The sequence below is a fragment of the Adiantum capillus-veneris genome, chromosome 25, assembly GCF_014529385.1.
Source record: "Adiantum capillus-veneris isolate H3 chromosome 25, ASM1452938v2, whole genome shotgun sequence".
NCBI classification, from domain to species: domain Eukaryota; kingdom Viridiplantae; phylum Streptophyta; class Polypodiopsida; order Polypodiales; family Pteridaceae; genus Adiantum; species Adiantum capillus-veneris.
Window position 1 is genome coordinate 63,493,019 of NC_140955.1, and position 72,089 is coordinate 63,565,107.

At 40.8% G+C, this 72,089-nt stretch overlaps 1 protein-coding gene across 1 annotated transcript; it reads right to left on the minus strand.

The window, feature by feature from the left end:
- Positions 1–44,901: 44,901 nt before the first annotated feature.
- Positions 44,902–48,431, minus strand: LOC147424994 (uncharacterized). The gene has a single exon (XM_086500684.1). It carries the CDS (start codon positions 46,320–46,322, stop codon positions 44,949–44,951), a length of 1,374 nt encoding a protein of 457 aa, XP_086356810.1. The 5' UTR covers positions 46,323–48,431; the 3' UTR covers positions 44,902–44,948.
- Positions 48,432–72,089: the final 23,658 nt, after the last annotated feature.

Below are 72,089 nucleotides of genomic sequence, written 5' to 3' on the forward strand. Positions count from 1 at the left end.
TCTACTTGTCCTAGAAACTCTATCCTCATGTAGTACATTTATGGTGTCTCTGGGTGGTGATCTATGACTTGTTACTGTATATGATGCATGTGATCTAGTAAGCTCCAGGTCTAGTGTGCTCGTGGTTTGCTTTGTGGTCTCTACAACCTCCCTAGCATGAGTACAATAATGATCAAAGCATGTCATGTGGCTATCTCTGTGCATGGTAACTCTAGTAAGTGCAATGGTAGGCTCTAGTTCATATGCTCTATATCAGCCCTTGCCTCTGGAATGATGTGAGTGAATGTCTGTGTCCTAGATGGTCGGGATGATGAAAACCTTGGAGGTGATCTAGGTCGTGTTGGCTGTGTAAGTGGTATGGTCATTGGGTCTAATATAGGCTCAACAGCATTGCTCCTAGAAGGGGAATAACATAGTCCATGCAACAAATGTATAGGTAGCCTCATCATAAATGCTCATATAATAAATACCTCATAAACCTGGTGGCATAGCACTAGTTGTTTCATAGGGAGGGTACTCTCCGTGTCTGGCTTTCTCTCTCATGTATATTCTTTGGTGCTCATCAGTATACAATGGTCCCGTGTCAAACAAGTACAAAGATACAATCTCTCACAGCTCAGTATGAGTGTCTATACGATCCTGTAGAAGAGGTAAAGTAAAAATCTTTCGACTATCCTTTGTCACTTGTCTATATGATGTACCAAAACCATCAAGAAGGTGATCTGACAATTTTGGGTGTATTTGGGCTCTAAGAATCTCAAAACTAATTGCCAGGCGGTCTGTGGATTGAAGTTAGACATACCTCTATTGGGTGTTTATGTGCATGTATACAAGCAATCCATCTATCTCACCATGAACCCACAATAGTCTATCAAATAGGGCTTTAAGATCCATGATCGCCAAAGTTTGTCAGTTTATGTCAAATATGGTGTCAAGGATGTCTATATGAAAGTGCACTATCTGGGGTGCATAATTTGGCAATTGAAGGGTAAGCCAATCACTAATATAGGGTCACTACTTATAAACAAGCTCTAAAAATCATCTCTACACTCAATTCATGGTCAAGTATCAATCAATGTACCAAATGGGATTGATTGTGAATAAGCATGTAATGAATAGAAAAAGTGAAGCTAGGTCAAATCCGGAGTGTGAATGTACTCTAAATAGACTAATCTGCAAAATATCTAAGCCACAAACAAATCTATAGCCGATCAGGGTCAAATGTGGCCAAGCGTGCAATTTGCTATCAAATCAAGCCAAAATGAAATAATGCATTTTAATGTGATCTAAAGTTGTACAATAGACGAAATGTACGCCAAAATCAAAATTCGTGTAAGAGCAGTGTCTTTGCGTGTGGTCAGGCTCAAATCTGGTGAAGTCGGGCGTACCCAGGTAAAATTGGACTCTCTAGGCATATCTAATCTAATTGTGTTAGTGGTTGGGTACATACAGGTAAATGGAGTGTATACAAGGCGTGTGATGCGTGTGGGTAGTAGGCGATAGGACAGGGAGAGAAACAAAAGAGAGAGATACAAATTTTATGTTTTTTATTTTTTCATTCTTCTTTGGAAAAACAAAAAAACACAAAGAAAACTAAACAAATAAGTATAAAATTTGAAAAAAGTAAAAGATAGTCAAAAGTGTATATTTTTAATGAATTTTTTGTTTATGATATTTTTTCTAATTGTGTTAGTGGTTGGGTACATACAGGTAAATGGAGTGTATACAAGGCGTGTGATGCGTGTGGGTAGTAGGCGATAGGACAGGGAGAGAAACAAAAGAGAGAGATACAAATTTTATGTTTTTTATTTTTTCATTCTTCTTTGGAAAAACAAAAAAACACAAAGAAAACTAAACAAATAAGTATAAAATTTGAAAAAAGTAAAAGATAGTCAAAAGTATATATTTTTAATGAATTTTTTGTTTATGATATTTTTTCTATTTTTATGATTTTCTTCTTATTTTTATGATTTTTTCTTAATTTTTATGTTATTTGTCTTTTTACTTTTTCTATTATTTATTAATTTTTGAAAATTTTTAAACTTTTTAAATTTTTTTAAAGTTTTCAAATTTTTATTTAAACTTTCTAATTTTTGTTTTTATTTTATTTTATTATTTATTTTTTGAGATTTTTAATTAATTTTTAAACAAATTTTTTTTGCTTTCTATATAGATTTACTATTTTAAGATTTTTTAGTGAGTTTTATTTTCTCTTGTGATATTTTATTGTTTTTGTTTTGCTCCTTTTTTGTCATTTTTTCTATTTTGTTTTATTTCTCTTTTTTGGGTTTTTTTTGCTCTTATAAAATATAAAATGCGGTTAAAATGAATTGAAAATTAAAAGAAAGTGAAAATCGAATTGAATGAAACTTTAAATGAGATGCAAATTAAAGGTGAAATGAAATGCTAACTAAAATTGAAATGGAAATACTATGAAAAAAACAAAAAAAAAGGTAGTTGAGGGTGGGGGGGCAACAAAATCAAGGGGAATGGTCGGCGAGCTCCAATAGAGAGAAAGGAGGGATAGAAATCCAGAGAGAGAGATCAAAAGGGAGAGGAGGGGGGAGAGGGGGGGGGGGGGGGATTCGGACTTTATCAAAGGTGTGTGTGCATGCGCGCCTGTGTATGCGCATGTGTGTGTGTGTGTGCACCTGTGTGTGTATGCGTGTGTTTTATGTGTGTGTAGCTGTTTTAATTTTATTAAAATATACACCAAAGAACAAGACGTTCAAAAGATGACTGGGTAAAGATGTCTAGGCAAAGATTAGTACAGAAACAACTCAGTCTTTGATTCATAATTGTACAGCATAATAAGAATGAAGTATCATTCCAAATGAGTTTATACAAAGGTATCAGAAATATCCCAGTTGAACCATCAAGTGTTTTCAAAGTCGGATTGCAGCAAGCTAAACCTTTTTAATTAAGCCAAGATAGAATTCTCACCTGCATCCATATAGTCAAGACAACAAATATGTTAGACTTGGCTATGTATGGCAGGCTTCAAAGAACCTATCAGTTGTTATCCATGTCAAACTTAAAAATTATTAGACTAGCTACTATCCTATACAAAGTAATCCTACCAGAATTGCTTCATATGTTAAAAAAGTTCTTCTTTTAAAATTAGCCTTTTACTGTGAGAGGAAGTCGACTATTCCATACCATCCTATCCGGTTCTTAAGTTTAAACTTTGTATGAAAAAAGACCCAGGTTTAGGTCAACCTTAGTTACACAAGTAATCATTTACTTTTGCAATAGGCCTGCTTACCTATTAGCGCCCATTTCAGCACCAATAAGAGATTTTTTTGGTAACAAAATAGCAGCTAGATTAATATGCCCAGGAAGTACCAACCAGTGTAAAAAATGGAGCTCATTCTCAATGGTAAAAAGTGTTTTTATGTCATCCCGTAATCAATGCCCTAACGAACCATCAATAAGGTATAACACCAAAAAGTTTTTAGATAGATTTTTACTCAAGCATTAGTGAGAAGGCCTGAAGTATCTTTATCCTGATTTAAGCCATAGTTGGCCAGAAAAATATAACAAGATGTAGTGGAAAAAGGGAAGATTTATCCAGCAAACTAAGTACCAAGCAGAAGGTACAAAATTTGGCTACAACCAAATATACTCAAACCAAACCAGTTCAGTAATGAGGCTAGTTTAGAATTTTAAGCCAACTCTCTTTAAAACTGGACCATATATAGAGTTAAACCAAAAAAAAGCCAAACTATACTCCTAGTAAATGGCAATAACCTACATGTCAGTTTTACTGTATGCCAAGGTCAGTATGACAAAGTCCAGCGAGGTCAACAAGGAGAAAAAAAACATCTAAAAAACAGCCCAGGGCAGTATAAGCCAGAGCCAATGATGTACTAGTCAGAACAAGAGCCAAAACCAGCTAGCTCCAATCCATACCCAGATATATCTAGTTCATGAGATTAAGAACTAACGAGAGAAAGATCAGAACTAAGCCAGAAATCCAAGAAATCCAGCTAGTAACCAGTAAGTAGGCTTTAGGTTTATATGACCAATACTTTGTTAATCTAAAGAGATTAAACTTGTAAAGTGTCAAAGGACTATGCCATGGAAACCTCATGAGATACATCACATTATCCTTATATATAGTCAAGGTTATCTTTAGAAGTATCATCAAGTTTCAGATATTTTTTTCTCTGCCAAATGTTTTGCAAACTGTATGTATTATAACCAGATAAATAACAGCTACCTTCCAAACTAGTTGTAGTGGAATGTCTATGGTTAAACCCAATCTAAGCCAGCCATCTAAGCAATAGATAGTAGTTCAGATTTGACCTGAGGTTTTTAAGGTCAACAGGCTCTCCCTTTATACCATCATAACCTCATCAAGTAATAGTATTCAACAATAGGCTAAAGGTTAGTTATTCTGAAGATAAACAGACTTTCCATATCATAACAAAATAAACCAGATAAACAGATGAACCAGTTTATGTATAAAGTCAAAGAAAAAAGCCAACCCTTAATCCTTGTAATAACCCGCATGTTGTATGTAAGATTTTATGCAAGTCAAGGTCAGCATGACAAAGTCCAGCAGGGTCAGTAAAGAAGAAAGTATTTTTCTAGAAAACGGCCCAAAGCGGTATTAGCCAGAGCCAAAGATGTACTAGGCAGACCTAGAGCCAGATCCCAGCATTTCCAACCATAAATAAAGCCAGTTTTATGATAGTAAGAACTAACCTGGAGCTTAGGACAAATTTTGGCAGTAAAGCACCAAAAGCTAGATCAATATCCATAGATTTTAAGCCAAGCAGCAAACCTAGACTATGCATGTATGCATAAGTTTACATATAATTGATGGCAGTGCCCCTCAACAGCTAGCTGTAGTTGAAAAAACCAATTTTCAGGTCTAAGCGAGAAGTCCTCGACCAAAAATGCTAAGCAATAATTAGCACGATGTAAGTATGTCAAAGCAAACCAACATCTCCTCCTTAGTAGAGAGATTAAGCCAGTCAACAAAATATAATCATGGTTTAATCTGCAAAGTGTATTTATCAAACCTAGTTTAGAACCTTCAAGCAAAGATTCCATCAATAAATCAATTCTTATGGTTTTGTAAAATGTAGTAAGCCGAAATCCTTTCTCAACAAAATCCCAATGTAGTCCACTGTTGGATTAAGAACTACCACCAAGTATTTAATATTTACGTAATTACGTCAAATTTTGTGTGATATCAAGGTCTTATTGACACATTTACATGATCACATAGAACCTGGTTAGTGGTGACTTGCAAACCCACAAAATTCCCGCCACGATTTTCAGTTTTCCTGGCGGGCCCACCGAAGTTCATTATTTTCCCTGCAGGCCCGCCGGGAATCCTGAAAAGCCCGGTGGACTGTTAGTGTTATATCTATACGCGAGCCCGATCGGGCCCGCTGGGTGTATTAGCGCTAGTCTTGCTTTCGTCTTCTGAGAGAGAGAGAGAGAGAGAGAGAGAGAGAGAGAGAGAGAGAGAGAGAGAGAGAGAGAGAGAGAGAGAGAGAGAGAGCGCTTGCGACCACCTTTGTAGGTACGTCAAGAGGAGAGAGGAGAGAGGAGAGAGGGAGAGAGGGGGTCGTGTGGGAGCGTGCTCTGTGTTGCAATGCGCGGCAGCAGCAGTAGAGTACTTGACAACACGATCCGGGTATGTGTTGTGTGTGTGTGTATGCATTGGGTGGTAGCGTGCCTTTTGTCGTAGTGCATGGCAGTAATAAGGTACCTTACCACACAATGGGAGTGTGTGTGTAAGTTGTTCTACGGAACAGTGCTTATCACGGGGGCATCACCTCGGTGACGCGGGCAAGATGGTGTCCTTGTGCTAAGTATTGGCTTACTTCCTGGGTACTACGTCAGTAACACGGTGAATCTAGTATCCTTATGGTAAGTCAACTTTCCTTCCCCTTTCTCAAAAAACATATGGGCATCGATCGGTAACGCGGCTATATGATGTTCGTATGTAGGCCATTGTTTTTCCATAGATCCATGCGGCACTCGGTCGGTAACGCGGCTAATAGAGTGTCATTTGTTAGAACCATATGTTTTTGCATAAATGTGGCATTCAGGTCATTAACCCGGCCGTACAAACGTCATATAATCTCTATGTGCATGTGCTGTTAATTTATTAAGTATTAAGTATATGAAATACTTGGTCGGTAATGTGGATGTGAAGAGTATTTCATATACAAAATGTATGAATTGTTTTATTTTTTTGTTTTTAACTGCCCATTTGAAATTATATACTAGCTAATCATTTTCAAAAGAATACTTTATTCATCAATCATCGCTATTTTAAATGTTCCATTTATATAGAATACTTTATTCGTCAATCATCACTATTTTAAATGTTCCATTTATATAGAATACTTTATTCATCAATCATCGCTATTTTAAATGTTTCATTTATATAGAATACTTTATTTATCAATCATCGCTATTTTAAATGTTCCATTTATATAAATTACATGTTAAAAAAATATTTGAACACAAATTGCATGTTTAATGTTCGTTTTTAATCTTTTTAAAGGACTCTCAAGCATTATCGCTATTTTTAATGCTTCATTTACATAAATTCTCTGCAGAAAATCTAAATGCACATAATTTGCATGTTAAATATTATTTTGTATCTTTTTAAAGAGCATCAATTATCATCGCTTTTTGATAGCTACATTTACATAAATTCTACGTAAAAAAGGTATGTGAACACAATTTGTAGTCCAATTTGTATACTTCCAATGTTTTAAATGTTTTTGAAGATTTGAAGTTGGTGTGTGCTTTGTTTGAATTAGTATGTGCACACGGAGAAAAATATAAGTTAAAAATTCAATATATGTTGAAATGTTAAAGATCGTTAACATGTATTGTTTGATCTGAATTAAGTTCTTATAAACCACTTGTTTAAACTGCTTTTTACACGTATAACAGATTGCAATTTTAAGTGAAGATTATATTCAATTTTTATCAATATTTCCTGGCACATTTGTTAAAGTCTTCAAGTGGTGGTTAAGAGTTTATCTAAGATAGTGTGAGAGTGGTAGTGTCATTTGCAACCATGAATTTGTATTTGATATGCTGTTTTTGTATTGTCCAGTGCAAATATGATGCCAGATCAAAAGAAATGTATTATGCGTGCCATTCGTAAAGAATGTATTTTGGCAATCTCAACATGTACAGCTGATCACATACAGGAGATTAGTAAAAGCGATGTCTATATCAAAGACATCACTAACGCTATATGGGAGAACATCGAGTGCAGGTTGCGACTTGAAGTCCAATACGATTTGTTGAGTCCAATTGGGATACGAGAATTTGACTCATACCACAAGGTCAGGACAGTGTTGGGAAATATGAAAGTATGTTGCAGAGACTTAAAGGAAGATATGCCACCTGCTTGCGACATGTCAAAATTAGAGCTCTGGGATAAATTGTGGAAAGAACAGAAGATAAAGATGAAGCGTGTGAAAGCGCAGGACTAAGCAGCCTTACCCACAAGATTGAAGATGGCCCAAGATGCACAAGCAACTTTGGGAGGTTGATCCGATGCCAGCGGCACCGGCACAATCATGTGCACTGCTTTGAATGCAAAGTGCACTCATCTTGTCAGCATCCCTCACAAAGCCTTGGTAGAAGGTATGAGGATTGGAGCAGGATCCTTCGGTGTGTGCACATTGTACACTATCAAAGGCATCTCATTTTTTCCAGACCACATTACATATGTGGGAAAATGTTACAAGGAGGGAGTGAGCCGAAATTTGATAGCTTTCAGATAGAGCAAGGAATGCAAACGCTTCACCCCTCCATCGTAAGGTGCATTGGGTTTACTACAGAAGCTACTACAATGGGGGTACCGTGGGGGACATGATGTGCCGCTTACCATTCGCTCACGGATTGTTCAAACGACACACGCACAGGCTACAACACGGCTGGAAGTCATTGCCTGTAGCAAACAACCCTGTAAGCGAGATAGACACGGTGCGGATCAAAGCAGTGGTCGAGCAGATGCCAGCAATTTGTCAAAGCAGTGGTCGAGTAGATGTGGATCAAAGCAGTGGTCGAGCAGATGTGACCTGCACCCGTGTTAGACTTTACTCGCGCCAATAAACCCCGCGTCGGTATCATTGATTGGGGTATGATGCTGAGAACACCTGCTAAGTGCGTAGCAAATAATTATTTGTCTCCAAGCGCACAGTCGAACGAAGCAGTTTTGAATGCACCATTCATCATCCACCACTTCCTTGCAAGTTGCTCTTTTGCCATTACCTGTACAAAATCATTTGCAAAAGGACCTTCTTTTAATCTAAATGCACTCATTTCTTTGATGCAATCAATTCAGTCCTGAATGTTGGAGTAGAACGTGTTGACCACGTGATAGAAATCGCCTACCACCTCTGTATTGGACATCTGATCTAAATTCCAATACTCTGGATCAAGCATGTAAGCCACGTTATGGAGTGGACTATGAGCGCTCTTCCACCTTGCATGAAAATACTTGGCCAAAAATTTTCGTTGTTTGCCAGAGAATGGTAATCGCCACTCCTCTACTACAGACTCTTTCAGCTCTTCAGGATTTTCAAGACTCTATTGGACTGACCACCATGTCATCCACACTGTGCCCAATTTTGGCGCCCTTTGATCAAGATTGCGGATCACGAACATAACGGTCATCATTACATGGTATGCATCCATTACACTCCTCCACCAAGCAACCTTGTTTACATTGCCACGTAGACATGTAATTTTATCTTTCACTATTTCTTTTTGCTCAAGCTGCCATTCATCAAAGGCCGCGCAATTGAATGTGCCAATCACAGCACATTTATTATGGAAAAGTGATTCCAAGGTATAAAAGTGTGTGTAAAACCGAGTTTTAGCAGGAATTTTCAGCATCACTGACATGCGTATCCTATAAAAATCGAGCACTCTTTGTCGTTTCAAGATAAATTTCACAACCTGACGTGTTGTATCAATTTATTTTGACAAACCATGTGGTTTCTTTGCTAGTGTACCAATCTTTCAGCACCAAGTTCAAGCTGTGCGTATTACAACCATTGGCAAAAATGTGTCGAAAGCACTTCTTTATTAAGTTACTGGCATTTTTACAATTCTTTGCGTTGTCCATCACAACTTGAACGACATGTTCAGCACCAATTTCTTTAATTACATTAATCAAGACCTCAGAAATGTATTTGCCACTTTTAATTGCACCAAAACTATCAATCACCTTTATAAACGTTTCTCCCCTTGGACAAACCAGCATTACATTGATCAATGGTCTTCTCTGAACATTTGACCATCCATCACTCACAATCATATATCTTGAAAGCGAAATATTCCCAAGTATTTTTTTGCCAACACGCTCTTTGACTTCGATGTAATATTTGTCCAAGAAAACGTTTCTTATCGTGTGATAAGTAGGAGCTGAAAATCCTAGAACAAACTCACCGATTTTCTTCCAAGCAGCCTTCCAATGATTGTTGTCTACCATGACCAAAGCACTTCTAGTAAAGAATATTGCTTTGGAGAGTGTTGTGTGTACTTCTTCTAGAGACTGCACTCGAAAGCTTTGATGTAATGATTTTTGACGCATTTAACAAAGTCCACCTTCATTGTGACGTTTAAAAGGAACACTGACTAGAATTTCCTCTCCTTCCGCAGGTTGTGTTCCAAGGTTAGTTGGCATCACTACAAGATCTGTGGAGTTAATATTTGGCTTTGGAAACTCTTGATTTGAAAGCACAGAGCTATATATCTGTCGTCTCTTGCCACCCTTTTTGGCAACCTCTTCCCTCAAACGCTTTGCAACTGCAAGTGCCTGATAATGTTCATAATTTTTACAAAAACTGTTTTTAGCGCTACCCAGAAAATGATCCCTAATACGTGGTGCACCGCCAGATTTTGTCTTAAGTATGGAGCCTGATTTACCCTTGTAATTTTTTGTGGTAAAAGCGCACATTTGTAAGGCCCCCATTATGAGGAGAAGCCATCGTGCGTGAAGGAAAATCACTCACCGGAAACCAAAATTTTCACAGACAAGAATCAAGGGCAACTTTAAAGGCCGGAATATTCTTTTTCACCGGAATATTATGGCCGGACAGCGGCCGGAAAGTGGTCGGAAAACAACCGGTCGGTTGGCCGGTGGCCGGTAGTCAATGGCCGATGGCCGGTAGTCGGAAGTCAATGGCCAGTGGCCGGTGGTCGGAAGTCAATGGCCGGTGTCCGGTGGCCGAATTCAAAAGCGGACTTGTCTTCTCAAGGGCGGCCACACATGGGCGGATTGGAGGGTCCGATTTGGACTTATGCGCACAAGGGCGGCTACACATGGCTGTCTCTCATAAGGGAGGGCAGCCCTTTTGGCCTATAAAAGGAGGCCATTTCTACACACATTTCATAGTGTGAAGTTGATGCAACAAGGGGAGTGTGAGGTGGTGAGAGTGAAGCAAGACGGGATCTCCATTAAGGGTATAATCCCTTTGTAAACTACTTCTTGTTTTGAAGTACTAAAGCCATTGAGTGGCTGCTTTCTCGTGGACGTAGCCCACATTGGGTGAACCACGTATATCATGTGTACTCTCTCTCTACTCTATAATCTCGTGTATATAAATCTGTCTCTCTCCATTAAGTAATCTAATCAATTATCTATTTAGCTACGTCTTATTTCCTAACAACTGGTATCAGAGCAAGGTTTGCTTGTAGCTAAATTATCTCAAGGAAAGGATTCCTTGAATTCAGTGGGAGTTATGGCGGAGGAAGGGAAGCTCAAGATTGAGAAGTTCAACGGCAAAAACTACCAACATTGGAAGATGCAGATTGAAGACTATCTCTACCAGAAGGACCTCTATTTGCCACTAGGTGGTCTTGCGAAGAAGCCCGCAACAATGGCAGATGAAGCATGGATTGTCCTTGATCGAAAGGCACTGGGAACAATCCGGCTAAGCTTGGCGTCAACGGTGGCCTTCAATGTTTTGGAGATGAAGACCACGGAGGACTTGATGAAGTCACTTGACGACTTCTACGAGAAACCATCAGCATCCAATAAGGTATTTCTTATGAAGCGCTTGTTCAATCTAAAGATGGCAGGGAATGGTTCAGTTGCAGAACACCTAAATGAGTTTAACACAAACATAAGTCAACTTCGATCAGTGAAAATCAATTTCGATGACGAAGTGCGAGCTCTCCTTATACTATCATCTCTACCGGATAGTTGGGACAGCCTTGTGATGGCTGTAAGTAATTCTATCTCTGGCACAAATACTCTTAAGTTTGATGATGTTGTGGGTGTTCTCCTAAGCGAGGAAATGCGAAGGAGAAGCACAGGAGAATCATCAAGTGTTGCACTATCAGTGGAAACAAGAGGAAGGCTTAAGGAGAGGTTCAAAAACCAAAAGGGTCGTGATCGCTCAAGGCGGAGCAAGTCACGCACAAAGTCAGTTCTTGAATGTTGGAACTGCGGCAAGAAGGGCCACGTCAAGAAGGATTTCTGGTCCAAGAAGAAGAAGGAGACAGAGTCTCAAGACAACAAGCCAACATCGGAGGCCAATGTGGCAAGTAAAGTAGAGCAAGATGCTCTAATTCTCTCATTAGACAATGTGTCTAATTCCTGGATAGTAGATTCCGGGGCTTCATTCCATGCGACACCACACAAGCAACATTTCCAAGACTACACCAAAGGTAATTTTGGGTATGTATACTTGGGAGATGATGAAGCTTGTGAGATTGTCGGCAAAGGTACAGTTTCTGTCAAAACTGCTAACGGAAATGAATGGAAGCTTAAAGATGTTAGGCATGTTCCTTCTCTTCGCAAAAATTTGATCTCTACAGGACAATTGGACGATGAAGGTCACAACATTGCATTCGAAAACAAATGGTGGAAGATCTCAAAGGGATCTTTGGTGGTTGCCAAGGGTGAAAAAGTCGGTACACTCTACTTGTGTACTGTTAGCACGCAACCTTCAGCTTGTGCAGCAACTACAGAAGTTGATAGTGCGGTGTGGCACTACCGACTTGGGCATATGAGTGCCAAAGGAATGCAAATCCTTCAAACAAAGAAGCTTCTACCAGGTTTGAAAGAAGTGGACTTAGAGTTCTGTGAAGATTGTGTTTATGGTAAACAAAAGAGGGTAAAATTTCAAAAATCAGGAAATGAAAGAAAAAATAAAAAACTTGAGTTGGTTTATTCTGATGTTTGGGGTCCTGCAAGTACACCATCACTTGGTGGTTCATTGTACTATGTAACATTCATAGACGATGCGACTAGAAAAACATGGGTTTATGTCATGAAGAGTAAATCCGATGTATTTTCCATATTTCAAAGGTGGAAAGCCTTTGTGGAGAATGAAACAGGTACCAATGTTAAATGCCTCAGATCCGACAATGGAGGCGAATATTGCAGCCAAGCTTTTGAAAGCTTTTGTGCTAGCAATGGCATTCGGAGGCAAAGGAAAACCCCAAGGACACCTCAACAAAATGGGATTTCGGAAAGGATGATCAGGACAATCATGGAACGAGCACGAAGCATGCGGCTACATGCAGGCCTACCGCTTGAGCTTTCGGCGGAAGCTGTAAGTACGTCTGTGTACTTAATCAATCGGTCACCCTCAACGACATTGGATGGGGGAGTTCCAGAAGAGGCATGGACAGGTAAACCGGTGAATTATGCATTTCTCAAAGTGTTTGGGTGTGAGGCTTTCATGCACATAGATAGAAGCCTAAGATCAAAGTTAGATGCAAAGTCCAAAAAGTGTTTCTTCATTGGCTATGGAGAAGGAGACTTTGGGTATCGCCTATGGAATCCTGAAGATGGTAAAATCTTAAGGAGTAGGGATGTAATTTTTAACGAACAAAATATGTACAAAGATTACTTGGAAAGAAAAAAAACAAAAGAAACAGGTGATGAGTACATGGAGCTTGAGGACGGTGAAGACTCAAGGACTGCAAACGGTGAAAATGTGCAACAACGTCAACCAAATGAGGAGCCTCAACCTATTCCCCAAAGATCTACAAGAGCAAGTAGACCTCCAGAAAGGTTTTTTCCTTCCTTCAACCATCTCTTGATCTCAGATTCTGGAGAGCCGGAATCATATGAAGAAGCTATGCAATATGAATCCAAAGAAGAATGGACAAAGAGCATGCAAGTGGATATGGACTCACTACATCGCAACCAAACATGGGAGTTGGTTGAGTTGCCTAAAGGTAAGTGGGCACTTCAAAACAAATGGGTGTACAAGCTAAAGGAAGAAGAAGGTGGGAAGAAAAGGTACAAGTCTAGGCTTGTGGTAAAAGGTTTTTCTCAAAAGAAAGGTATTGAATTCAATGAAATATTTTCTCCTGTTGTAAAAATGAACTCAATTAGGCTTGTCTTAAGCCTTGTGGCTGCTCATGATCTAAATCTCGAGCAAATGGATGTAAATACGGCATTCCCTCACGGTGACTTGAAGGAGGAAATCTACATGCTTCAACCAAAGGGGTATGAAGTAAAAGGTAAGGAGAAAATGGTTTGCAGATTAAAGAAGAGCTTGTATGGTTTAAAGCAAGCATCAAGACAATGGTACTTGAAGTTTGATCGATGGATGTTGGATCATGGATTCACAAGATGCAACTCGGATCACTGCGTCTACACGGAGAATTTGGGAGATGGGAAATTCATCATCCTAATGTTGTATGTTGATGACATGTTGATTGCAAGTGCTAACATGCAGGACATCAAAGACCTAAAAGATGAGCTGTCCAAATCTTTTTCAATGAAAGATTTAGGTGCTGCAAAGAGGATACTTGGTATGAAAATATCAAGGGACAGGACGAAGAAGACAATAAAGCTATCTCAAGAAGATTACATCAAGAAGGTACTAGAAAGTTTTGCAATGCAAAATGCAAAACCAGTTTCTACACGTTTGGTTGGTCATTTTAAACTAACGAATGATATGTGTCCAAAGACACAAGAGGAGATAGCCTATATGTCTAAAGTTCCATATGCTGCAGCGGTAGGTTCTCTAATGTATGCTATGGTCTGGACAAGGCCAGACACTGCACATGCAGTGGAAGTTGTGAGTAGGTTCATGGACAACCCAGGTAAAGAGCATTGGCAAGCTGTGAAGTGGATACTTAGGTATCTAAAAGGGACAACAACAAATGCTTTGTATTTTGGAGGAATTGATATTTTTCTAGAAGGGTATGCTGATGCAGATATGGCAGGTGACAAAGATACTCGAAGGAGCACTACTGGCTATGTGTTCATGGTTGGAGGCACAGCAGTAAGCTGGGCTTCAAAGCTGCAGAAAGTGGTTTCACTTTCTACCACGGAAGCAAAGTATGTAGCAATGACGGAGGCAAGCAAAGAAATTCTGTGGCTTCACAGATTCTTCGAAGAGCTTGGATTCAAACAAGACAATTGTGTCTTGTATAGTGATAGCCAAAGCGCTATCCATCTTGCGAAGAACTCAGCCTTTCATTCAAGGACAAAGCACATTGAGGTGAGATATCACTTCATACGCACTCTTTTGGAAGAGGGACAACTAAAGCTAGGAAAGGTGCATACAAGTGAAAATCCTGCAGACATGTTTACAAAGGTGGTCAACAAGGAGAAGTTGAGCTTTTGCTCATCTTCAATCAGCATTCAAGGATAAGAAGCCAGAATGGAAAGCAGTCACAGGTTTGGTTTGGAGATCAGTCTCCAAGTGGGAGATTGTTAAGTATGGAGCCTGATTTACGCTTGTAATTTTCTGTGGTAAAAGCACACATTTGTAAGGCCCCCATTATGAGGAGAAGCCATCGTGCGTGAAGGAAAATCACTCACCGGAAACCAAAATTTTCACAGACAAGAATCAAGGGCAACTTTAAAGGCCTCGGGGGCGCAGGCCCCCGAGACTTTTTTTCGCCGGAATATTATGGCCGGACGGTGGCCGGAAAGTGGTCGGAAAACAACCGGTCGGTTGGCCGGTGGCCGGTAGTCAATGGCCGATGGCCGGTGGTCGGAAGTCAATGGCCGGTGGCCGATGGTCGGAAGTCAATGGCTGGTGGCCGGTGGCCGAATTCAAAAGCGGACTTGTCTTCTCAAGGGCGGCCACACATGGGCGGATTGGAGGGTCCGATTTGGACTTATTCGCACAAGGGCGGCTACACATGGCTGTCTCTCATAAGAGAGGGCAGCCTTTTTGGCCTATAAAAGGAGGCCATTTCTACACACATTTCATAGTGTGAAGTTGATGCAACAAGGTGAGTGTGAAGTTGATGCAACAAGGTGAGTGTGAGGTGGTGAGAGTGAAGCAAGGCGGGAGCTCCATTAAGGGTATAATCCCTTTGTAAACTACTTCTTGTTTTGAAGTACTAAAGCCATTGAGTGGCTGCTTTCCCATGGACGTAGCCCACATTGGGTGAACCACGTATATCGTGTGTACTCTCTCTCTCTCTCTCTCTCTCTCTCTCTACTCTATAATCTCGTGTATATAAATCTGTCTCTCTCCATTAAGTAATCTACTCAATTATCTATTTAGCTACGTCTTATTTCCTAACATTTTGTTGTGTGACAAAATTTACATTGCCACTCCATATATAGACCGCATATGTTGTGAGCATAATCCCACTCTTTGCCAGGAGCTTTTTTTTTCTTTGGCTTCTTCGTACCACTTGTGCCCACATTTTGCTCCATTGCTTTTAAATTAAAATTGAAGAGAAAAGAACAAGATGTTCAGTTCTGAAAACATTTTTTAATTTTCAATATATATTATAATTTAGAAACCCTTCAATATGAAAGGAACCATGATGCACAATATGAGATTTTCAATGCACGCTAGTCAATCCACATATCGATCACCTATATTGTGAGCCGGGATTTTTCACTTTCCCGACGGGCCCGCCGGGCTACTACATTTACCCAGCGAGCCCACCGGAAAAATGAAAAAGCCCGGCGAGCCCCGCAGGGAAAATGAAAAGCCCCGGAGGGCTAACCAGCTCTATAGGTTTTTGCAGGTCAAAATCAAAGTCACGTTAATAATTAACGTGATCACGTGATTTTTTTGTGTAAATACTATAGTTATTTACGTAATCACCCGATCGTGATTACGTTAATGAAATCCCTGACTGCCACATATCCCTGAAGGAATATGAACCATCACATAATAATCTAGAATATCCACCAGTGTTCAGCATAGTCAAAACAATTTTCCCTTTATAACACGTCTGGGTAAAAAACCCCATGAGTAACTTACCTCAGTAGAAATAACAAGACAACTTTAGAAACTTTAGCCAACTAACTAATGTATATCACCCATGACAAAAAAACCAGAAGCCCTTATGAGAAGGACATGTGTGTTTAGCCAGTATGGTAGAGCTCTTTTTTTTTATTAAAAAAATCCAGTTAGCTATCCAGTTAATAAGCATGTTCAGTTTCACTCCAAACCTTACAACATCGGATCAGGTATATCATCAATCAACAATAGTAAAAGAAAAGCTAAAAAAATCCAGCATGGTAAAATGCACAGTGTACACTAATGGTGGGGAATAAAACCTTTGAAGTGAATCCATCATCACAGTAGCAGTGGATATAGATTCTTGCCAAGTCAAGCATCGAACTGACCTTACCCGTACATTCTACACCAAATCTAAGTGAGGGAGGAAAAAACCCTCACCTTATATAGTGGAAGAGGCTGGGGAAATCACCAAAGTACTCAGTTCTGGAGGTGCCGCAACAGTCTAGCACCGATTCTCCTCTATATGAGTGCAGGAGGTTGTACTGCTAGGAATCATTCCAAGAGAAGAAGGCAAGAAATCCGTGCCAAGTCCCCACCAACAAGCAAGGTAATCTGAGTGAGATCGTGACTCACCATGAGTGGAAAAGATCCATTGTGACAGAGAGATGAATATTAAGTAATCGGATCAAATCAGAACCCTCCTCTCTCGTTCAAGTATGGGGCCAAAAAATAGGTTTTCAGGCAACCCTTGTAAGCTCCTTGTAAGAGTCTTATTAAGGGGTTTTACCTATAAGGTAACCAAAAATGGGTGCGGAGGTTTTTTAAATCAAAAATTATTTATGGCGGATTGCTCCATTTAGCCCACTGTAAAAAAGCTAGGAGTTATCATTATGGGAGGTGTATACTAAAGCACCAAGTAATCTCCCAAAAGGCAACAACTCAAGTTTTAACTCGAGTGTAAATATTTTAGAAGACATAGTTACTATCTAGACATAGTGATTCAAATCATAGTCAAGGACACCCTCCAAATGAGATGCTAGAGCAACAATAGCCCGATGTAGTGCCAAACCAAGATTTATTTAGAGGATCCATAGTAAAATGCATTGCCAAAAGGTATGTAGTTGGATGTAGTAGTTATTGATAGATGAAGTGACTAAGTGTGTGTGTGTGTGTGTGTGTGTGTGTGTACCCGCCCTAATCCAGGTGCCATACACAATGGGTTTTGATAGAAGACCCATTGTGTATGGGCCTATTTCCTCATCAAACAGATAAGTTTATCAGAAGTTTTTAATAGAGAAGTACGAGGTAGGAGTGTCCCTGAAGATGGTAGACTTGTTTGTACCAATACAATATTAGATAACGTCTGCAAGGAAGACAATATTCATGTAGGAGTTTTAAGGCTTTGTCAGCCAGTTTGAAAAAGGATGGTTGTCATTGAGTAGTCAATAGATGATATACGCCAAGTTTTTCCTCTTGTTCCGAAAAGTCATCATAGGTAGCATGTTCCTATACTTGTCAAAAATACAATTTGCTTAAGCATAGGTGAGTAGACTTGGATTAACCAGCTACTTAAAATCGACTAGGCCAAAAGACTACAATAGTCGTGAGTAGGAATCCATGCTATAGTCAAGGAGAGACCGCCTAGCACCTATCAACCTATTAAGTAATTATAGACAGTGGGTTAGTCCAAGCCTACACACAAGAGTATCCAAAGCCAGCGTCCCGATCCACCCAGTTGTCTGGGAGGGTCTGGTGTTTAGGAGTGTGTGTGTAGCTATTTTAATTTTAATAAATACATACCAAAGAACAAGACGTTCAAAAGGCGACTGGCTAAAGATGGCTAGGCAAAGATTAGTATAGAAACAACTCAGTCTTTGATTCATTATTGCACAGCTGAAGTTTCATTCCAAATAAGTTTATACAAAGGTATCAGAACTATCAGAACTATCCCAGTTGAATCATCAAGTGTTTTCAAAGTCGCACTGCAGCAAGCTAAACCTTTTTAAGCCAAGATAGAATTCTCACATGCACCCATATAGTCAAGACAACGGATATGTTAGACTTGGCTACGTATGGCAGGCTTCAAAGAACCTATCAGTTGTTATCCATGTCAAACTTAAAAATATTAGACTAGCTACTGTCCTATACAAAGTAATCCTACCAGAATGGCTTCATATGTTTAAAAAATTCTTCTTTTAAATTAGCCTTTTACTATGGGAGGAAGTCGACCACTCCATACCCTCCTATCCAATTCTCAAGTTTAAACTTTGTACAAAAAAAGACCCAGGTTTAGGTCAACCTTAGTTACACGAGTAATCATTTACTTTTGCAATGGGCCTGCTTACCTATCAGCACCCATTTTAGTACATTCATAGATTTTTTTGGTAACAAAATAGCAAAAAAATAGCAGCTAGATTAATCTGCCTAGGAAGTATCAGCCAGTGTAAAAAATGCAACTCATTCTCAATGGTAAAAAGTGCTTTTAATTCATCCCTTAATCAATTCCATAATGAACCATCAATAAGGTATCACACGAAAAAGTTTTTAGATAGATTTTTACTCAAGCTTTAGTGAGCAGGCGTAAAGTATCTTTATCCAGATTTAAGCCATAGTTGGACAGAAAAATATAACCAGATGTAGTGATAAAAAGGGAAGAGTTATCAAGAAAACCAAGTACCAAGAAAAAGGTATAAAATCTAGCTACAACCAGTTATACTCAAACTAGATCAATTCAGTAATAATCGAGGCTAGATTAGAATTTTAAGCTAATTCTCTTTAAAACCAGATTATATATATATACGATTAAACCATAAAAAAACTAAACCATACTCCTAGTAAATGGCAATAAGCTACATGCCATTTTTACTGCATGCCAAGGTCAGTATGGCAAAGTCTAGCCAGGCAGTGATGGGGGCTTTTCACAAGCCAGGCTCCCATACCCCTCTTCTCTCTTCCTCACCCCATGGAACCCCCTCTTAGGTAGGGAGTGATAAAAGGCATTGGAAAATTAGGAAAAATATAAAGTATGAGTATGTAAATAAATGAGAAAGGTAAAATAGTCCACCTCGCGCCTGCGGGGCGGCCCATCCCCACCGTGCCTCCTTTTTCTTCACTGTTGCCCCACCATGCCTCTCTCTTCCCCTTGTCCTTTCTCCTTTCTCTCTCCCCTCAAGCTACCCCACCCCTGTCCTCACCTATAATACGTTCTTTGTCACATGCCACCTCTCCTATCTTCCAAAATAGCATACCCCACCCCCTTTTTTTTCTCTCCTACACTCTCCCATGATCCAAATACCCCCCCTCTCTCTAAAATTCAAAATCTTTCTTGTCTTGTAGCCAGATGGCCTCCCCCACACTCACACACACTCAGTTCTACTGAAAAAGGTGCCCACAGACCCACCTTTACATGATGGTTACCAGATTTTTCTAGTGTACACACACATCTGCACATAGATGTACCTCTGTACACACTCCTCTCTCTTCCCTCTTGTAATAACTTATTTTCCATCTCACTGATTTTTTTCATCAACCCATCTCTCTCTCTTAGTCTCTCTCTCATGAGACTGCTCTTCTGGCGCATATACACACAGCCAGACAAGTGGGCCCCACGGTCACATGGCCGATGCAAATAATAATTTCTTGATTTCTAAAATTCTAGAAATCCTCCCCCTCATCCCCTATATAAAGAGGGGTCACCATCACACTAACGCCACACACAACATCACCAAAGAGTACACTATGCATTGTGTGTGCCTAGCGCACACACACACACACACACACACCATTACCATCACCGCACCATGCTCGACTTGAGCATGACCTTTACACCCTTGGGCTATGGAAGATGAAGGGCAGCTAAATGAAGGATGATGGCCATAACCCTCGTGCGAGTTGTCGCCATCAGCTCCCACCTATCCGCCATGTGCTCTACCACTCTCTCCCTTCTCTTTCCCCTACCCTATGCTCCCCATTTCATCGTCTTATTCTCTAAATAAAGCTTGAGGTTTTGTGAGTATATTTCTTGCAATGTTTTGCCCATGTGAGGTGTACGGAATTTCCACCTAGTCTTGTGTTTGGAGTGAGCTTGTGTATGTGTGAAGGGTGTGCGGATTCGCCATCCTTCTGTGGTGCCTAAGTACTAAGCCGCTATACTCTCTCTCTCTCTCTCTCTCTCTCTCTCTCTCTCTCTCTCTCTCTCTCTCTCTCTCTCTCTCTATAACTTGATCTCATTCCCCTTCCTCTTCACCATTACTCCCAAGCATCCATCTTCCTTGGATGAAAAATTTGTTATGGTTGTGTGTTGTTTGCGTCCTAGCCGCTCAAAGCTAGGTGGTGCCCCCTGTTCGATTTACCGTGACAGGCTTGAGGTGCGCCATTCGGCCCCCAGCGTTTTAGAGGCCGTCGGGGTTCAAGGCTCGCTTTGCTCCCGTCATTTGGTGCCGCCACTGAGGATATTTTCATGAAACCCTTCAGTTTACAAGACTGAAACCCCTAAACTACTGTGAATGGATGAATGGCTAGTAGGATTTGCTAACTGGATGACAGAAGAAGAAGAGCTCCAAGCACAACTAGACGAACTCCGCATCTCCATTGAAGCTCGAGTGCCAGGAGTAACGGTAATCGATTTACAGTGGGAGAGTCAACTAGCACGATAAACCCAGTGGGATATACATAGGCCGAGTGCCAAGAAGAAGAAGGAGAAGGTTGAAACCATGTCTACAACCTACAACCAACCCACAACAACAAGATGGAAGGAGCTCTTCACAATAGAGAATTAACACTATTCTACTTTGAGTCACCAAGGTAATTATCACAGTCAGTTTCCAAGTCGCACCTGATGCTACAGCACACATAACGGAAGCATTGGCTCACACTCTCACTAGAGAAACTAGGGATCTACTGAGTTTGTTTCAGGAAATAACACCACCCTCTCCCACAAGCTTGGACTATGACTAAGCACCTCTAAGCTTCACATGAATCAGTACAACCTACCTCAAGACAGATCACACATACCAACATGTGTACGCTCAATCAAGGTAATACTGGACTTGAAGGCTCACTACCAGCACGTCATCGACACCATGCTGGGTGGGGAGAGGTTTTTTGAGGTTCTGGCATCAGACCAGCGATTTGTCTTACCTTTGGTACAAGGCAATGTACCGTTTGAAGTTTTAATCTATGTCCTAGTATAAGAGGGTATACACGCCTCCTTGTAAAGAAGAAAAAAACTTTTGCAAGTTCAGCAGTGTGTCTTTCTAGCTTTCTCTCAGTAATCATGGCAAGTGTAGCATTTCCAACATTTAAAGGAAAGAAGGGGGAGGATTTGGTAACAGACTTCCTAGATGACTTTGAAGTAGCATGTGTAGTGAGCAACAAAGATACGGATGAATCCCGGGTTAGAATCTTTAAGCATCTCATGAATCTAGAAGCTAGATCATGGTACAATGCACTTCCACAAGAAACCAAGGATGACTGGAAGCCCTTAAAAACCGCTTTTAAGAGGCATTTTGGGGGAGGTACCACTTCAGAAAAGTTGTGGGAAAAGTTGAGAGACTTGAAGCAGGAGGGTCTTTTAGAATATGCCACCTATGAGTCCAAATCTGGGATTTGTGGGAACGGTGGGTTGAGTCACTAGCAAGGGGGGAAGATGCACCCAATTTCCTAAAAAAAGATCGGTTCACGCATGGCAAGGATCCTATTTTTCACTTGGGATCCAGGAAGACACTGGCACAGAGTTCTGGAAGCCATGGGCTTCCCGTTTAATCAACTCACACTATTCCAAGGAACAGGCTATCACCCGGACCTGTTACAGATTCATGAATATCCCAGAAATCTCACCAATGGCCAAATGGAATGGCTAGTTTAAAAGGCAACTCGATATCGGCTCCTATAGCTAAGCAGAAGAAGAATCAGAGTCAGAGCTAGAAGCATGAATGCCTTTAGCCAAAAGGGGAGGGCTAATGATGGGGCTTTTCACAAGCCAGGCTCCCATACCCCTCTTCTCTCTTCCCCACCCCATGGAAACCCCCTCTTAGGGAGGGAGTGATAAAAGGCATTGGAAAAGTAAGAAAAAAATAAAGTATGAGTATGTAAATAAATGAGAAAGGTAAAATAGGCCACCTACTGCCTGCGGGACAGCCCATCCCCACCCTGCCTCCTTTTTCTTCATTGTTGCCCCACCGTGTGTCCCTTTTCTTCTCCTCCACTCAAAAGGTCAACCCCCTCTCTCTTCCCCTTGTCCTTTCTCCTTTCTCTCTCCCCTCAAGCTACCCCACCCCTGTCCTCACCAATAATACGTTCTTTGTCACATGCCACCTCTCCTATCTTCCAAAATATCATACCCCACCCCCATTTTTCTCTCTCCCATGATCCAAATACCCCCCCTCTCTCTAAAATTCAAAATCTCTCTTGTCTTGTAGCCAGATGGCCTACCCCACACTCACACACACTCAGTTCTACTGAAAAAGGTGCCCACAGACCCACCTTAACATGTTGGTTACCAGATTTTTCTAGTGTACACACACATCAGCACACAGATTTACCTCTAAACACACTCCTCTCTCTTCCCTCTTGTAGTTACTTATTTTCCATCTCACTCATTTTTTTCATCAACCCATCTCTCTCTCTTAGTCTCTCTCTCATGAGACTGGTGTTCTGGCGTAGATACACACAGCCAGACAAGTGGGGCCCACAGTCACATGGCCAATGCAGATAATAATTTCTTCATTTCTAAAATTCTAGAAATCCCCCCCCTCATCCCCTATATAAAGAGGGGTCACCATCACACTAATGACACTTAAAACATCACCAGAGTGTAAACTACACCATCACCATCACCGCACTCACCATGCTCGACTTGAGCATGACCACTACACCCTTGGGCTATGGAAAATGAAGGGCAACTAAATGAAGGATGATGGCCATAACCCTCGTGCGACTCCTCGCCATCATCTCCCACCTATCCCCCCATGTGCTCTACTACTCTCTCCCTTCTCTTTCCCCTACCCTATGCTCCCCATTTCATCGCCTTATTCTCCAAAATAATGCTTGAGGTTTTGTGAGTATGTTTCTTGCAATGTTTTGCCCATGTGAGGTGTGCGAGATCGCCACCTAGTCTTGTGTTTGGAGTGATGTTGTGTATGTGTGAAGGGTGTGCGGATTCGCCATCCTTCTGTGGTGCCTAAGTACTAAGCCGCTATACTCTCTCTCTCTCTCTCTCTCTCTCTCTCTCTCTCTCTCTCTCTCTCTCTCTCTCTCTCTCTAACTGGATCTCATTCCCCTTCCTCTTCACCATTTCTCCGAAGCATCCATCTCCCTTGGATGAAAACTTTGTTATGGTGGTGTGTTATTTGCGTCCTAGCCGCTCAAAGGTAGGTGGTGCCCCCTGTTCGCTTTACCGTTGTGAGCGGGATGAAAACACGCAGAGCGCCTCTATAACGACCTGACACACACTCTTGGGAAGATACACACACACACACTATGGGGCACCACTCGGCTTACACAACACACCTGGCCGAGACAGGGAACACACCTCTGGAGTGAGAGGAGAGAGACTATCCACTTGCCCACTCCACACAGAGACACACACACACACACACACACACACACACAAAAACTCAGCTCAAAAGAGGAGAACTTCTGATGTCTAGATACAAATGAGCTTGGGCCAACACCAATGGGGCAAACAGCTCACACAATATGGGTAAAAGATACCAGATACAATCACAAATTGGAGAAGAAGCTTCACTCACCGGAGAAGATTACACAGAAAAACAGCAGAAAAAGAGTGAGGAATTTGGCAAAATGGACAGCGCCATTGCGTCCGGAACGGCCCAAAACCCCAGTCTACAATGTCAAAGTGCTCAAATCCGACCTCGGATGAGCAGTTTACGGCCAAAACAGGCTCCAAAATGAGCAAAAACACAGCTGCGGCTGTTCCTCCTCTCTTCTCCACGTTTTTTCTGGTCTTCTCTCTTATTTTTCAGTTCCCACACTTAGCTTTATTACTTGGGCACCCTTGTCCTTTTAGATGACCTCAAACGGACCCCGAACAGGCCAAAAACTGACCTCGCAGTGCATAGTTGTCACCTTTTTGCAGCATTCGCACACCTGGCACTCAGCTTTCTTCCAATAATGCATCTCGCCACCACGTGAAGTGGACCCAAAAAGTGGTCCTAATGATGACCTTTCTGCATAACTCTCACAAAAAAACACCCACGTTGGGTCCGTCCTCATTCGCGTGCAAATATTGACCTCGTTCGCCCTCCTGACGCCACTAGATGCCATCTGACGCACCTGCTGACCTCACGTCGTCGGCCCGCGGATAGCTTCCTCGAGAAGTTTTACGCGCTACCAACTCCTCCTTATTGTAGAAAAACACAATGGTACTAGTAACGATGAAAATCGATGCACTATGTACATGGTGTCCTACCTGTACACATGTGGGCCCCACATAACCACCTGGCTCTGGAAAATGGGCAATCCTTTATTCCATGCACCATGCATGTGTATGTACATATGCGCAATTCCTTGCTCCAAAAAACTCCTGACACCGTGAGACAGGCTCGAGGCATGCCATTCGGCCCCCGACGTTTTAGAGGCCGTCGGGGTTCGAGATTTGCTTTGATCGCGTCATTTGGTGCCCCCACTGAGGATATTTTCATGAAACCCTTCAGTTTACAAAACTGAAACCCCTAAACTATTGTGAAGGATGAATGGCTAGCAGGATTTGCTAAACTGGACGACAGAAGAAGAAGAGCTCCAATCACGACTAGACGAACTCCACATATCCATCGAAGCTTGAGTGCCAGGCATAATGGTAATCGATTTGCAGTGGGAGAGTCAACCAACACGCCAAACCGAGTGGATATACATAGGCCGAGTGCCAAGAAGAAGAAGGAGAAGGTGGAAACCATGTCCGCAACCTACAACCAACCCACAACAACAAGATGGAAGGAGCTATGCACAATAGATTATCAACACTATTCTACTTTGAGAATCGGGTAACTCAAGTCACCGAGGTAATTATCACAGTTAGTTTCCAAGTCTCACCTGATGCTGCAGCACAGATAACGAAAGCATTGGCTCACACTCTCACTAGAGAAACTAGGGATCTACTGAGTTTGTTTCAGGAAATAACACCACCCTCTCCCCCAAGCTTGGACAATGACTAAGCACCTCTAAGATTCACATGAATTAGTACAACCTACCTCAAGACATATCACACATACCAACACGTTGTTGGAAAACAAGCAAACTAGAACACCTCTATAGCAATGTCACCCAAGAGCATTGAAAGAGAACTACAAGACACAAAAATCTTTGAAAAAATCCCTTTGAAACACCACAAGTCCAGCAAGAGTAGTCCCCTTGGGAATTTACTAGCCGTCGCCCACCCAAGAGACTATGTCACATAGGAGCAAAGCACGGATTTACAGCACACGCCGACAAATGCATATGAATCAAGGCCCTCCCCTTTCATAATTGAACATCACAAACCCACAACTTCAACATCAACTCCACAATTCATACATACATGCCCTTCTAATCTGCCTATACACAATTTTCCACTAGGCTGCCATAGCCATAACCATGCAGAGAACTAGTCGTAACCTGAAGAGCACAACTCCAATTGGGGCACTTTAAATCTTGAAAAAAAGATTGAAAAATGACTGGCTAGAAATCTGAAGATAACCAAAATTTATTCCATATGCCTCCATGAGAAAAATTGACACGAACAGAAATCTGTCCCAACACGACTACACGTAGAGAAGGCTAGTCGGGGCAAAAAACTACATCCAAGAGCACCAAGGAGACACAATGAGCTAAAACCTGCAAATTTTTTATGTTTGGCTGAACTTTTTTAAGTTTTTACATGAGTTTAAGTTATATACAAGGCTCACTTCAAAAAACTCACTCACGGGCACGTACAGTAGCGCGACAGCTGTCACTAGACTAGTGATTTGCAGTGCATGTACATGTGCTTGCTAAAGCAAGCTAAAAATCCCACAAAAAGAAAGCCCACGCACCCTTTTGACATCAGGTGTCATGTCCGTATGTACAAATTTACCAAAAATGGGGTGTCAAAAATGCGCCCAACATAGTTTGCCACACCCCAACGTGCTAGATCATTCATGATCAGTAGCACAAAAGAGATCCTGTAAAACACATGAGAGAGTCTTCACTTCATCCTCATCATTATCCACACGATCAGTAAATTCTTCAAAAGAAGGCTCATCCTCAATCATTGTCATCAACCTTGCAATATACTTCTTCAACCTGTAGCCATTCACACGTGCTTTATGTGGGGTACCATTCAAGTCAGCAAGCTGATATGTGCCATTTGGAAACCTGTTTAAGACCAAGAAAGGACCTTGCCACTTGATTTGAAATTTCTTTTGAAAAGTTCTATCAAGCTTACTATTGTAACGAAGCACCATGTCACCCTTCTTGATGTCCTCCTTTACCTTCTCATTTGCCTTTGCTTGATTCTTCTTCAAGACCTGCTCATAATGCTCAAAAGCCAACAACCTATCCAACTATACACATTGCAAATATAGAATCCTTTTCTTGAATGCATAATTGGGCTCTTCTTCAAGCTTTAGCATCATCTTCAAAGCTGGTATCTCCACCTCACTAGGAAGTAAAGCCTCTTTGCCAAAAACTAGATGGAAGGGAGAAAAACTAGTACTACCTGATTTGATGGCAGTCCTATAAGCCCATAGAGCACAAGGTAGCCCTAAATCCCAAGTCTTCACATTTTTTCTTGTCATCTTTGTAAGCCTCCTTATAAACTCTCCATTAAATCTTTCATTCATGCCATTGCATTGGGGATAATATGGAGTAGTAAACTGCGATGCACATGAAGCTTCTCACATAGATAATCCACCAACTCTCCCCTGAAACATGGACCCTTGTCAGAAAGTAACTCCAATGGCATGCCAAATTTGCAAAAAATATCTTCATATATAAATAAGGAAACATCTTTACTCGTGATGTGCTTAACAGCTTTGGCTTCGGCCCATGGCTTCGGCCCACCTGGATAGATAGTCAACAGCAGTAAGTATGTAACATTTGCCTCGAGCTGTCATAGGTAGAGGACCTATTGCATCAATACCCCACTTCTCAAACACATCATAGGCCACAATGGTGCCTCTAATTTCTGATTTGAGAACCCTATCTTTGACACTCTATACAAGACTTGCACCAATGATGAACATCACGTTGGACACACATAACCCTCCTGCAAGACTTTATGCAAAGTGATCTTTGAAGCAAAGTGACCACCACAAGAACCCTCATGATTCTCCTCTAAAATTTTGTAAATTTCCTCTTTCCAAGGCACTTTTCTCATCACAAGAGGCATCACCAAGTAGCACATACCTTTTGGCTTGACGTAGGAAGTCGTACTTTTTTGGCTTCTCCAACTCTGATGGAAGCATACCTGTTTGTAGAAACTCTTCCTCCCTCTCTAAAGCTTCCCTTCCCAAATAAAGAGGAGAATCAGCCCTTATCACATTAAATTGCCCAATTGAAGCTTGCGCTGCACCATGTGCTTCTTCATTTTGAGACCTGTCCACATGCCTTAAACTCCAAGCTTCAAAATGCTTAAGCAAATTCTTCACTTGAAAGCACATATTTTTCAGCCTTTGATTCTTACTTTGCCACACCCCAAGTACTTGCTTAACCACGAAAAGAGCATCACCTCTTACCCTCACACGACGGATGCCAAGATCAAGGCAAAGGTTGAGACCTTTCTCCAAAGTAGCATACTCAGCTTCATTGTTGCTTTATGCTGTAAGCTTCAAACTCCTTTTAGTTACCAAAGCACCTTGAGGATCATAAAATACCACACCTCTTGAAGCTTCACCATGCGCTTTCCTGTAAGAGCCATCAAAAAACAATAGATAGGCATTGTCTATGTCAGGAGCTTCCATGTGTTGCTTCTTCACTGCATCCTCATTAAGAAGAAGAGGGCTTTCCTTATAGGTAATCAAATCATCCAATGTAGTCCTTGTACTCTCCTCAACAAGAAAAGAGAATTGGAATTCCTGTAGCTCCACAATCCCCTTCATGAGCCTCTTTGACAAAGTAGGGCTATTCACCAATTGAGGTAGAAGAGTGTAGCTAGTGAGGAATGTGAATGGTATAGGGAGAAGGTAGTGCCTAAACCTTCTACATGCATAAATCACACTCACCATAATGAGCTCCACCTCAGTATAGCCTCTTTTCACCTCTAGCTTCACCCTGCTAGCACAATAGATAGGCTTCATGTAGTGGGAATTGTTACCTCGTTGAAGAAGCATAGCTCCAATAGCATCCTCACCTACTGATGGATTCACATAAAACTCCTTATCCAAATTAGGATCTTGCATAGCAGGAAGAGAACCAAGAACCTCTTTGATACCTTGAAAACCTCTTCACATTCATTTGTCCATTGTAGACGATCCAACCTTGCTGCTTGTTGTAGAGGATAAAGAAGTTGAGAGGACAAAGGAATGAACCTTGCCATATACTTCACCTTTTGAATAAAAGTATAAAGTTGCTTTGTATCTTTAGGTGATGGAAGGAGAACCAAAGCCTTCACTTTGTCAAGATCCGCTTCAATCCCATTCTCTGAGATCATATGCCCAAAAAACTTCACTCTTGGTTGAGCAAGATGACATTTCTTTGGGTTGAGTTGACCTCCGCTTTCATCATATTGCTTCAATGCCATCCCAATCTTTACACAATGATCCTTTCTAGAGCTATAAACACAAAAATCATCAATAAGATCCTTCACAAACTTGCCAAGAAAGGGAGAGAACACCTTGTTGACGCGCTCCTGATACCACGCACATCCATTCATAAGACCAAAAAGAAGTACACAATAACAAAAGCATCCCCATGGTGTGATAAATGTGGTATTCTTTCGATATTCTAAAGCCAAGGTGAGCTGAAAATATCCAGAGAATACGTCACATACACTATACCTCTCATGCCTTGCAATAGAATCAAGTATGTCATCTATGAAAGGAAGAGGGTATGGATCCCTCTTGATGGCTGCATTTAGAGGCTTAAAATCAACACATATCCTCCACTTTCCATCCTTCTTGGGTGTGACAACAACAAGACTCACCCATTCTGCAGTGTTCACAGAACATATGAAACCTGCTTCAAGAAGCTTGTCTACCTCTTCCTTTAAACCATTAAGTTGTACATCTCCCATTCTCCTTAGCTTTTGGCGTACGGGCTGAGATCCTTCCTTGATTCGAATGTGGATTTCCTCTCCCTTAAACCCTCTAATTTCCTCATAATAAGTGATGAATAAATGGGGAAATTGTTGTATCATATGTAGGTACTCACCCTTCTCATGACTAGTCAAGTCGGGAGACAACATACCTTGTATCAGCTCCTGTTTGACATTAGGTTGAACTTTGGGTTTCATCAGCTCTTCAATTTGCTCATAAGGACCAGAGATATCCTCATTATCCATAAGGCCAAGAAATATTTGTTTCTCATCATGCTCTTCTTCAAGAAACGAGGAGGAAACATCTAGATCACTATCGCTGCTATCTTCCACTTCACTGCCATCATCCCCATTGTCTTCTTCTTCACTTGAGGACTCTTCTTCATCACTTTTCAAAATCATCATCCAAAGATTTCTTTCTAGCCATGTCAAACCTCTTCTTATCAACCCCTCTATTGTAGAGAGTGATGGTACCATGTCCCCAATCCTGTATAGCTTTGGTTGCCTGTAACCATGGTCTTCCAAAGATGAGAGGGAAAGCACCAATACCTGCGGGCATAACATGGCAATTGACTAGCACTTTAACATCAAATACATCCACCTCCAAGTCCTTTACAACTCCCAAGCACCTCACCCTTGATTGGTTGACAAGCTTTATGCGAAAACCTGAATTCTTCACCATGTTGAGTCCCAACTTCGATACACAAGCTTGAGTAATAACACATACCTCTGCACCTCCATCAATATAAGCCTCTCCAATGCACTTCCTCTTATGCCGTGCATCCATAGTAGGACATATATCAGGTAGCTCATTCAAAGATAGGACTCTCACTGACCCCCTTGCAGGCTCCTTCTTCATGGGGTTGACTACGTGCTTCCATTGCCTCTTTAACTTGGGACACATCTCCATGAGTTTCCCAAAGGTAACATCAGCCTTTCTACCCACCAAATCAGCCCTTAAACTATAATTTGGTTTACCTTCTCCCAAAGGAAATTCAGATGCATTGTAATGTTTCCTGGGCTTTCTCTTCTTCTTCTCTTTACTTGTACTTGTTTCCCTCTTTTATGGTTGGGACTTGCATCACTCATGTCATGATCTCTCGTAACCCTCTTACCTATAGGCATGACAATAGCTCCCGAATCATCCTCTTTCTTCTCCAAACGGATTATGCTTACCACTTTTGTTTTTCCCTTCTCTTCAGCTGCTGTCAAACCGCTTGGACCTGCTCCCCCCTTAATCTCAATACCGTAATCTTGAGCTCGAGAAGGAATTTGTGGAGGAAGAGGAAACATGTCACCACCCATTCTCTTTGGGTTGTCACATTGAGGGCTTTTATGACCCCATTCACCACAATTGTAACATTGAAACATATCCCCTCTTCCAGGCATGCCTCTTCCTCTACCACCTGTATAACCCTCATTGCTTCCATAACCACATCCATATCCATATCTTTGACCTCTTCCACCTCCCATCATATGCACACTAAGATTCTTCATAAGACGTACAACCTCTTCCATCTCCTTGTGAAAGGCATTCACATCATGAGAAGCTTGTTGATCATAACCTGGCTCTCTGATGAGGACCCTTGGTTGCTCTACCGCTTTCACTGCAAGATTTGGCTCGACATTGATTCCAAGTTGATGAAGACGCTCAACTTTCCACTCTTTATTCTTTGCAATTTCAACTGCCTCCTCAAAGGTCCTTGGTTGCTTAAGCTCTACCTTCAACGGTAGGTTACTCCTCAAGCTTGCAAGAAACTTGTCCTTTTTCAACATGGATGGAGGAATTTTAGCCCCCAAAGATGTACACCACTTTGTCCACAATGCATTGAACGCCTTCACAAAGTCTTCTATGGTTTGGCCTTCACCTTGTACTAAGCCTTGATTAGACTGCCATACCTTTTGTGGGTCTTCCACCTGTTGAAAGTGTGTAAGAAAAGCATGCCTTACCATTTCATAGGTCATAAATTGAGGAGGTTGGGCTGATTGTAGATCCTTTTTGTAGCCTTCCAACCATTCCCTAGCATCTCCCTTCAAACAAAAATAGAAGGTTCGCAGCACCAATGCTGGGTCTTGCTTGTCAGCAAGAAGGCAAGCAAACTCCATTCTCTCAATGAAAGATTTGAAACTTTCATTTGATTTCCCACTAAACTCCGGAAAATTAAACGCCATGTCTTCAAAACCTGTAAACTGAAGGTAACTTGAAGCGATTCCTCGTTGGCGGGCACGAAAACACTGTTGGGAAACAAGCAAACTGGAACACCTCTATAGCAATGTCACCCAAGAGCATTGAAAGAGAAATACAAGACACAAAAATCTTTGAAAAAATCCCTTTGAAACACCACAAGTCCAGCAAGAGTAGTCCCCTTGGGAATTTACTAGCCGTCGCCCACCCAAGAGACTATGTCACATAGGAGCAAAACCCTATCAAAGCACGGATTTACAGCACACGCCGACCAATGCATATGAATACTAGGCCCTCCCCTTTCATATTTTAACATCACAAACCCACAAATTCAACATCAATTCCACAATTCATACAGACATGCCCTCCCAATCTGCCTAAACACAATTTGCCACTAGGCTGCCATAGCCATAACCCTGCAGAGAACTAGTCATAACCTGAAGAGCACAACTCCAATTGGGGCACTTTAAAGCTTGAAAAAAAGATTGAAAAATGACTGGCGAGAAATCTGAAGATAACCAAAATTTATTCCATATGCCTCCATGAGAAAAATTGACGCGAACAGAAAGCTGTCCCAACACGACTACACGTAGAGAAGGCTAGTCGGGGCAAAAAACTACATCCAAGAGCACCAAGGAGACACAAAGAGCTAAAACCTGAAAATTTCTGATGTTTGGCTGAAATTTTCTAAGTTTGTACATGATTTTAAGTTATATACATGGCTCACTTCGAACAACTCACTCACGGGCACTTAAAGTAGCCCAACAGCTGTCACTAGACTAGCGACTTGCAATGCATGTACACGTGCTTGCTAAAGCAAGCTAAGAACCCCACAAAAAGAAATCCCACACACCCTTTTGACATCAGGCGTCATGTCCGTATGTACAAATTTACCAAAAAGGGGGTGTCAGAAATGTGCCCAACAACGTGTACGCTCAATCAAGGTAATATTGGACTTGATGGCTCACTACCAGCATGTCATCGACACCATGTTGGGTGGGGAGAGGTTTTTTGAGGTTCTGGCATCAGATCAGCCATTTGTCTTACCTTTGGTACAAGGCAATGTACCGTTTGAGGTTTTAATCTATGTCCTAGTATAAGAGGGTATACACGCCTCCTTGTAAGAAGAAAAAAACTTTTGCAAGTTAAGCAGTGTATCTAATCATGGCAAGTGTAGCATTTCCAACATTTAAAGGAAAGAAGGGGGAGGATTTGGTAACAGACTTCCTAGATGACTTTGAAGTAGTATGTGTAGTGAGCAACAAAGATACGGATGAATCCCGGGTTAGAATCTTTAAGCAGCTCGTGAATCTAGAAGCTAGATCATGGTACAATGCACTTCCACAAGAAACCAAGGATCAGTGGGAACCCTTAAAAACCCCTTTTAAGAGGCTCTTTGGGGAAGGTACCACTTCAGAAAAGTTGTGGGACAAGTTGAGAGACTTGAAGCAGGAGGGTCTTTTAGAATATGCCACCTATGAGTCCAAATCTCTGATTTGTGGGAACGGTGGGTTGAGTCACTGGCAAGGGGGGAAGATGCACCTGATTTTCTAAAAAAAGATCGGTTCACGCATGGCTTATGGCTGCTTCTCAAGGAGAAGGTGAAAGGTAGATTCCCGGCTACGTACGAGCTAGCCGTTGAGATTGCTCGCCTTAAGGACAAGAAGCTGCGAATGAAAGCCAAAGAAATCGAGTCAACAGAAGCAGGAACATCGCGTCAACCAGCAACTACGACAACCACCATTCCACCACCACCACCGGCTCTTGGGGTAAGATATGCCCAACAAGATATGCTAGCCCATATTACTGACCAACTGCAAAATTTGTCTGCCCACTTAATACAGCAAGGGAGGAGTCAAGAAAGAGATCGAGACCCTAGAAGAGCACGACGACAAAACAAGGAGTAACACTGCTAAAACTACGAAGAAGACGGCCATGGAATGAACTACTGCCCACACCCAAGGAGGCAGAATTTCACTCTAGGAGGGAGACAGAATCAGATCTCTCCACCAAGAGCAAGACCACTGCCACCCGGGCAACCAATCCACCAGTTCGAATCCCACCGGCCACCAGTGCTGCAACCATGGCTAGCCCCACCAAATCAATCCCTATAGCCACCGATGCAACCACCGCCAGAATCACCACTTACACTCATCTTACGCCCACCACCAATTGGTACCCGCACACCAAGTATCATTGGTCTTGCAGAAGAGGTCAAGATGAAGGTAACACAAGAAGGATCAAGTAAGAAGACTATTCAAAGAACTAAAGCAGTGGAACAAGAGGTTAAAGAATCAAAAGATGCTACCGAGGTGGGGGAGGTAAGTCAAGAAAATTGTGTTACAAATGTCATTACATCTTTAACCTTGGATGAAATAGGCACCAAAGCAATCAATCGACAGCTTTGGGCACTAAGGGTAAGAAGGTGTAAAGTGTTGACTAGGCCTCGTTAGAGTAAGAGGAATGCAAAGGGCATGAAAGATACAAGAGAAGAGGAAAATCAGCCTGCTAGCAAGGCTTTGCAGAAGATGGACAAAATATCAAGCAAAGGGGAGGGCTTTGAGAACAGAAGCCTGTGCACCAGCATGGACCAAGAACAGTGTAGCAAGCTAAAGGAATCTTGCATCAAGGCAGTTTCACTAGAGGACCATAACGAAGAGGTAAGTATGACTAAAGGTTTGGAGTTGGATATTGCTCCAGAGGCTTGGCATCCGAGCAAGACTTTATTGTGTAGTGTTATAGACTTAGAGATGGGTAATGCCTCCAGTTTATGTGAGGGTGTTCAGAGTAAGTTTGATGATCAATATGTTGCCAACCTTTTAAGGATGTTCAAAACTCCTCCACAACACAGCATTGTGTTTGCATGGGATGTATCAAACCTATGGCTATGGCTAGCCGCTATAACATATAGAGAGAAGATCACCATGGAGATAAGAGTTAAGGAGCCATGGATAGACAAAAGGCTAATAGAATGCAAGAATGAGGACCTCACTCCCAATTTGGTACAATTTTTTACAAATAGTGCATCCTCTCTTTGGAGAAAGGTAAGTGGATTACGCTTGTATTTAAGCCGCAAGGTAGGCGGCTTGCTATTAGCATCAGTAAAGGAAGATGACTTGTTTGAGCACACCCAAAAGAATCATGATATGCTTGCAGTTTCTTCCAGTCATGGCAGTAAGCAGGATTCTGAAGACAACTTGAGCTCACCACACCAACAAGGCGGGCATATATGGTGGATTCCTGGTACACTCTTGGGAATCATAATTTTCAGTTCTGTCTTTGCAGGAGCAAAGATGCTCATTTCCCCTCTCGCTATCTACTGGTGGTTACAAATTTGGTCCAATTTGGCATGCAAATTTTATTGTCCAGACACTGCAGACAATGATCCTATTTTTCACTTGGGATCAAGGAGGACACTGGCACAGAGTTCTGGAAGCCATGGCTTCCCATTTAATCAACTCACACTATTCCAAGGAACAGGCTATCACCCGGACCTGTTACAGATTCATGAATATCCCAGAAATCTCACCAATGGCCAAATGGAATGGCTAGTTCAGAAGGCAACTCGATATCGGCTACTACAGCTAAGCGGAAGAAGAATCAGAGTCAGAGCTAGAAGCATGAATGCCTCTAGCCAAAAGGGAAGGGGTAATGATGGGGGCTTTTCACAAGCCAGGCTCCCATACCCCTCTTCTCTCTTTCCCACCCCATGGAAACCCCCTCTTAGGGAGGGAGTGATAAAAGGCATTGGAAAAGTAAGAAAAAAATAAAATATGAGTATGTAAATAAATGAGAAAGGTAAAATAGGCCACCTACTACCTGCGGGGCAGCCCATCCCCACCGTGCTTCCTTTTTCTTCACTGTTGCCCCACCGTGTGTCCCTTTTCTTCTCCTCCACTCAAAAGGTCAACCCCCTCTCTCTTCCCCTTGTCCTTTCTCCTTTCTCTCTCCCCTCAAGCTACCCCACCCCTGTCCTCACCAATAATACGTTCTTTATCACATGCCACCTCTCCTATCTTCCAAAATAGCATACCCCACCCCCTTTTTTCTCTCTCCTACACTCTCCCATGATCCAAATACCCCCCCTCTCTCTAAAATTCAAAATCTCTCTTTTCTTGTAGCCAGATGGCCTACCCCACACTCACACACACACTCAGTTCTACTGAAAAAGGTGCCCACAGACCCACCTTTACATGATGGTTACTGGATTTTTCTAGTGTACACACACATCTGCACATAGATTTACCTCTAAACACACTCCTCTCTCTTCCCTCTTGTAATTACTTATTTTCCATCTCACTCATTTTTTTCATCAACCCATCTCTCTCTCTTAGTCTCTCTCTCATGAGACTGCTGTTCTGGCGCATATACACACAGCTAGACAAGTGGGGCCCACAGTCACATGGCCGGTGCAGATAATAATTTCTTGATTTCTAAAATTCTAGAAATCCTCCCCCTCATCCCCTATATAAAGAGGGGTCACCATCACACTAACGACACACACAACATCACCAAAGAGTACACTATGAACTGTGTGTGCCTAACGTAACACACACACCCACACCATCACCATCACGGCTGCCACCATGCTCGACTTGAGCATGACCTCTACACATTCTTGGGCTATGGAAGATGAAGGGCAGCTAAATGAAAGATGATGTCCATAACCCTTGTGCGAGTCTTCGCCATCATCTCCCACCTATCCGCCATGTGCTCTACTACTCTCTCCCTTCTCTTTCCCCTACCCTATGCTCCCCATTTCATCGCCTTATTCTCTAAATAAAGCTTGAGGTTTTGTGAGTATGTTTCTTGCAATTTTTTGCCCATGTGAGGTGTGCGGAAGCGCCACCTAGTCTTGTGTTTGGAGTGAGCTTGTGTATGTGTGAAGGGTGTGCGGATTCACCATCCTTCTGTGGTTCCTAAGTACTAAGACGCTATACTCTCTCTCTCTCTCTCTCTCTCTCTCTCTCTCTCTCTCTCTCTCTCTCTCTCTCTCTCTCTCTCTCTCTCTCTCTCTCTCTAACTTGATCTCATTCCCCTTCCTCTTCACCATTACTCCCAAGCATCCATCTCCCTTGGATGAAAACTTTGTTATGGTGGTGTGTTGTTTGCGTTCTAGCCACTCAAAGCTAGGCGGTGCCCCCTGTTCGCTTTACCGTTGACAGGCTCAAGGCGCGCCATTCAGCCCCTGGCGTTTTAGAGGCAGTAGAGGTTCGAGGTTTTCTTTGCTCCCGTCAGCACAGCAAGGAGAAAAAAAAATCTAAAAAATAGCCCAGGACAGTATAAGCCAGATCCAATGATGTACCAGTCAGAACTAGAGCGAGAACCAGCTAGCTTCAATCCATACTCAGATATAGCTAGTTCATGAGAGTAAGAACTAACCAGAGAAAGATGAGGACTAAGACAAAAATCCAAAAAAGCCAGCTAGTAACCAGTAAGTAGGCTGTAGGTTTATACGACCAGTACTTGGTTAATCTGAAGAGATTAAACCTGTAAGAGTCAAGGGAATATGCCATGGAAACCTCATGAGATACATCACAATATTATCCTTATATATGCCATGGAAACTTCATGAGATACATCACAATATATCCTTAGATATAGTCAAGGTTATCTTTAGAAGTATCATAAAGTTTTGATCCATTTTTCTCATCCAAATTTTTTGCAAACTGTATGTATTATAACAAGATAAACAATTGCTACTTTCCAAACTAGCTTTAGTGGAATGTTTATGGTTTAACCCGATCTAAGCGAGCCATCCAAGAAACAAGTAGTAGGTCAGATTTGACCTGAGGTTTTTAAGGTCACCAGGCTCCCCCTTTATACCATCATAACCTCATCGAGTAATAGTATTCAGCAATAGGCTAAAGGTTAGTTATTCTGAAGATAAATAGACTTTCCATATGATAACAAAATAAATCAGATAAATAGATGAACCAGTTTATGTATAAAGCCAAAGCAAAAAGCCAACCCTTAATCCTTGTAATAACCCACATGTTGTATGTAAGATTTTATGCAAGTCAAGGTCAGCATGAAAAAGTCCAGCAAGGTCAGTAAAGAAGAAAGGATTTTGCTAAAAAAACGGCCCAAAGCGGTATTAGTCAGAGCCAAAGATGTACTAGTCAGACTAGATCCACATCCAGCCATTTCCAACCATAAATAAAGCCAGTTTTATGATAGTAAGAATTAACCCAGAGCTTCGGACAAATTTTGGCAGTAAAGCACCAAAAATCAAATCAGTATCCATAGATTTTAAGCCAAGCAACAAACCTAGACTATGCATGTATGCATAAGTTTACATTTAATTGATGGCAGTACCCCTCAACAGGTCCAATATCATTGGGAAGATCTTAGAAAGTAGGTTATAACTCCGCAAACTATGAAAAATTTGGAGTTGATTTGTAGAAGTTATGGCCTCCCATTGAAGTTGAAATGTGGGGAGAGATTCCATTTATAAGACGAAGTTGTCACATAAAAAAAGGAAATCTCCTAGAATATGAGGAATCCGATGGCATGCTATGTATCAATGGATAGATCTTCATGAGTATATTCCAAATTCAAAAGCTTTGGCAAGTTTTGATTTCACTTGTGAAAATTTTACCATGCACCTGTTTTGGACAAGAGAGAGAAAGTCAAAGTCCTTATAGGGCCCCTTTGAGAGTTCAAATTTTCCGCGACGATTCTCTCTATTGATATGCCAAGTTTTGTTCTAAAAGGGAATCTACTCCTATCAATGGTTGTGATCGGGCCCTTGATCCCTTCATGAATTCGCCCTTAGTCCCATGGGCCAGCCTCCACTTTGGTGGCCACTCCTCCCAGCAATTTTGGATGCCCTTCCTTTACGACCCATCCTTTGCTTCCATGGCTCAACCTCCATTTTTTTCTCGCAAAGATCCCATAACCATTGCCAAAGGAAAACATGGCTCATCATTACCCTATTTTCCACTACCATTGTGCTTATAAAGAAGAGGTATGGCCACACTTTCACCATGGCCTAGGAGTTTCCATGGATCAAGAATCCCGGCTTCACCTCTTTGATTCACTGTTTATCTTGGCCTTGAGAGTAATGTGTAGTGCATATCTTTCTTTTCTAGCACTACAAGTGGTACTTCACATTAGCGAGGCTTGCAGTGCGATTCTCAAAAGTGACAATCCACGACGTCCTATGGGCACTGCTATGAGCATTGCAATTTTCTTTGTTGCATAGTGACACCTATAGGCGACGCTCATAGCGACGCCCATAGCAACGCTCAAAGCGACGCCGACAGGGGTAAAAAATAAATCAAGAGCACCAAAAAACTCAAAAACTCAGATCTCATATCTGAGTTTCGATGCTCTAGCGAAAGAGATAAACCCGCGCTCTCTCCCTCTCTCTCTCTCTCTCTCTCTCTCTCTTCCCCACACACACACACACCACACACACACACACACACACACGAGGAGAGGAAGGAGAGCCAGGTATGCTCCTTCCCTCTCCTCTCTCTCATGTTCCGTTCCCCTCTTTCTCTCTCTATCTCTCTCTCACTCACACACATTGTGTCTTTGAGAGAGAGAGAGAGAGAGAGAGAGAGAGAGAGAGAGAGAGAGAGAGAGAAACCAAAGAGAGAGAGCGGGAGAGAAGATGAAAAGAGAGAGGTAAGGGGAGAAAACAAAGATAGAGAGAGAGAGAGAGAAGAGAGAGAGAGAATAGATTAAAAAAAAGTACAGAAAATATTAAATGAAATGTTATATTCAGATTTAGGGTTAGGTTAGATTTGAAATTACATTTAAGATTAGGTTAGATTATGATCTAAAAGTAAGTTAGATTACATTTAACTTATATTTAAAATTTATGCTAAATCTAAAACTAAATTAAACTTAATATTAGGTTAAGATTTAAATTAGATTTAAGATTAGGTCAGATTGCATTTAGGTTTAGGTTAGATTTAAGTTTATGTTGAGTTTAATATAAGGTTAGATTTAGATTTACGTTAGGTTTAAAATTAGGGAAAGATTTAAGATTAGCTAGGTTAGATTTAAGTTAGATTACATTTAGGTTTAGGATTTCAGATTAGATTAGATTTAGGTTTATGTTGAGTTTAAGGTTAGATTAGATTTAGATTTATGTTAGATTTAAGATTAAGACAAGATTTAAGGTTAGCTAGGTTATATTTAAGATTACATTAGATTTAAATTTAAGCTAGATTACATTTAGGTTTAGGTTAGATTTAAGATTAGATTAGATTTAGGTTTATGTTGAGTCTAAGATTGGATTAGATCTACATTTATGCTAGATTTAAGATTAGATTTAGGTTATATTTTAGGGCATGTCAATGAAGGCTTTGCCCCAAGAGCAAACACTAGTAGGTACACAACAATATGTATATTCCCATCATTCTGACACCTATTAACTCACCCACTAACCATGTTCAATTAGCTCAGAATCACCATATATTAAATTACGTTAGATTTAAGATTAGATTTTGAATTTAGTTTTTATATTAAAGTCTACCTTTGGGATTACGAAAAAAATTAGGGTGATCCCTCTCTTCCTCTCCACGGATGTGACCTTAAGTTGGAAAGCTTTCAATGGCATGATACTCAAATTGGAGGCCAACATGTAATGTGCTAAGTACTCCCTTGAACAAGGATCTGCTGTGAAGAGACTTTAAGATGTTGTGAATTGCTACAACTAGAGAAGAGGCGAAGGGGTTTTGTCTACTACATGCACTGTTATGTAGACGTGGGTGTGTAGATTTTTGGTACCCACAAATATAGGCATTGAGCAATAGAGACGAGATTATAACCCGGTGGTTCTGATCTCCGTGCACCTCTAGACCGAGGTGTACAGGGATCGGACATGACTAGAGAATGTGAGGTAGTTTACAGTGTGAACAAAGAGAGAGAGAGAGAGAGAGAGAGAGAGAGAGAGAGAGAGAGAGAGAGAGAGAGATAAGATGGAGGATGCCAATAGAAGATTAAATTTATGTCCAAGTTATAAGGATTTTTACATTCATTATGAGTAGTGACGAGGATGTGAGGCCGTCCAACCCAAATGGGCAACATGTGGGGCCGTCCTTGTAATCAATGCAAGCATGTTGTGTGATGGACAAGACACGTTTCTTTGCAGCACGTTCGCGAATTTGGCGAGTTTGATCCGTCTATTATAGATCAAGTTGTTGCCAATTATAACTTGTCAAACTCTGAGGCTGGCCAACGAGCAGCAATCTTGCAACCCAATAGATGTTTTCGTAGGCGCTTTGGTCAAGCAGCATAGTTGAGGCCACAAGATGTAGCCTCTGACAGCTCGGAGGATGATCATGCAGACCACATTCCCAATGAGGCAATGTTTGAGCCCGAGATCAATGAAATGATCGAGATGATCATGGATTCAGAAAGGCTTATCTATGATAATATGAAAAGTGAAGCCGATACACCATTGTATGATGGAACACGTGTATCTAGATTGAAAGCGCTCCTGATTCTTCTCCACATGCAGGCAAAGTTTGGATGGAGTGAAATTAGCGTCACAGCGCTTTTCAGGTGATCTATTATAATGTGTTTACTTCAATAAAAAACTCTAGATATATATTGATCTAATAGATTACTTACACAAGTGTACCATATTTTTTTTGTTGTGTAGATTTCTCAAAGAGCACATACTACCAGCTGATAATGTGATACCAGATTCCAAAGAGGAAGCAAGAAAGATCTTGCAAAACTTGGTGATGGATTACAATTTGATTCACGCTTGTCCTAAAGACTGCATTCTTTTCAGAGGGGAATACATAGACATGGAGAAGTGTCCGAAATGTGATTCCGAGAGATATCGAGTAGATCTCCACGGACAAAAAATTCCACAAAAGGTTTTTCAACATTTTTCTCTGCTTCCTCGCATCAAGCATTTCTTCGAATGTAAGTCCATGGCCGCCCAAACATCATGGCACAAGGAGAATAGATCTTCGGATGGTGTGCTACCGGATTCCTACAGATTGTGCATCCTGGAAACATATAGACGATACATGTCCAGATTTTGCCAAGAAAGCTCGAAATTTGCGCATAGGCTTGGCTATGGATGGCGTAAATCCATTTGGTCAAAGATCAACATCTTACAGTGTATCGCCCGTTGTGATCGTCAACTACAACATTCCCCCGTGGTTGACTACCAAGAAGGGGCACCTGTTTCTAAGCTTGATTGTGCCGGGGTGGTATAAAGTGAAGAATATGGATGTGTATCTTTGTTCACTATTGGAAGATCTACAACAATTGTGGATTGGCATAGAAGTGGTGGATATGAGCCGATACACAGCTCAACGGAATGCTTTGATCAGAGGCATTCTAATGTGTACCATGCATGGCTATCTCGGACTAACAGAGTGCTCAGGTGATTTACATTCAAACTCAAACACTATAAATCTTGGTTTTTCTTAAGCTTATCTATTGTCATGTGTATAGATGTCAGGCTTCAAACAAGCGGATACAGAACATGTCTCACATGTGGACCTAGACTTAATGCACGTCGGGCGCCCTCACTGAAGAAGCAAATCTACGAAGGTCATCAAGCGTATTTTCCATAGAATTATGAGTTACGCAATGGATTTTTGGGAAGAGAGCCACTGAGGATGTCTGCACCAGCAAGGTTAGAGCAGAAGGAGATGTATGATGACGGTTTGTCCCCAGGGATGAAGAGACTCTCTCTATGGTACGAGTTACCATATTGGCCCAAACTCATGATCAATCACTTGCTTAATGCAATGCCCATATTCAACAAATGTGGGTAATTAATCTGCTATGGGACCATTTGACCGGCAAGACAGATACTTTGGGAGCCAAGGTTGACCTTAGAAATGTGGATTGTATGGAGCAATATTGGTCGAAGACAGCACCCGATGGATTGATAAAACTCCCTAAAGCGCCATGGATTTTGATAGGATCCCAAGAACGCAAAGTAAAATAGACCATTTGATATGTGCGGACCCCCACTAGCGTAATGCACTCGCTCCGACATGTTTCACTAAAGAAGGGAATCTTACCATTTGAAGTCACACAACTGGCATAAAATGTGTCAGGTATGTTTGAAGTGGTATATATCATAGTGGGAATTGTGTAAAAAATTCGTGTGTGGACTTTAGTATCAGTGCTAGATGTGTTTTGAAGTTTATTTTACCGGTGGCCATTGAGGGATGTTTGTCTCCTGACATCCGTAACACAATCCACAAACTTGTGAAGTTGGTGCAATGGATCTCACAAAAGGAGATCAATGTGGACTCCATACCATTCACCAAACTAAATGATGTGGAGGTTGTGTGCATGTTTGAGAAACACTTTCCTACTACCATGCTAACCATTCAGGTGCATCTTCTTGTTCACATAGTTGATGAGGTGGAAATAGCTAGCACAGTACATTCCAGATGAATTTTCTTTTTAGAAAGTTTTATGGAAATGCTCAAGGGATATGTGCGTCAAAAGGCACGTTCAGAGGGTAGCATGGTAGAAGGTTGGCTGGTATCAAAGTCCCTAGTTTACATTGGAGAGTGGCTAGATGGATTTGATAAAGTCCGAGACACGCTATGGCGAACCATACATGATGAGCACATATCCGGGATTGTCATGTGCAATCTCGGTGTTGAGAAGAAGATGACGAAAGATCTAGAGGCTAAAATCAACCGATTTTGCATGCTTCACAATCCAGTGATGCAAAAGTGGATTTCACAATACGAGGATGCAAAGAAAGAGCGACAAAGGGCATGAATCGAGTGGAGCCGGGGAAGACAATCACCGATGCATTATTCAGCGGGTCTGCAGAGCCTACCAACATTCATGAGCTTAAGATGGTTGCACAACCAATTGAAAAGCGCTCAACAGTGTGGTGAAGAAGTGATTGAGGAGGAGTGGGAGTACTCTTAGGGTTGTGCGACCAAGGTAAGTTTGCAATGTACAACTAGCAACTTCCTAGATGTTTGAATGGCCACTCGTAATCTTTGTTGTTTGTAGTATAAGTCATACACAACAGTATGGTGTAAAGGTCGACATTTTAGGATGGAACGGATCGACAAAAAGAGTTTTACACAAGATTGTGGAATCAAGGCAAAATTTTAATAGTCTAGTTGACGACAGTCCTCTGATCCAGATCCTGTGGTGGCGGAACTCACTTACTTCGGCACGCTATGAGAGATTTTGAGGATCAATTATAGAGTATATTCTGTTGACTTGTTCGACGTGCAATGGTTCAAGATAAACATGGAGGGTCACAACACTACTGTGCACAGAGGAGAGTTTGGTTTCCTTGAGGTGGATTCAACTAAAAAATGGACCGATCTAAGAGACACTTTTGTACTACCCGAGCATTGTGAACAAGTAAGTCTATAAATATTTAACATCCAATTTTAGAATTTATTTGCTTGGAAGCTCTCATGTAAGTGATGTGGCTCTGGCAGGTGATATTTCATCCTATAAAGTCTGCATCAAACTGGTGGTACGTTATAGAGGTAGCCCCTCGTAGTGCATGGATGTATGAGGGCTATCATGTGCCAATCACAGTAGCATCAATGGAGGAGATCGGAGGAGATGCTCAGCCAGAAGCCGCTAAGGTGGTGCCAGACGAGCATCAAGCTACTACTCTCTATGGGGTGCATGCAGAGGATCTACAAAATGAAATGGAGGACATCTGCCTAAATGAGAGCTCTATATAGACATAGGGAGTTATGATGAGCTATGCGAGGATGAGAGAGAGACCTCTTAAAGCCATAAACATTGTATTTGAACAATTCTGCTTCATTTTATAATATATATTGTATTCACGTGGCTTTTTGTCCATTCCTATCTATATGCTATACTTGAGAAATTTAAATTGTGTTTAATCGTCATTGCTTCCACTCCAGGTATGCTCCTTCCCTCTCCTCCCTCTCATGTTTGCCTTGCTGGGTCGAGCACTATTGCTGCCATGATCACTCAAACTGATGGAATCCGAGAATCTGCAATTGCCCAAGAATATAGAAACCTGCATATACAAAATAGATTAGACATAGCGCTCTTTCTCTCTCATGCTAGATAAAGATCTATCATCTCAAGTAATCCAAAAAACTATGGCAAATAGAAAATAAATTTAATTTATGACCAGAGTGTCTTGTCACAGCTACATATAAAAGGCATGTCGTCCAAGACATAGCTTTTACAAGATACGTAGAATGCACACGGGAGACATATTCACAAGAACTTCAGAGGAATGTCTTTACACAGCAATCCCTCCCCCTTTATGAGTCCTCTCTCTCTCTCTCTCTCTCTCTCTCTCTCTCTCTCTCTCTCTCTCTCTCTCTTTTTGAAAGAAAGGTTCTTATATTACAATGTTAGTTTACAGTTTACAGTTTTCTCAATATGAGCGTTGCTGGAGTTCCTTATCTCTAAGGGTCATGACATCTTCGAGCACCCTATTTTTTATTTCTTGTGATGGAATCCTAGTGCTCAATACATGTACGTGATCATAGAAACTTATATTCCTCATGTTCCAGATGTACCATACATACCAAAGCCGAAAAGAATGCAGGCAAAAAAGCATTGCTGATTCCTGTGTTTTGAAGAATCCAAACATGCATGTGAACTTGATTCCCCAAGCTTGATTCCACCAAAACTTGAACCATTGCCACCACTCCCTGACTTGACTGCAATCCCAAAAGATGTGTCTCACTGTTTCGTTTCTATGACATACACTGCAGGCTCCTGTTCCATTTCCCTTTTTGAGCATAAGCATGACTGAGGGGATAGCTCCCATCACTACCCTCCACATAAATACCTTAAGCTTAAATGGCGATTGAAGCGTCCATTGTTGATTGCACCTAATGGCTACATCAACCTCAATATGGAGAGAAGCATAAAACTTATCTGTTTTGCATGACCACCAACTTGCATGCGAAGAGGGTAGCTGCCAGTCTTTGTGTCTATCCTCTGTATTGACCAAAGAGATATGAGTTAAGGGGTGAACCAATGCGCATAAATGGTTCCAAGATATCCTAAGCCCATTGCCGAGTCTAAATTCCCTTCTTGATACAAGAAACTCTTTTGGAATGTGACTAGCATCCATAATCTGGTTAATTTGTACTATGCCTTTTTTGAACATAGAAAGGGCTTTTTTTCGAATGAGCATTGCTGGTGGTGTCTGAAATACATGGCTCCAAAAGACACTCTCAACTCCTAACGAATTCCCTGTGTATCGTTGGCGGCCATTCCACTGCAGTTTAGAGGCAATAATCTTCCAAGATGTAATCAGCATTTGCGACACAATGAACCCAATTTTAATGGGTGCTGCAGTAAAAAGATTATCCCATGATGTAATATTCCAAGTGCCATGAAAATATACCACGGAGCAATCGATGAGGTACCATAAGCATAGGGACCAGTAGGTATCTCTTTGTACCATATGTTTCATGAGAGGCCCCCTCCTAGCATGCGCATGTATTGTAAGATTCAGTATGCCCAATCCTCCATGCTTCATAGGCATGGTGAGGCAGTCCCAGGTAATAGGAGCAGCAGACGCTTTTTTCTTTCCCCACAAGAATCGAGCCAAGGCAGATTTGAAAGGCTGTAGGGATTTCTCTGTCCAATCCAACAGAGGTATATAGTACAGTATACATGGCAAGAGGATAGCCCGGATAATCCACAGTCTTACATGTAACGGCCACTCTTCGTAGTGCCAAGAGGCTACCTTCATCAATACTCTCTCAAGAACCCATTCTCGAAGAGATTTCATGGACACTTCCACTCCAACTGGGTAGCCTAGATGTCAAAATATGTGTCCTTTTGGTAGCCTCTTACCATTCCAGACAAGCGCATGAAAATTTTTGGCAGTAACGTCTATCAGTATTGATTTTGCAAGATTTATGTGCAACCCTACTTGCAAGGGAGAAGGCCGTAGACAGAAAAGCCATACATCTAGCAATGTTAACATTATTGGCTTTCAAGAACAAGATAGTGTCGTCAGCAAACCCACCCCTGACCAACCAGTTGCTCATTGCCCAAATGCAAGCCCTGTATCTTATTTTGTTGTACTAGTGAATCCAGGTATGTGAACAATGGGTGTGTAATCATAGCAAATAGTAGGGGGCTAAGGGGGCACCCTTGTCTAACGGACCTTGAGATAGGTACTTTGTCTTAGAGTATACCATTAATAAGAATTATGGAGCATGCATCTTGTCCTAACAAGTAGATACATGCACACATTTGAGGACCAAATCCTAGTTTTTTAAGCACCATCTTCACAAAATCCCAGAGCACTGTGTCAAAAGCCTTGGCAAAATCAATTTGAAATAATACTACATCTTGCCCACTTCTGATTGCATGTTCAATGCCCAAATTCATAGAAGTGAGAATGTTGTGGTAGATAGATCGTCCTACTGTAAACCCAGATTGAGCCTTGTGTATGCTTTTGGAAGAAGGGTGTAAGCCTCAAGGAAATGGCCTTGGCCAACACTTTTTATATGATTCCCATCATGGTAATAGGCCTCCAATTGCCCATAGTCTTTGGGAATAACGTTTTGGGCAACAGTTTGATAATACCCTCTTTGAGGCATGGATCCAAGCATTGAGAAATCCACGAGTCATTGAGCATGGGCACAATAATGCTCTTAAGTTGATCCCAATATTCTATCAAGAACTCCTTAGAGAGCCCACACATGCCTGGGGTTTTATCATTAGGTAGTTTGGATAGAGAAAATTTTCATTCTCCCTCATTAAATTGTTGCTCCAATCTCTCTACATTTGTCTGCTCAATGCATGAGTCCACCGTGTCAATAATGTCACTAGTTGCCTTCATTCTGGACTCGGTATTATCTGCATCCTGGTGAAGAATTTTCATGAAATAGACTATAGCATGCTCCATAATATCCTTACTTTGCTCCAATTTTTGTCCGCTGTCAGTATGCACAACTGCCATACATTCCCTTCTGCGTTTACTTTTAAGTTTCTGAAAGAATATTTTAGACATGTCATTACAATCTTTCAAAGCATGTTGCCTGCATAAGAAACGAGCTTTAGTGGCCTGCATTATTTTCCTCATTTCGGATTACATCTCTGGCATTCTTGTATCTGGCCACATCCCCATGACACAATGCACCAAGGCTGGCCTGCATAGCTACCTCCTTGATGACCGTTACTGCATTGTGAATCTTATCCCTGGATTCTGAAGCTATGACTTTCCCCACATTTCTGATACATTTTTGCATGCCAGCAGAGAGTGTCGCCCAAGCTAACAGGGGATTGGGATAGGAGATCTGCACCTCATCAATAGGCATCAAGACTTCTTTCCTAAATAGGTGATGTTTCAACAACGAGTTATTAATCATCAGCGGAATCTTTGGACCAACTTTATTTTGCGTAGGTTCCAGCTGATGTAGAGATAGCGTGAGAGGAAAGTGATCAGGCTGTAGACATATTCACCTGCATATCATCCATTATAGGGAGCCAACCCGTACGAATATAATATATTCGATCGAGTCTAGACCATGAGGCTATGTGTGCATCTGAATGAAAAGTAAAACCTGGGCTATTTCGCTGAGAGCACTCCCATGCGTCCACAAGAGATAATGACTTTCAGAGGATATCCCATCGTCCTCGCTCGCTACAGTTTACAACCGTGCCGATGGATGTAGTATCTGACACATTAAGTACCATGTTGAAGCTAGTCCCCAGCCAAAATCCCCCCCTGTAGAGAGAGATCAGCTAACCAATCCCATTACAACTGGCGATTTGTACTATCATTATCTGCATAAACATTAACACAATGCAGTGTCCCCAATTCAGATTTCATTAAAAAAATTGAGTAGTGACCAGTATGATGATCTAAAGTCCATTGTGGGTTTAAGCTAGCTTTGATACAAGTTAAGGTACCAAAGTAGCCATTTTTGCCGCTTGTATAATGACAAATGTAACCTTTGTAGCACATGACCAAACCAGCATGCTTATGAAGCTTGTGCTCTTGCACACAACAAATATCCATATCAGAGTTTGTGAGCCAATTGAAGAATGTGGCATACCGAGTAGGGTCATTTAGGCCTCTGATGTTGAAGCTTGTGAATTTCATGTACAGTTATTTAGGGTAGACGGGTCAGGGGTAGACAGGATGATTTGTGTATCCCCTTCTTCTAACTCTGTGTCATTCATGGTTACCTCTAGATTTATGGAAGGAGGATCAACGGTCCTGGCAGTTTTGTACTTGTTGACTACAGAATCAATAATAGCTAAGGACTCAGGAGAAGGCATGTCCTATAGAGCGTCATAGAGATTGGGTGAAGTATACCCTGTAGGTCCATTTCTGGATTTGAAGGTCCTTTTGGACAACTGAAATCCCTCCGAGTCAACTATCCTCTTACCTTTATCATGTTGCTTGTTGTTTTTTGAGGTAGATGCTTGGTTAGGTGCCTGGTTACCTGTATGCTTGGGGGCAGTCCTGCTTGTCCCAGGAGGCTGAGAATATACCACTAGTTTTGGCTGAGCAGGGGTGATAGGTATTCTATTAACAGCACAACTGAAGAAGGGCTTTTACCAAATATTTGTTCCCGTGGCACCAAGTGTTTACTGCCCGGGTAGGAGGGAATTAAATCTGCATTCGTGACCAATAATGTGGGGCAGTTCTTAGAGAAGTGTCCAACCTGTCCACAATGGTAACAACTACCAGCTAAGTTACCCCATTTTAAATATGTGACAATTCTCCCTACGCCCTCTAATTCAATGTCCAGAGTGTCTGGCATAGGTTTGTCGGTTTTCCACATTATACATACTCGATTTCTATTGGGGCAATTGATGGTAGGGGCGAACAGCACCTTGCCTAGAGAGGCAGCCATCTCTCCAATGCAAGGCCACAAAAAGGAGGGTAGCTCCACAAAGTCCACCCATACAGGTCAAGTCGTCATAAGCTCCTCTTTAATAAGCTTGAGTGGTTGCCATGGGAGCACGTGGACTACGTGCCCACATAGTATAATGGTAGAGGTGGATAGAATTGCCTGTTGGTTGTCATGCTTGAAGAACAATGCTTCAAAAAGGCCATATCCATTGTAGAAGATCTTTTCCACTGTTTCCTGCTTAAATCCAAAATCCAACACCCCTGTGATGTCCCCAACTGGGGGAAGCTTGCCCATGAAATACAAAATAGCTGCTCTGTCTTTGAAGAGCTGAAATTGATTCCAAACCAAGTTTGCTGGAATTTGACATGGTGTTGTTCCTTAACATCAGGATCGTGGGTGAGGGTTTCTTTAAGTGCATCACTGAGAACCTTGGGATCTGTTGAGCTTATATGTGAAGCTACTCAATATATGGCATCCAGGTCCCCTCTATATATACATCATCTCATGTGTGTATTCTACACACTTTGGGGTTCTACTTCTGTGTTCTCTCCTTCTCTCTCAACATGGTATCAAAGCAGTACGTTTTTGTTTTCGATTTTTCTCCTGATCAAAATCGATTTTGCAGAAACTACCCTCTTGAGGGATTGGAATCGATGTGGTCTACAACTTTGCCGAAGGAAGTTTCTTCAAATTCTGCACCGATTTTGACTTATCGTTCACGGACTGCGTACATACCTGAAAAACAGCTTCCGCGTTTTGTTTTTTATTTTTCTGCTAATTGGAAACGATTTTGCAGAAACTACTCGCCCTAAGAGACCGGAATCGATGTGGTCTACAACTTTGCAGAAGGAAGTTTTTTCAAATTCTGCACCGATTTTGAGTTATCGTTCGCGGACTGCGTACATACCTGAAAAGCAACTTCCGCTTTTTGTTTTTGATTTTTCTGCTAATTAGAAAGGATTTTGCAGAAACTACCCGACAGAGAGACCGGAATCGATGTGGTCTACAACTTTGCAGAAGAAAGTTTTTTCAAATTCTGCACCGATTTTGAGTTATCGTTCGCGGACTGCGTACATACCTGAAAAGCAACTTCCGCTTTTTGTTTTTTATTTTTCTGCTAATTAGAAAGGATTTTGCAGAAACTACCTCCTAGAGAGACCGGAATCGATGTGGTCTACAACTTTGCAGAAGGAAGTGTTTTCATATTCTGCACTGATTTTGAGTTATCGTTCGCGGACTGCGTACATACCTGAAAAGCAACTTCCGCTTTTTGTTTTTATTTTTCTGCTAATTGAAAACGATTTTGCAGAAACTACTCAAGCGGGAGACCGGAATCGATGTGATCTACAACTTTGCAGAAGGAAGTGTTTTCAAATTCTGCACCGATTTTGAGTTATCGTTCGCGGACTGCATACATACCTGAAAAGCAACTTCCGCTTTTTGTTTTTGATTTTTCTGCTAATTAGAAAGGATTTTGCAGAAACCACTCGCTGGAGAGACCGGAATCGATGTGGTCTACAACTTTGCAGAAGAAAGTGTTTTCAAATTCTGCATCGATTTTGAGTTATCGTTCGCGGACTGCGTACATACATAAAAAGCAATTTCCGTTTTTTGTTTTTTATTTTTCTGCTTATTGAAAACGATTTTGCAAAAACTACCCGCGTGAGAGACCGGAATCGATGTGTTCTACAACTTTGCAGAAGAAACTACCCGCGATGGGGATTGAAATCGATGTGGTCTATAACTTTGCAGAAGAAAGTTTCTCTAAATTCTACACCAATTTTGGGTTATCGTCTCGGACTGCGAATATGTTTGAAAATCAAAATTTTACTTTTTGCTTTTGATTTTTCTCATAATTGAAAACTTCTCAATTATATTTTTCTTCATCAATCATATATTTGTTACTGACGTAACTTTGCTGCAGAAGCCAGTTACACATCGTTCCGATTCAGTCGAGCCGTTGATGATCGTCCAAATTCTATCGAGCTACTGTTGGTACATGATCTTTTGTTATATGATATACTCGTTCATTATTCTCGTATAATTATTCTTTTAGAGATATAGTTTACGTCGTTTTATTGATAATTTCTCATTGATACCATAGTGATTTTGATTGTACCATGATGATGTTTTGTTAATACTTTGGTCATGGTGATTTTCGTTGATACCATGATGATATGTCATTGATACCATGGTTATTCTCGGTGGTGCCATGATGATATTTCGTTGATACCATTGTTATTCTCGGTGATTCCATGATGATATTTCGTTGATTCCATGGTGATTTTTATTGATACCATGATGATGTTTTGTTGATACCATGGTTATTCTCGGTGATACCATGATGTTGTTTCGTTGATACCATGGTTATTCTCGGTGATGCCATGATGATATTTCGTTGATACCATGGTTATTCTCGGTGATGCCATGATGTTGTTTCGTTGATACAATGATTATTCTCGGTGATATCATGATGCTTTTCATTGATACCATGATCATTTATTCATTTTTATTGACATAATGATGATATTTTGTTAATACTTTGATGGTATTCATTGATCACTACATTGATAAATGTTGTTTTATGTAGTATATACATATATCATTTGTATCACGTAATCACACATTTTGTACTTTTACGTTTATACTTTATGTACCATATGTTGTCGTGCGTATATATGTCGTCAAAAGAGTGGCGTCGCGAACCATCTTTTATGGCATTGTGAACGTAATTATTTCATTAACGATGTTAATAATTTTCATGACATGTTTTTTTTTGGAGTCTATGATCTATGTAGGATTGATCAAAGAATTGATTTTATGAAGACAAACTTGGTGACAATAAAAGATTTATGAAGATATGTTTGGTGATGCCATATTGATGACAACATGAAGAGAATTGATTTTATGAAGACAAACTTGGTGACAATAAAAGATTTATGAAGATATGTTTGGTGATGCCATATTGATGACAACATGAAGACATGTTTGGTGATGCGATATTGATGACAAGCTACACAGCAAATTCACGGAGACACTTTTGATTACAAGCTAATCGATAGCTTTTACACCTCTTTATTGAACCTTTGTATTCATTATTGTATTTGATAGGAGTAATGTAACTCCTCATAAAACATTCATTGTAAAAGGAGTGATGTAGCTCCTCGTAAACATTTGTATATTCAATGATTTTTATAATATAACGGTGGGTGTATATAGAGCTGTGGGTTTTTCCCTTGATCCCCCAAGGGTTTTTTCATCCACAGTTAGGGACCCTTATTTGAGCGGGGGTGTTGAGCTTATATGTGAAGCTACTCAATATATGGCTTCTCTATATATGGCATCCAGGTCCCCTCTATATATACATCATCTCATGTGTGTATTCTACACACTTTGGGGTTCTACTTATGTGTTCTCTCCTTCTCTCTCAACGGGATCAAGGGGGTTGGGAGGATACTCAGAAGCCAATGATGCCCTCGCTATCAATTTTAGGTTGAGCTGAAAGGCTTCTGGCAGTGCCATGGCGGGGCTATGGTGAAGCCGTGCTTTTGCTCTCTCTCTCTCTCTCTCTCTCTCTCTCTAAAAAAAGAAATCCCTCTCCCTATTATCTATACTATAGATTATAACTTGTCCATGTTTTCTTCTTCATTCAATATTAAGATTAAATGTTCGTGTGCTTAATGCAGGTATGGAAGGTGATGAGTTTCTTTCTTCTTTGTCACCCCAACAGAGGAGGTGGTACGAGAAGCATCATCGCTTTGGAGAACCATCACGTCGTTCCACTCCTTCATCATCTCCCTCTGTTTTGGAGCATTCAACGTTCTCCGAAGCTTCGGTGTCAACGTGACAATCTTCACACTCGTCTAGACACCGATGCTCTAGTGGTGGCAGCAGCGGTTGTTGTGGGAATGCTGTCGTTGATGCCTAGACACCGCCTCATATTTGACGAGGCTCCTTACCTTCCCCTTCTTTGCCCCATCGCCATCTATGCTAGGTTTTGCATAGCTATCGGCCATTCCTGGCGACACACCACTAGCTACTCCTTCGAGAGTCACCTTAGTCAACACTCCTCGCTTCGTGGCCCAGACTCCAGTGAAGACACCCGACGTACGCATCAAGAGGCCACTAGAGAGCCCCTGCCAAGACACCCAAATTCATGCATCATATGCGAGAGGGCTTTCCATACTCGATCGACATCAGCGGGGTGGCATCATCATGGATGACAAAGGCAAGAATGTATCTCCTGCATGCGCGGTCTTTGCTCTCAGGTGCTTAGACACTACATACTAAACACCTAGAGTGAAGTGCCAAATGAATTAAAAGACAGAGTCATCAGCATGCTGCATGACAAGTTTCCCGTGTCAAGTCAGGATGAGTGCTTCAATGAAGATCTGATGAGGGTTTGAATGCGCAAATACTGCAAGCACAAGCATTCTGAAGTACAAAAATAAATAAAGCATGGGTGGAACAGAACAGATTGGCTGGCCAAAGAATATTGGAAGAATGTGAAGGGAGTAGCGTGCGAGAATCCTGATAAGTGGAAGCAACAAAAGGAGGCAGCCAAAGCGCGAGTAGAGGCGGGGAGCTCGCACCACTTGGGGAGCGACGGGTGGGCATCATTTGAGGCCGATTTTGTAAGTGTTTTTGCATTCCTCTTTAGGTTTGGTAGTTACGTCTATTTGTACTTTCAAATTCTAACATAATGGATTCTTTGTATGTTTTGAATAGTGGTTGATGACAGGACGTGACCCCATATCGTACGAGCGTGAGTAAGCAGGCAGAAAGTGCTTAAATGCCCTAATGGATATTTTGAGTTCTCATGGCAGCATGGTTAGTATTTCACTTTACTATTTTTACATTTGTTTTATTTTAATGATAAGCTAAGAAAATAGATTGTTTTGTAATTATATGTTTATACTTTAAAAAAGTCTTATTTTTGTTTTCTGTAGAATCTGATAGATACGCCGCTTTGACGCGATGAGACGTTTGATTAGACGACATTGGTCTAGCTGTAGCCAGATAGCATTAGTTTCCTTTTTTCATAGCATGTATAATGAGATGACGTGTATACGTCTTTTTGTAATTATTGGAAAACCATGTATTTTTTCAATAATGACAATTGTGTTATAACTATTACATTTGCAAAGCTTAACAATCAAGTGATTTTGCCTATGATGTGTATAATTGTCATTGATTTACTTTCTTCAATTTACTTTCGTCCAATTACTTTTGTCAGTTCTGTATCTTTATTCTACAAACAATACTATGCATGATGGAGTTAATGGTTATATTGTCTTGTGGGTGACTACTTTGGGTCTACACCTTGCACTTTCTTTCAAAGGTGAATCTGGGCTTATCTTGGATTCATTTAGGTTTACTTTATTCTGGAAACATTCAATATGGTTGAAGGGTTGAGGGATGCCACCTAAAAAGTTTTACTCTCGGGCGTCGCTATAAGTGTCTCTATATAAGGTTCTGCTATATCGCTATAAGCGTCGTTGCAAAAGAACTCTAACCGTTGCTATAACCGTCCCTATATGTGTTGCTATATAGCGATGCGTATAGCAATGCATATGGCAAGATGGTTATAGCGATGTTCTTGTAGCGATGTTGTTAGCGACGGTCTTAGCAACGTCGGGGAGTATAAAAACCCAATGTATTTTTATCGCTAAAAGCATCACAAGTGCACATCACAAGCTATGTAGGTACTTTATTATCTATTACCGTATTTCAAAGTCTTATGTTGTTATCAAGCTCGGTGTACATCACGTGTTACTTTCTTTTGTGTGGGAAGTGAAAGAAATTAGAAAATATTTTGTGTAACAACTAGTTTGAAGTCTAGAGATGGATCATAAATAATGTCTAAGTTAATACTATTTTCTTTAGACAAATGTGGCTTGGGGTTGTTTTGGGGTGCACCCATGGCCGTATAGTCCTAATTAATTTTATTGTTATGCATAAATTTGGTTCCATTTCCTAGAGGTTGAAAGAATCACAATGCGCTCAAGAGAAATTCTGTTAAATAACCATAATGCATCATTTTACATGTTTGTGTGTGAGTGTGTGCATGCAAATTTATATGCATGTTGTATGCGTATGTGTCTGCTCAAGAATGTGAGTTTGGTGCTTTTCTCCACAAATCATTTTTTCAATGTAGTTCAAAATGAAAGCCGGGAGAATATATAGGTGGAAAAAATGAATATGAAAATGGAAAGTGTTAGTGCATGTAATGGTGGGTGGTCATTATTTAGTACATGTAAAACGCTATTTTGTTGTGGTAGCTATAGATACTTTTCAGAGGGGAGGTACATACTTTGATGAGGTGTATGTGTATACATCAAGCTTACATATGTGATGTATTAGGTAGCATCCAATATGAGTGATAAAGGGAGGCAAGTCATTGAAAAAATAAAAGGATACACTAGCATGTGTGAATGTGGAAAACTAAATTGTGGAGTTTGCACTCATAGTCACCATTGAATGTTGGTGATCATTAACGCAAGATGAATTTGTTATAATGAATGCTTAATCTATAAACAAAGAATCTCATTAAGAAAAAAAATCCACTCTCTCACACACGGAAAGGGGGTCGACATAAGGATAAAGAGTTAAGTTGAAGCCATTCATATTGCTACACTCGATACACTCCAATTGGTTTTTGTGAGTGTAGATGGAGCACCTCCGAAGCTATCTAACGTTAATTTTTCTTTGCATGAGCACCTATGTGCATATAAAATTTTAGTCATTAAGGTAAACACGTCCACGTTGTGTACATATTCCGAGCATTTTTTTTAAAGACAACTTTAACTAATACTTGATAGAGCATCAAGCCACATCCATTGTCATGTAGCCCCTTTGAGATCAAAGGGGTGCACCTCTAGGAATGTGGCCCTTTGGAGAGCTCAATCTTCCTCACCTAGGGTCCACCTTCTTTTAGATATGTCTACCACAAGGAAAGGATGAAGAAAGCATCAATCATTGTAGGGTTCAATAATACATAGTCAAGAAAGTGTGTTGCGTGCCATCCTCCCTTTAAACCACTTATAGAGATCTTGCATGCATCCTAAGCTTGATATTTTTTTACTTCCTCCCATAAAATTTGAGAAAGTTTTTGTGATGAGCTTTAATGTATCTTATCATGTACTCTGCATCTCTCTCCATGCCCCCCCCCCCCCCAATAACCTCACATGGAAGTGATCGCAACTCATACAAAAAGAAAGCCAGAGAGAGAGAGAGAGAAGTCTTGAACTCAAGACCTTATTTATATATATGTATATATATATATATATTATAATATTATATATATATATATATATATATATATATATTGATAGCCATTTTTTGGCTATTCGAAATTGTCATAGTGAGCTACCTCACACTATCAAATTACTCAAACACTCTGGTTATCTTCACCCTTTCACTGTACATAGGCGTGTGTGAGTTAGGGGACTTTTTCCATGTCTCCTTGAAAACCTTCAATTATCTACTCACTCGGCTAGTTGATCCAAAAAAAAAGGTATATTATGGCCTTTTTTGTGTAAATATTTTATTGTATATAGGACCTAAATATAAGGATTTTTCATGATTATTTTGGTATTTATTTAAATATTGTTATCATATACATGTGGTAGTGATGTGTGTGAACACACTAGGACCGCCGGGGCATTTTTTCCCTCTTTAGGAGGTTTTTTCCCCGAGCATTGTATATACGCCCATCACTCTAGGGCTATCTATCTTTCCATTGCACACTAAGTAACACACTCTCTATTGTGTGCCTTGAGCTTCCTTCGTCTTCTCCAAGCTGTGTGCGTTTCTCTGCAACCCTAATTCCACAATTGATATCAGAGCAGGTTGCGTCCTCCCGGGCTTAGTCGACAACTGCTCCAGTACACGCCTGCTCACTTTCTCCGATTTCAGTGAGCTTTGGTGAACGTTCGCAGGTCGACAAATACTTCGGGTAAGCTTGAAGAGCTTGGTCTGCTCAGATTTTCGATTCGGGCTCATTTCGGCCTCCGTTTCCACTACAAGCAGTACTGCACAGGCTATTTCGTCATTTGTGCAGAATTTGTGTCAGTGCCTTTTTTTGCATAACAGGTGCCTTATAGTCTTCTACGGTTTGTGCTATATAGCACGTGTTGTTCCCGCTCCATTTCTCCTATTTTCGGGCAGTTTTCGCATCAGGTGCAGCATTTACCATGGTTGACAGCAACAACACAGATGTGTTCAAGATGTTTGCTGCTGAGGACACGTTGGATGGGGACAACTACCCTATGTGGGCTTGTATGATGCAACATGTTCTTGTGTCAAAGGGCATCTGGAACATTGTGTAGGGCATTGATGTACGTCCTGGTTCTGAAGATGTAGGCGATGTTGAGGATGTTGCAGGTCTTGCTGCAAGGATTGTTGCTGTTAGAGTTGTTTTGCCTACGGAAGAACAAGCTCGTTGGGATGTTAAGGATGCGCAGGCTCATGCATTGATTGCATTGTCTGTGAAGCGCACCATTGTTCCTCACATCCGTTCAACGAAATCTGCAAAACAGGCTTGGGATATTTTGGCTGGTCTTTATGCAGGTCGCAATGAGGCTAAAATTGCTTTGCTGCGTAAAGAGCTGGAGTCGAAAATTATGCATGAGGAAGATGATATGGACACTTTCCTTGCTAGTGTCAAGGATATCAATGAGTAACTTATTTCCGCAGGAGAAGTCATTTCAGACAGTTCCCTTGTGCAGACTGTTCTTGATGCCTTACCAGATTCCTACCAGACTTTTGCTAGTACTTGGAGACTGATGACCCAAGGAAATCCAGAAGTTGTCAAGTATGATGCATTATGCACATTGCTGCTGCAAGAGTCACTTTCCAGAAAAAACAAGACTAGACAGCGTGCAGTTGAACAGGCTTTTATTGCTTCTGAAAGAAAGGGTGGTAACAGCAATGCAGCCACTTCTTATGGTTCTGCTGCGAGTGGCAGAACTTTTGTTCCTAATGCTTCTGTTGGCAGCAATTCGTCGGGCAATTCTGGTGACAAGGGCAAAAAGAAGATGCGTTGCCATTATTGTAAAGCTAATGATCACTTGATCAAGTCGTGTCCTAAGTTGAAGGCCAAAGAGGCCAAGAAGAAAGAGGGTGGTTCCACTGCAAATGCTGGTTCCACTACAAATGGAGCCATTGTTGAGTCTTCTGTGAAAAGAGATTGTGATGCTGATGCTGATGCAGAATGGGCTTTTAGCGCAGAGTGCACTTACAATCCTATTGTCCATGATGCATGCTTGTGAGTTGTGTTGCTACGGATTCACATGTGTGGTATTTCGACAGTGGTGCTACAAAGCACATTACCTCACATTGTGAATTGTTTACCTCTCTCGAGTCTGTCCCTCATGGGAATTCTATCACTTGTGCCAACAATGCCTCTTATCCAGTTCAGGGAGTTGGAAATATTGTGCTTACTGCTGCTAATGGCAGTTCCTTCACACTTGTTGATGCACTTTATGTACCTGGGATCAAGAAGAATCTCTTGTCTGTATCCGCACTTGCTAGACTTGGACTTGTAGTCAAATTTATGGATGACAGATGTACAGTTCATGATCTCAGTTTTAGTGATGAAATTGTTGCATCTGGGCTTTTGTGCCGTAGGCTGTATAAGCTCACTTTTTGTGACAAGTGTGGAAAAAATTTTTCAAATGCTGTTGCAGATTCAAGGGCTATTTCAGATGCAAAACTTTGGCATGCACGTTTTGGTCATCTGAATTTTTCCAGTTTGTTGCGTTTTCAAAAATCTGATATGGTTGCTTCTTTGCCGCCTCTTGAAGCACCTATCAAACATGTTTGTGAAGGCTGTATTTTGGGTAAGATGCAGCGTTCTAAGTTTCAAAAGGATGGTTCATTTCGGGCCACATGCAGGTTGCAGCTTGTGCATAGTGATGTTTGTGGGTCCATGCAAACTCCGTCCTTGGGCAATTACCTGTACTTCGTGACTTTCATTGATGATTACTCCAGGCATGCATGGGTATTTCCACTTAAAGCGAAGTCCGAAGTTTTAATGTGCTTCAAACAATTTCTGGCTATGGCTGAAAATGTCTCGAAATGTACTATGGCCACCCTCCGTTCCGATCGAGGGGGGGAGTATATGTCTCATGAATTTAATGCATTTCTGGCTAGTCGTGGGATAAAACACCAATGTTCAGTTCCTTATACACTTGAGCAAAATGGTGTTGCTGAGAGGAAAAACAGGTCACTGACGGACAATGTATGGTCAAAAGTCAAGCTTTGCCGCATTCTTTTTGGCTTGAGGCCATCATGTGTGCCACTTATGTACTTAACAGGTGTCCTACGAAAGCCTTGCAGTCTATTGCTCCATATGAAGTATGGCATGATAGAAAGCCTTCTATTGAGCACATGCGTGTTTTTGGTTGTTTGGCATATGCTTTGGTGCCACAAGTGCAGCGCAGAAAATTGGATGTTAAGGCTGTCAAATGTATTTTTGTTGGTTATAGTGCTGAAAGCAAAGGCTATAGGTTATATCATCAGCAAACAAAGAGTATTCTAGTTTCACGGGATGTAGTGTTTGTGGAAGATTCTGTTCAACCCTTGTTGTCATGTACTAGAGACACTAATGTAAGCTCACGGGACATTTATGACACTTTGTTGCCTCTTTTCAGTGGTGGAAATACAAATGTAAGTTCCAATGAGGCAAATGTACAGCCTATGGGGGTTTCTGAAAATGTTCAAGATCAGCCTATTACTGATGCCGATGTACATGATGTACTTGATGAGGAAAGGGCTGAAAATGAGTACGCTAGAGGTATGCCAAAATGGCTGGTGCACACTTTGCGTGACAGTAAATTGGATGCACCTTTGTCTAGTCATTCTCGTTCAGGCTCTCGCCATGCATCTTATGCATCAGATTGTTATGCTTTGGCTGTGTCGAGCTTACATGATGTTGAGGAGCCTCTGTCTTTTGATAAAGCACAAAATTCAGAAAATTGAATGGCTGCCATGCAATCAGAATATGATGCACTTATAGAAAATGACACATGGACTTTATGTTATTTTCCTCCTGGAAAAAATGCCATTGGTACAAAGTGGGTTTACAAGTTGAAACGCAAGCCGGATGGTGAGATCGATCGCCATAAGGCTTGACTTGTTGCAAAGGGTTATGCACAGCAAAAAGGCATTGATTATGAAGAGACTTTTGCTCCTACTTCTCGTATGACTACTGTGCGTTTTCTACTGTGCATGGGCAGCTCTTTTGGTTGGGATGTACATCAATCAGAACGTTTCAAGCTACCACATTGTGAAGCTCCACACATCCACAGTTCTTTAGGCTTACCCAACCAAGCTGGAAGTTCTAATCCTACTACTGTGGCGGAATCAAACTCCTCAACCGGTGTTCTCATCACATCCCTATATCTATGCTCTCTCAAGTTTACCTTTTTTATGGTTTCCATATGTCTAAGGTATATATGGTCATAACCCCAAGCTTGGACCATTTTCAATTGTCGCATGAATGGTCTTCCCAGAATGATGTCATAGTTGTTCTTCTTGCCAAAGTCAACAACAGCAAAAGTGTGTTCATATTCAATGCCACAAGAAGTAACAAGTACTTTTTCTAGCAGTCCTAAGGGCTTTTCCTTGTGTCCATCTGCAAGCTGCAGCGTCATTCGTGTGGATATCAAGGCAAGTTTTCCCCATTTTTTCCAAACCTCTTTGGTTGCAATGGCCATACCAGGTCCACTGTCAAGGATTTCCATGGTTTTTACATTATTGAATTCCACAGGAAGGGTGGTGTTTCCATCTTCTCCCTCGTAATACTCGCCTACCTTGTTTAATGGCACTGGCCTAGTATTTAGTTGAGGCATTTCAAGCTCTTTGATGCCTTCCTCGATTTAAGTCATTGGGGTTTTTACACCAAATTTCTCTAGACATTTACCCACATTAGCCCACATGTTTGGTCTTATTCTGAGCAACTCAGCTAACATTATTGTACAGGTGACTGGGGTAGATAGAATATCTACTAGCCCCTTTGAATCGATGGCCTTGTTGGGAGACAGTCTCTGTGATGGGACTGCAACCACATCTGACTTGGTCTCGTACTCTCCCATGTAGAACGGTAGTGTTCTTAGCGAATGGGGTTGACTATCCATAGATTGTACAGATCCTTTCTCGCCCCAATACGATTGCACGTCTAGATTCATTTGAGATCCAGTCTTAAATTCCTCTATTGGTGGTAGAAACACTCCTCGTTCATCACCAGTCTTGTCTACTCGTCTTCTTAGGTCATCGGCTTTACTGATCCATTCTTTGTTACCAAGGAGCTCGTTGAAAACGCTTCACCTATTTTTGGATCAGGCGAGACCCTTTTTCTTTCTCTACCACTGCAATCCCGCTTTACAATGGTACTTGGACAAAACCCATCATTTCTCTATGATCATGAAACTCTTTGCTCACCTTTGGTAGAGGATGTTCTCTGAGGTTGTCACGATTTCTTTCATGGTTCACACAAATTGTGAGAAATTGGACAGCTCGTTTACCATCTTTGCTACATATCCTAGCATATGTTGAACCATCATCCATTACCTTTGTTTCCATTCGAACTCCCACAATGTAGGGTTGTCCAAGGATGAGATGATATGAAGATGTATCCTGTACAAAGAAGTTTTGGTCAATCTTTACATCACCTATTGTTACCTTTACACCTGGACATGCTCCATACAATTCACGGGATGAATTGTTTGCCACTTTTACAATCCAGCCATGATCTGTGTCCATCGGCCATTTGCACTTGTTGTAGAGACTCTTTGACATTATGTTTATTTCTGAACCATGGTCAATCAAGGCAAAAAATGGCTCTTCAAGATCACCTACCTTGACCAAATTTTCTGTAGTAGCCCTTGCCCAATGACTTCGTGAATAGTAACTCCTAGGAATATCTTCAACTTCTTCATCATCATTTGAGAAATACACTTGCTTCACTCTCCCACTAGATTGGTAGCATCCTACCACAGCTCCATCATTCTCCTTATTTTACAGTTGCATCCCTTGTGTCTTTGAGGTTTCCCCTTCAACCTGTGGACGAGAAACTTCAGCAAGGGTTTTCCTCTTCCTCTTGATGATGTCAATGATCTCCTCATGGAATTCACGCTTTGCAATGCCAAGAACTTCTCCCAGAGTAAACTCAATCTTGCTATTCAAGATCATTTCTTCCAAGACCTTCTTTAAATCTCTAGCAACCTCAATATCAGATTGTAGTTTATAAGTTGGTCCTTTTGTCTTACCTTTTGTTGGCTCTTTCTTCTTTCCTGTTGTAGACTCCTCCATGAGTACTTCAGGTGGAGATGCTCCTTGTGTTGAGGGTGTTTGAGAAGGCATTGAGTCACTTCTTCTCCCACTTCTAGAAGCTCTTTTTGATGGTCCTTCATTAGCATTCTCACGTCTGCGCTTCTCTTCTACAATTGCTTCATTTTGTTGGCATTTTGTAATGTAGGCATGCACTGACAATGAGTCCACTGGATCATTTCATCCTGTTTCTAGACGTATGCAATCACCTGCTTCATGTAGAATCTCTTTTGTAAGCTTTCCCTTTTTAGCTAATCTCATGACATTTGACCAAATTTGACCATGATGGTCACTCACCTCTTCATCACAAAAATGTTCAATTTTACTCCATAAGTAGTTGCCTCAACTGAAGAGGTGGCATGCTTAGTTGCCATATCTTCAACTAAGGTTTTTATTCCCCCCTTCTTAAAGTTAGTTCTCAAAGGTAGACCTGTCTCTCTTAAGTGGATTTTACCATCCTTAAAAAAGACAACATCTTTTGACAAAGCATCACTAAAATCATCACAATCCCTTCTTACATGGTCTGTATTATCACACCAAATACATCTATTAACAAACCCTTCTTTGGGTTGTTGTCTTTGCCTAGGAAGTGGCCCCGATGGTTGGCCTTTTTCTTCAAGCTTTGCAAGCTTCACCTTCAAGTCACGCATTCCCTTCACAATCTCATCTAGCATAGACTCATCAAACTTAGGAGCGATAAAAGTAGGCTTTACCATTTTGTCAGAAGTTGAGGTGGAAGGACTTGTAGTGTTTACTACCATCTTGTCCCTTCTTCTTTGTCGTTTGGCAAGCAGTGAGACAGCACCTTCAACCTCATTCCAGTCGGTCTTTAGTCCTTGCTCAGCATCTTTATCTTCAAGAAGAAGCTCCAAATTTTCTTGAAACTCTTTACATGCAGCTTGTAAGAAAAGATCTGTCTTCTCTGCATCTAGTGTGGCCCTTTTTGTCCTTGTGAGTTGTGCATAGCGCCGCTCAAATTCCCTAAGTAGCTCTGTTATTGATAGTCCTTGCTTTGGCTTGACTACCCATTCTAAGAATGTCCTTTTGGTCACTCTCTCAGAGTCCTCCATGAAATATTCCTCCTTTAAAGCTACTTTGAGTTCTTCCCAATTTCTCCCATGCCCATCTTTAATTCCCCTAACATGTTCTCTAATTTCTGGAGCAACAACTAGCTCAAAGCTTTGAATCATCTCACCTTCTGACACGTGATGCAGCTCCATCTCCTTCACATACTCGCGTAAGTACTTGGTTACATCTTTGCCATTGAATTGATCCATTCTGTTGACGACCGCTTGTATGGACTTCGTTGCTGAAATCTCCCTTCTTTCAGTGACATGTTGTTGTTGCATGAACATTGCAAATGCTTGAAACATTTGCATTGTTGTTGGGTCAAAATGCATACCCTGTTGCTCAACATGATCACCCATGGTTACCCACAAACTCTCACCCTGGCAGTTTCGCGTCGGGTTCACCAAAAATATGTCGAAAAATTTGCGGTCTTGCAAGGAAAGAACCGGGCTTATGGCTGTGAGAGTTTGTGAGAGAACTCAACAAAAACTATATGAAGGAGTTAAACCATAGATGCCATGAAGACTAGGGTTTGGAAAGAAGTGCAATCAAAGAAGACTCACTCTTGCACTCACACACACAAATAAAGAACACAAAAGAGAATGTCAAAACAATATGAAAATGAAAACATCAAGGCTATGGTCATATCGTATCATGGGTAATATGAAAGGGTTAATAGAGGAGTTAATGGCATTCAATCTTGACTGACCAAATAGGCTAGGAATTGTTCTTTGGAATTGTAGTTTTGTGCTTACCATAATATATATATTTTGTCTAGTGATTGGGATTAATTGTGTGTACAAATCCTCTTGGTTCATAGCAAGATAACTACGCTTACGTCAAAAGAAAAGTTATAGTCTATGAGAGGTAGTATGATGGGATCCGGTGATAGAAGTATTTCATTAAGCCTTTCTGGGCCAAAGAGAAACACTATACGTTGTTGAAAGTGTATTTTTCGGCTAATCCATACGTTAATTCTAATAGATCGTACAGAGTGAAAGCGATAGAAATGATCATCATGTGGGTTATTCATCTAGGATAGTATGTGAGAAATGTAGATATGAGAGAAGTGAAGAAATGAGAAGTTTCCCTCCCAAGCCCTATTCTTGCCCGTAGGCAATAAGGATACTGCGGGGAGAGATGTACCTTTAGAAATGAGAACCTAGAATTTGCAGAGAGGATGAATTACTAAGAATGAGAGAGATAGGTTTGCTTAAGGAGATGAGATTAGATACATATATATATATATGTTGGATTAGAGATGAAAAAGAAAATAACAAGAAATCAAGAAAACATCAATGTAGAACACATCTTACTTGACAAACCCTTCGACACCATTATTGATGGAGAGAGAAGAAGAGTGGATAATTTCACTTTGATTGATACATCAAGTGCAAGACCTTCTTTGATAAGAGTTGATCTTCCAAGGTTAGCTTGTTGCAAGAATGGCAAGTCTCCCTCTAGGAGAAAGTGTAGGCTTGGGCTTATGTTAATGGCTAAGTACAATTAGGCATTACTACTCACTCCCTCAAGAATTCCTCTCATCAATGGCTTGAATGCTTGAGTTCCTTTTCAAGGAAGAAGAGGTCCCCTTTTATAGGTGAAGGGAACCCCCAAGGGTTTACACAAGAAGAGAGGAGCCAGTGTGAATAGGAATTGGAAAAGTTGGAAATGAGGTGTCCCTGCATGATGTGGGCAGACTGGGGTCCAATATTTTGATCATATCTCCTCAACCGTGGCTCCAAATAAAAAATTAAAAATATGGACAAAAACTGCAACTCATTAGCTACGATTTTTATTTTAAAATAATTTTCCAATTCGGATTGGAACCTTGTGTAAAAAATTCATCAAAATAGGGTCCATTTCTCGCAGCAAAAGTCTTCCTGTGGTCCCCTTAGCCTAAACTTTCATTAATTCCAAAGGACACCTCATGCCATATGAAAGAATGACATTGCTCCTTGACAAAGTTTTGTAATCATGCTTGCAATAATGCATTAAAATAAGTGTATCTTTGAAATCATGCCACCTAGTGTCCCACTAGGATTTGATCCCCTCCTAGTAGCTATTTAAAAATAAATATAAGAAAAGTATAAAAAATACATAGAATATATATATATTGGAGTTTACCCTAGATATAGGATCTAGCTTGGGTGTGATATGATAATGAGATAGTAGAAATAAAGAATCAATGCTTTTTGCCCCAAGTTAAAGAGGCGGAGCTATTGAGCTTTTCTTATAGTATTTTCTGATGGAAAAGTAAGGATAGGTTACCCTTGAGAAAAATAATAGGATGAGATAGAAGGATTATTATTATACTTAAATATGCATATTTACATTATAGGAAAGATAATTATGTATCTAAAAAGTTACAAGATAGATCTTGTAGCATGCGTTCCCACTATGTACGTGTCACAGCACGACAACGGGAGCCTAGAAGAGTGCTTAGAGGCCACTCTTCTTGTTGCCCGCCCCAAACCGCCTCACTACTTTTCTAGTAGGGTCATGAATGCTTTGGAGAGAGGCTACACGGATGCAAAACTCATGATGCTTTCTCTCATGTTTGCGGTGCAAAAGTTTAGATCCTACTTGCCACCAAAACCTTTTGTAATTCTCACTGCAGAAAATTTGTTTCCTTGGGTGTCATCTCAAATGAATCTTAGTATTAGGATCATAAAGTGGATTATGGAGTTGCAAGAGTTCCAATACTCTTTCAAGGTAGAAGATAGTGTGCCTGCACAATTGGTAGGGATCCTTACTTATAGGGTACATGAGAAGGAGATTAAGGTGCTTGAAATAAAGACCCTACCATTGCCACCACCAAAAGGTATTCCTAATTCCTTTACCTTGTTCTTTGATGGATCTTTTCAACAAGCCACAGGAAAAGCAGAGGGAGGGCTAGCGTTGCTCCACCCGAGTGGAGAGGTTCTCATGAAAGAGAAGTTCAATCTACCAAGTTCATCTAGCAAAATTGAAGCAGAATACGACACACTACTTCATGGTTTGAAGATGTACATTGGCCATGGGATACAACGTCTCATGGTAAAGGGGGATGCACTTCTCATTGTTAAACAGATTTTAGGCATTTGGGCATGCAAGAATGAAAGCTTAAGGACAAAAGTTCATGCCATTCGTAGGATGTTTAATCAGTTTGAAGAAGTGCAACTATATCATATTCCTAGGAAACAAAATGAAGATGCCGATTTACTTGCACAACAAGTAGTTACATGTGTTGAGAAAGAAGTGCAGGTCATCATGGTGGCAACAACTATCAAGCAACCGAGGTACCAGGGATTGGAGTCATTGACTCCCATTATTGGCTACATTTTGGAGGGGGAGTTTCCACAAAACTTCACAAAGGCTCCGAAGAGGAGACTCATGAAGAAGGCAAGTGCGTATCTCTTCCTAGAAGGATCCCTCTATCAAAGAGGGAAGGATCAAGTGTGCAGAAGAGTACCAACTATCGAGGAAATTCCATCCATTATAAAAGGTTTGCATGAAGAGGCATATGGTGGTCATTTTGTGCAAGAGTTAACTGTGAAGAATATTTTGCTTGCAGGGTATGTTTGGCTTAGTCTGCATGTGGATGTCCAACAGTGGTGTAAAAGTTGTCACAATTGTCAGGTAAATGGGAATAGAAGATTGGTTTATGGTCCAAGGCAAATCGTGCTTGAAATGGAGCCTTTGAAGAGTAGGGCATTGATGCTATGGGTCCTCTGCCTAGGACAAAAAATGGTAAACTCTACATTCTAGTGGTTGTAGACTATATGACTAGGTGGGTGGAAGCACAAAGTGTGGCAAAGGTAAATGAGAGGACAGTGAGCAAATTCGTCTACACTCACATTTGTTGTAGATTTGGCACACCTTTGGAGATTGTTTCTGATAATGGTCGAGGGTTTAGAAAGGGCTTGCTTATAGAAATCTGTGAAGAACTTCACATTCTACATCGTCACAGTACACCCTACTATCCCTAGTCGAATGGTTTGGTAGAAAACGCTACTAGTGTCATTGCAGGCATCATTAGAAAGATGGTGAAAGACAAGAAAAAGTTGTGGGATGACTTCTTGGATGGTGCCTTGTGGGCATATCAAACCACATATAGGGAAGCCACGGAGTTCACACCATTTCACTTGGTCTATGGTGAAGAGGCTTTACAGCCAATTGAGCTCAACATTCCAACAATGCGACTTCATGGCAAAGCAGCACAAGATGATCAAGAAGTATGGATAGATCGACTTCTTACCTTAGCTGAGCTTGAGTGGAAAAGATAACCGGCATACGAGTTCTACAAGAGGAAATCTACACAGGTGAAGGAGAAGCTCGGGGGGTTCACTATGTGTAAAACTACCATATCACGTGCATTCATGACATGTTTGTAAAACCCCTTATCTGTGAATCTTTTTAGGAATATAATGTACCCTTTTCTTTTAAAATCTGTAAGTTTTTTAAAAATTTAAAAAAATAATGCCCTTTTGTATGTATATTTCTACAAGTTTCAAGAACTTAAAATACCCTTCTGTTGAACACACGTGATAGGTTACATTTTTATTAGGTAACCTCCCCGGGAGGAGAAGCTTGACAAGAACCTGAAGGACAAAGGCATCAATGAAAGAGATCTTGTGCTAAGGTATGACAATCGACTCGATAATTGTTTTGATACCAAATTTGAAACTAGATACAGGGGCCATACATAGTCAAAAAGGCTTTCAATTCAAGTTACTATCAGCTTACGGACTTGAATGGGAAAGAGCATTCCAAGAAGGTAAACGGGTATCGCTTTCTACCAAAGGATCTACCAAAGACCTGTCAAAAGGCAGCTATCTCATGTAAGTATTGTTCCATGAAGCATGAGTGTAACTCCAGTCAAAGTGCTAAGGGGCCAAACAATGAAGATCTCATCAAGGACTCTGAAGCACTCTCTTTGGAAACGATGCTCTATGATGGTACATGAATATACCATCATCCTGGGGGAGGGCTAATGATAGCCGTTTTTTGGATATTTTAAATTTTCATAGTGAGCTACCTCACCCTATCAAATCACTCAAACATTGTGGTTATCTTCACCCTCTCACTGTACATAGGCATGTGTGAATTAGGGGAATTTTCCCATGTCTCCTTAAAAACCCTCAATTAGGCAGTCACTGGGCTAGTTGAGCCAAAAGCCAAAAAAAAAGAGTATATTATGGTCTTTCTTGTGTAAATATTTCATTGTATATAGGGCCTAAATATAGGGATTTTTCATAATTATTTTGGTATTTATTTAAATATTTCTACCTAGGTGTGCATTATTTATGCTATGTATCCATTACCATAATTTTTCTTACCATTTTGCATACTTTTTATTCCATATAGAAATAATTTCATGCAAGCTTCTCTTATTTTTGGTATAACTCCACCCCATCAAAAATCCAAAAAGAAAACTAGTTTTATTTATGTGTATATGTTTGTCACTATTGTGTTTTTTCCCTTCCAACATCTATTCTCTTTTACTCTCATAAATTAGAACACCAAAAATTCATTTTTTTATGGTATCCTCATAATGAGCGATATTTATTTTGACCCTTCATTTTTCCACCTATATTATTTATATTTGACATGTACATATTTTTAGACCCCTCAATATTTGATTTCCTTAGTTGTACTATTTACTAATATCATGATCTCAACAATATCTTCAATTATAGAACTACAAAATAAGTTCAAGGGTATGTGGCATGCATGCATACACTATGGAGGGCTCACTTTTAGAGGCATTCAAAAGAATCATCCAAAGAAGGACCCACAAGGACTTTGGGTGTAGTGGAAAAAAACAGTCGGCTTTGCTGAATTTTCAAAGGTCACTTGCTCTCCGAATTTGAACAGGTGATAAAGACAAGAATTGTAGCTCGTGAGCTGCATTTTGCCTATAATTGTTTCATATTTTTATGAGCTATGAGCTGTGAGCTATGATTTTATTGGTGGACCCCAGTTTGCCCATGCTATGCAGCCACACCCCCCTTCCACTTTATCATTTTCCTCTTTCATGCACACTTCTCCACTCATCATCCCCACCTCTCTCACCACTCTCTCTGCACCCTACTCACCTTCTCCTCAACCTTAAAATAAGAGAAACCATGGTGAACTCATGCCTCCTATACACACTTCCATCCCAAAATTGACCACCTAGTCTCATTTTTCCTCCTCCAAATTACTAATATCGATCAAAAAAACCACAAAATTCAGCCTCTTCTCTTGAAAGACAGCATTATGGTGATTGATTTCTCATCTTCAATTACCTTGGCTCCCAAAGAAGGTCAAGATGGACAAAAAAACGTACCGTCAACAAGCGTCAAAATTGGCCCTACTTAAGACACTTGGAGCATCAACATTGTAAGAAATCCATCTTTTCTTACCTCTTAAGAGTTTTTCTTCCTTATTTTTATCCTAGATAGATACTCCCATTGTAAATATCCAATTCCATTTGTAAATTAATAGAAATACTAACTCTACTAATTTACTAACTCTAACCTTCTATGAAAAGTCATATCACCTCCATTTCTCTCCTCTCTCTTTTCTTCATCTATCCCCACCAACTTCTTGATAATTCCAAGAAAAATAAATTATAATGAAGTGCTAAAAATCTAACCCAACCATGGTTATAGGAGTGACCCTAGCCCTCAAAATTGCTATAAAAGGAGGGTGTAGCTAGCACAAACGGGGGAAGCCATAAGCAAGAGCACTATGCTATAGCTTGAGAAGCCAAGCTCAACCTCTTGAGAAGGACCTCTTGAGTGGAATCTCATTGGCTTATGCATATGTATGTGTTATATTAGCGGTGATTAGCAAGGGAGCGCTATGCCATTGTAAGAGAGAGTGATCATTCAATTGAGAGTAGGAAATCTATCATTTCTCCTACTAGTGTAAGCCCAACATTTGCTAAATCAAGGAGGGTGGATTTGGACTAAACATGGATACTTTGTCTCTCTTCCAGCGTGAAGTCATAGACAACAATGATGTGTAAGTGTCTTGGTGTTTTATTTAATTCTTGATAACTTGTCTCTGGGTATTGTTATCAATTTAGCCATAAATCCCACATACTATAAGAGGGCAACAGGGTGGAGAGGACTACCCTGGCCTTAAGACAGTGATTGGGGTGGCTTTTCTTGTGATGTGTTGCGGTGTAATTTACTCAAGCTATGTTGAACAAATACTAATCTCACTTTGATTGGTCATGACAAATTTGTAAGAAGGTATTAGTGCAACAAGCACCCCTTCCCCCTTCTCTCTCTTTCTTACATATATATTTGTGATTGCTTGATCACTACCGATACATTTCAAAGCAGCCCGAGCTCTCTCTCTCTCTCTCTCTCTCTCTCTCTCTCTCTCTCTCTCTCTCTCTCTCTCTACGCGTCCTAGTTTGCATCCAAAACTAGGTGGTGCCCCAAATTTGTGTAGGGTTAGGTTGCGGCTTTGTGTGTGTTTGTTGTTTTTTCCAACCCCAACCCAATTGAGAAACACGGGAGCCTAGAAGTGTGCTTAGAGGCCACTCTTCTTGTTGCCCGCCCCGGACGGCCTCAATATATATATAATATTTTATATATGTATATATATATATATATATAGAGAGAGAGAGAGAGAGAGAGAAAGAATCACACAGACTTTGTCAATGGTTTCCCTATGGTGCAGAGAATTGCATCCAATGGTCCCTATCACCTTGCTTGGTCACCCATTCATCCTCATTTTAGTAGTTTGTTTCATTTTCTCCTTTGCCATTCTCATCCTACTATCATTAATTAGATAGAGAAACTTATTTATGCATAGGAGAAAGATTGTATACTTAGTGGCACATCACCATAATTAGAGCATTAAGAAAATATATTTCAAACTTCTCCACTTTTGAGAGGAGGCTCATGTTATGAGAGAGCACATGCTATGATTTTATAACTAGTGTGGCAACGCGCGGGTCACATACTAGTATGTATCAATGTGCACTAGAAAATCTCTTTAAGACACAAAAAGTCTTTTGACTTTCCATTTTCATGGGTCTTTTCAATTCCTAAATTCACCCTTCAAGTATGCACTTAAGATGTTTTGAAAGGATGTTTTTTTTTTACATTGGAGAGACCTAATCTCTTCTTTTTCTTTTTCTGCTTGTGTTTCTTTCTTTCTAATAAAAAAATCATTTTCTCTTTTTTTCTATTTAAGAAGAATTTATTTTTTAGATTTTTATACAACAGAAGAAAATGCAAAATCTAAAAAGAAATTGCAAAAATTCAAAAATAAAAGCAGATAATAGGAAAACA

Coding starts and splice junctions, on each gene's coding strand:
- LOC147424994 (XM_086500684.1), bottom strand. CDS start 46,322: ATGAAATCTCTTCGAGAATGGGTTCTTGAGAGAGTATTGATGAAGGTA.